This window comes from Triticum urartu, chromosome 1A, assembly GCF_056163025.1.
Source record: "Triticum urartu cultivar PI428250 chromosome 1A, HENAU_Tu73, whole genome shotgun sequence".
Lineage (NCBI taxonomy): Eukaryota > Viridiplantae > Streptophyta > Magnoliopsida > Poales > Poaceae > Triticum > Triticum urartu.
Genome location: NC_141873.1, coordinates 251,864,185 through 251,935,925, shown reverse-complemented (window position 1 = coordinate 251,935,925; position 71,741 = coordinate 251,864,185). Strand labels below are relative to the sequence as shown.

The 71,741-nt window shown below is 51.5% G+C and overlaps 1 protein-coding gene across 1 annotated transcript; it reads right to left on the bottom strand.

Moving 5' to 3' along the window:
- Positions 1-41,567: 41,567 nt before the first annotated feature.
- On the bottom strand, positions 41,568-42,400 carry LOC147990735 (uncharacterized). Its single transcript, XM_087538373.1, has 2 exons — positions 42,122-42,400; positions 41,568-41,987 (listed from the first exon to the last, which is right to left on the bottom strand). Exons 1-2 carry the CDS (start codon positions 42,398-42,400, stop codon positions 41,568-41,570), a joined length of 699 nt encoding a protein of 232 aa, XP_087394499.1.
- Between the last annotated feature and the right edge of the window lie 29,341 nt (positions 42,401-71,741).

The window sequence follows — 71,741 nt, the reverse complement described above, 5'->3', positions numbered from 1 at the left end:
ACCAAGAAGCCTCGAGACATGCCGGAAGTTATTTGTTTTCGTTGCAAGGAAGCAGGACATTTTGCTAGGCATTGTACAAATCATGAGAAAGCTGGAGCTGAGTAGTGGAGATGTTGATATCTGTAATAAGGGTAGTATGGAAAACACGTTTTCATGAGAATGCGGGGTTGAGTTATGTAATAGATTACTCAGAGATTGTAATAATTCATGACTCAATAAAGTTGATATGTCATATGCTGAAAGGCTTTAAGGAGTTGTTATGTTTTATCTTGGAAATTAATATTCTAGGTGAACATGGAAGAAAATGAGTTGTGATGCATAAACTGGATGTTGGAAATTGAGTTTGAAGTTTTGTTTGGATGATATGAATGTGTACCCAAGGAGATATGTACCTTATTATGAGCACCATTTTTGTTTTACAACTGCAGATGACGACCCTTTATGAGTCTTTCCTTAAGGGCCCAGAAACGATCATGACCCTAACAAGTGATCATGATTACCCGAAGATCCTGAAGGACATGATGAAGCATATTCACCTTGAAGGAGATGCAGTCTACAAAGGCCACCCCTTCATGCAAAAGGGAGTGGAACTTTGGTATGTGGAGGTACACCTCCATCGTAATGAAAGGAGTTTGCCCAATGACGATGGGGCAGTACTTTTTCATCTCACGTGTACCACAAGCAACTTTCTTTGATGCTGTTCGTGAAGCAGCCATGGAAGCCATACGCCAGATCGGAGAAATACTTGAAGCAAGACTCCATTATACTCAGGAATACCTAAGAGAAGTGCATGCAGAGATGATGGAGATGAAGCTCAAGGCCACTACGATGAAATAGAAGATTGAAGATTTCAAGGCGCATGTCGCACAATTCCAGTGGGACTGAAGAATCCTCAAGGAGGAGAATGAATAAAGTTGGAAGTAATGTCTGACCATACCAAACCATGTGGGTGGCAGCATTTGTAATACAGTACTTTTTGGAAGTTGGATTTACGAAAAATGGTTAAGGATGTGATAAAAGATTTGATATGAAAATAATATGATTTATGGATAAACTAGTGCATTTCATTTTAGGTGTGGTAGTACTCCGTAAAGCCACAAGATCAATGAAGAAAGAAATGTGTTATTCATGACGGTCCATAGAAGGGAGCTGGACCAAATAAGTTGGAGTTTTGTATGATCGTCACCACAAGGGTATGAAGGAAGAACTACTATTGGATTTAAAGGAGATGTAATGTTGGAATATGGAATGATAATCCTCAAAAGGATGGGTTAAAATTGTACAAGAGTTGAAGTGGGCCATAACCCACAGGCCCAGGAGTTAATAAGAAGCAAGCACACTCTTGCTGAAGGAAGATATTTTGGAGGAAAACTCTGAGTTAATCAGCCGACATTTTTAGGAGGATACGAAAACCCGAGAGATGTGAAGAAACGTTAGATGTCTTGTTCAGCTTGCAGAAACAATGGATTTATTCGAACTCAGTTCATCGACAAGAGAAATTCTGCAATGCTTGTGAGTATGCCCAGGTGTTAGAATACGTGATTCGATGTCTGCATATGTAGTAATGGTTCAAGTACGGGATGGATTGGCCCCCATACCGGAGACTTCTATCATGAACTATCATATGTCGATGGAAAATTAGAGAGCCTTGAAAACCTTAGAAGAGTGTCGACACGTCAAGCCATAAAACCATAGAATGGTAGGATGGTTGATCCATGTACCAGGCACCCGTTGCCAATCGTAGGATATACGGTGAGATTCAACCAAACCCATTTTTCTGCAGGAGAAACCATACATGGTTGACCACCATGAGAATTTCGATAGTTATTTAGTATTGGCAACAAACCAGTCAGCTAAGAAGACCCAGACTCGGAAGAACGTCACCAGGATAAAAGGACACGTCTTTGAGGAAAAGGTTATGCCCCGACCGGAAGAGCACCCGTGAAAGAGCTATTTCGGAGTATATGAGAACACCGACACCAGCAACCCAAAAGGATGTAGTACATGAGTTTTGTCTGAACCATACCCATGCTTTTAAGTGTGGTAGCACACTAGACCCTTCCAACCAAAATATTTGCTAGAAGACCCCCAATCCCTAACCTTTTCTTGCTAGCCTCTTCGAATCTCGAGGACGAGATTCATTTTAAGTGTGGTAGGTTTGTAACATCCCAAAATTCTAAATTTTGGAATGTTATATTAAATTAATAGTTTTGATTGTTTGTTTGATTGTCGTGTGAATGATTGGGTGAAATTGAGTGCAATTTAAAACTTTTTGAAAGTTGAATGAGAGGGAATAAAAGGTCTTTCCCAAAAGTGTTTCCATCTGAAATGATTTGAAACCTCATTTGAAAGTAATGCAAACTTCATGCCACTCAAGGACTTTCAAGAGAGGAGATGAAATGACTTCTCCAAAGTTTAAATGAAAAGAGTGGGGAGTTAAACCACTTTTGAAATTCCATTTGGAATCCCTCCCATTTGAATAGTTTCAAATTACTCAGACCCATTGCAAAATAAAGAGAGGAGTAATATGACACTCCAAACCAGGGGCAAATTTGAAATATATTTGAATGAGGAAAAAACAGAAAATATTTGGTAGTGGCTTGAATTTCAATTTCAAAACCATTTAGGAGTATTTTGACTTTTAATCAAATTATTTTTCTCCTAAAATTAAATAAATGGAAATAAGGGTAAAATGATTCCCTTCAATGGAAAATTAGGAGAAAATAATTTTGAAATCATTTTGGTATTTTAAAAATGATTTTTGTTGGGTTTTAATGCAACAATACCACTATTTGCTTTATTTAAATTTTTGTAGATTTTATTTGCCTCTGAAAATGTCTTCATGTTTTAGGAAATTTTATTCTGAAAATTTTGGTATATAATATGTCTATATAAAATTCTTATTGTTTTTCCTTTATTTTTTTGTGTGTGCTTATATATATATATATATATATATATATATTTAAAAAAAGAACGGCCGAAGCCAGCAGTGCCCAGCCTGAGGCCCATCCCTCTCTCCCTCCGCCGCGGCCCACAACGGTCCAGCCCGCGCACGTGCCCGAAACCCCTCCCCACCGGTCGCCCGCACCTCTCCCTCCTTCCCGCACTCGCTGACAGCGGGGCCCGCGTCGTCTTCTTCCTCCGCAAGCCCCGCCCGAGCCAGATCGCACCGGCCGCGCCGCCGAATCCCGTGATCCTCGGGATCCTCTCCCCGACTCACCCCCTCCTCCAAGAACTCCTCCCCCTATAAATACCCCACTCCCTCGACCCATTCCCCTCCTTTCCTCGCATCAAGAACCTCCGCTGCCTCCCCGATTCCTCGCCGGAACTTGAGCGCCGACGCGCGCCATTATCGCCCTAGCTCTCCTCTACGACCACCTCATCGCCGCCTGAACCCACCACCGCATCCCCTTCACTCCACCGCACCTCCCCGCGCACTCTCCCGAGCCCTAAACCCACCAGAGCCCCCTCCCCGACGACACTCGAGCTGCCACCGCCGCCGTCGATCTCGCCCTGCTCGACTCCGTCATCCCCGAGCTCTCCACCGACCACCCCCGTGATCGCCGTCGTCTTCCGCGTGGAACGGAGCTCTCCCCGCCGCCGGAAACCCACGGGAGACATTGCCTGCATTGACCCTGAGCCGCGGCCGTCATCGAAGCCTTACCGGAGCTGCTCTTCCTCCGCTGTAAGCCATCGCCGCTGTCCGATCTGTTTTTAACGCGCTAGATTAGATCTAACGAAATGGTAGGGTTTTTTAGTGAACCGGTTTTTTGGGTTTAGATCGAACCGGCTCGCTGGTTTATTATTTTTTTAACACACACGCATCGGTTTATTAAACACTTAGGCGCTGGTTAGTTTTAAAACGCTCACTGTTCGGCCCGTTAACTCGTTTAGTTTTTTTTCGTTTCTGTTTTAAAAACAGAATAGTTCTGATTTCATATTGCTTATAACTTTTATGTTTTAGATCCAAATTGATTGATTCTTTTTGCACTGTGTCACAAATTTGTTGAAGTTTCTGGTTGTGTACTTGGATTTCAATTTTGAGTAGTTGTAGTTTGAATTTGCATGAATTTGCCTCAAACACTATTTTGGCCATAACTTGAGTTTGAATGTATATTTTAAGTTGATTCTTTTTGCTCCTAGTCACTAGGACTTTTGCCTATCTAGTAGATTATAGTGATTTATTTTTAATTTATTTAAATTAGGGTTTTAGCGAAAAACAGTAGTGTTTTCTATGTAGTTTTGTTTTTGCTTGTAACTTAGTAAGTTTTGTTTAGATTTAATTAATTCTTTTCGCAAAGTTTTGTTGATTGAAATATACATATGTTAGACTTCATTACATAATTTTAGAAATTATTTTTATTAGTTTTGCTACTGTTTAGGATTTCAGTTTAGCATAACTAGTATATAGTGTATGTAATAACTAGTATTGTAGTTATTGTTGCTAGAAATTATTTTAGATAATTTAATTATGTTGTTTTAATGGAAATAGATTTTATTTTCTGTTAAGAAATTGTTTAGATTAATTTAGTGTGGTTATGAAAGTTATTGGTTGATAGTGTGTTGGTTTTCCCTAGTTTTCCTTAAAGTTTTCTTTGGATATTTATTTTGGTCTTCTTTGATTTCATTATTATTTTCTTTATTTATTTTATTTAGTTGGGTGTTATTTTTTATTGATAGTATTGATTGCTAGAATTTATTGCTTATGTGAATACTACGTTTGATTATATAGATTCCAACGGAGTGACGAATAGTTCTACAAGTCATTAATTTTGAGAGCATATTTATCTTCTTCAACTTACCAGGCAAGTTCACTTTGACCATGTTTTTCATACCTATGTTTTATTTTCATATAGTAGCACCTTTTCAGTAATCCCTCCAGTAGTGATATTGATTTCTTGTAGTTGAGTAGAATGCATGAGGTAGGAACCCATCTCCCTGTTATCAAGCCCGGGACGTTATATAGTTTTAATGCTATGCTATAGTAGACGGGGTTTGGTATGAGTGCATGAGAGTGGTGTGAAGAAGGAGGACTCTACGTCAATGGCGAGAACTTCATGATGGCATCGACAAGGACTGCATCTTCAGGATTCCTCAAGATTTCGAGACTCGAGACAAGAATTCAATACACACTACTGGGTGAAGGACGGTTGACGGGCACCCTGGAGAAACCAGTGGTTGGCCGGAATGCATGGAGAAGCGCCATGACATCTTGCGGAAAGCTTCACCCAGACTCAAAGAGACAGAAGAATACTTCATGCCCGGATGCTTACCTGTGCAACCGCAAGTCACTATGGGCTCTGGCTTGGTTGAGCTTAGTTGTGACTCTGGCTGGGATGGTGCTAGCATATGTAGAACTACGGTAGTATTGGATGAGCACCGGACAGTGGTCAGAGGAACTCTTCGGAAGACCATGTTTCGGTCATCTTGTTCTCAAACAACCTGAAGTGCGGGAACGTAAAAAGAGGGATCGAATCTTGCGGGTAAAGTGTAAAAACCTCTGTACAGGGTTAAAACCTAATCGATTAGCCGTGTCCCCAGTTACGGACAATTTGAGCCTCTAGACTTGGATCTATCTCGAAACTCTCAACACCGGACTGATAACTTAATTGTGGGCAACTTATGATGAGTTGGGCTATGAGACATCGGTTGGCGGAACCATGTCATGATAGAAAACTCCATAGCACTGACTCCGGTTAATTCCTTTGATGTAGGGAAAATAAAACCAGCTTTTGTGCAAACAAAACTCAGATACAGAGCCACAAAGCCATATTGCATATAGTATAGTTTATCAATTGTTTTCTTACAGTGATCTTGCCGGTACATTCAATGTACTGACCTACACGGCTGCAACGTCTCAGGTTGCAGATATGTTTCTTCCAACGAGTAAGAGTACGGTACAGGGTTACGGTCTACACTCAACCTGCCGATGTTGTTGATGGGACTCCACACCCGATTGTTTGTTTCCGCTGAGACTTATGAGGTATATATCAGTTTTACGTTATTTATACATGTGATTGCACTTTGATATATACATTGGCGTACTGTGTGTGCCAGCATACCGATCCAAGGATGGCATGGATACACAGAGGCTTGACCGTCTGAGGTCGGGTCGCTACACCCAAAGACTTAGCTAGTCCTGTGCTAACAAGGATGCTGGTCCCGGCACCATTCCAGGTGCCTATGAAAGAGTACAATGAGGAGAGCAGGAAGGCCAAAGGTGGCCTTCATTCCGAAGGTACACCAAACACTGTGTCCGGAGAGATTAAGGTTCCCTCTTCCGAAGATAAAAGATAAGGAGAAGCTGACATCCTTTCTCCCCATGGTAAGAAAAGGGCCGCCTCCGAAGGTTGGGAGGTAAAGGCTCCTAAGCGAGGTAAGTGATACGTCTCCAACGTAACTATAATTTTTGATTGTTCCATTGTATATTATATTCTATTTTGGACATTATTGGGCTTTATTATACACTTTTATATTATTTTTTGGGACTAACCTATTAACCGGAGGCCCAGCCCAGAATTGCTGTTTTTTGCCTATTTCAGAGTTTCGCAGAAAAAGAATATCAAATGGAGTCCAAACGGAATGAAACCTTCGGGAACGTGATTTTTGGAACGAATGTGATCTAGAGGACTTGGACCCTACGTCAAGAAAGCAACCAGGAAGGCACGAGGTAGGGGGCCCATGTTGCTCCACCGACGTACTTCTTCCTCCTATATATATCTACGTACCCCCAAACTACCAGATACAGAGCCAAAACCCTAATTCCACCGCCACAACCTTCTGTACCCATGAGATCCCATCTTGGGGCCTTTTACGGAGCTCCCGGAGGGGGCATCGATCACGAACGACTTGTACATCAACAGCATAGCCTCTACGATGATGTGCGAGTAGTTTACCTCAGACCTTCGAGTCCATAGTTATTAGCTAGATGGTTCTTCTCTATTTTTGGATCTCAATACAATGTTCTCCCCCTCTCTTATGGAGATCTATTCGATGTAATCTTATTTTGCGGTGTGTTTGCTGAGACCGATGAATTGTGGGTTTATGATCAAGTTTATCTATGAAAAATATTTGAATCTTCTCTGAATTCTTTTATGTATGATTGGTTATCTTTGCAAGTCTCTTCAAACTATCAGTTTGGTTTGTCCTACTAGATTGATCTTTCTTGCAATGGGAGAAGTGCTTAGCTTTGGGTTCAATCTTGCGGTGTCCTTTCCCAGTGACAGTAGGGGCAGCAAGGCACGTATTGTATGGTTGCCATCGAGGATAACAAGATGGGGTTTATCCCTCTACATCATGTCATCTTGCTTAAAGCGTTACTCTGTTCTTTTGAACTTAATACGCTAGATGCATGCTGGATAGCGGTCGATGTGTGGAGTAATAGTGGTAGATGCAGGCAGGAGTCGATCTACTTGTCTCAGACGTGATGCCTATATACATGATCATACCTAGATATTCTCATAACTATGCTCAATTCTGTCAATTGCTCAACAGTAATTTGTTTACCCACCGTAATACTTATGCTCTCGAGAGAAGCCACTAGTGAAACCTATGGCCCCCAGGTCTATTTTCTATCATATTAATCTTCCATCAACAAGCTATTTCTTGCACCGTTTTTATTTTGCTTTATTTACTTTGCATCTTTATCATAAAAACACCAAAAATATTATCTTATCATATCTATCAGATCTCACTTTCGTAAGTGACCGTGAAGGGATTGACAACCCCTTTATTGCGTTGGTTGCGAGGATTTTATTTGTTTGTGTAGGTGCGAGGGACTCGTGCGTGGCCACCTACTGGATTGATACCTTGGTTCTCAAAAACTGAGGGAAATACTTACGCTACTTTGCTGCTTCACCCTTTCCTCTTCAAGAGAAAACCAACGCAGTGCTCAAGAGGTAGCACGAAGGATTTCTGGCGCCGTTGCCGAGGAGTCTACGCAAAAGTCAACATACCAAGTACCCATCACAAACCCTTATCTCCCGCATTACATTATTTTCCATTTTCCTCTCGTTTCCCTCTCCCCCACTTCACCCTTGCCGTTTTATTTGCCCTCTCTCTCTGTCCTCCTTCTCTTTCCCTATTTGCCTCCTTTTGCCCGTTTCTTGTGTGCTTGTGTGTTGGATTGCTTGCCTGTCACGATGGCTCAAGATAATACCAAATTGTGTGACTTTACTAATACCAACAACAATGCGTATAGAGGTAATTTTAATCCTAGGCCGTATCCTAGTAATTCCTCTAATAATTATGGTAATTCCTACAACAATTCTTATGGAAATTTTAATAAGATTCCCTCTGAATTTGAGACTAGTGTTAAGGAGTTTATGAATTCGCAAAAGAATTTCAATGCTTTGCTTGAAGAAAAATTGCTTAAGATTGATGAATTGGCTAGGAACATGGATAGAATTTCTCTTGATGTTGATTCTTTGAAACTTAGATCTATTCCACCTAAGCATGATATCAATGAGTCTCTCAAAGCCATGATAATTAACATTGATGAGTGCAAAGAAAGAACCGCTAGGATGCATGCTAAGAAAGATTGTTTTGTGAAAGCGTGTTCTTCTAGTTTCCATGAAAATAAAGATGAAGATCTAAAAGTTATTGATGTGTCCCCTATTAAATCTTTGTTTTGCAATGTGAATCTTGATAATGATGGGACTGAATATGATCCACCTTTACCTAGAAGGCGTTCCAAAAATTCGGAGTCTTTAGATCTTGATGCTAAACTTGTTAAAAGTGGGATTGAAGAGGTCAAAACTTTAAATATCAATGAACCCACTATTTTGGATTTCAAGGAATTTAATTATGATAATTTCTCTTTGATAGATTGTATTTGCTTGTTACAATCCGTGCTAAATTCTCCACATGCTTATAGTCAAAATAAAGCTTTTACTAAACATATCGTTAATGCTTTGATGCAATCTTATGAAGAAAAACTTGAGTTGGAAGTTTCTATCCCTAGAAAACTTTATGATGAGTGGGAACCTACTATTGAAATTAAAATTAAAGATCATGAATGCTATGCTTTGTGTGATTTGGGTGCTAGTGTTTTCACGATTCCAAAGACTTTGTGTGATTTGCTAGGTTTCCGTGATTTTGATGATTGCTCTTTAAACTTGCACCTTGTGGGTTCCACTATTAAGAAACCTATGGGAAGAATTAATGATGTTCTTATTGCGGGTTCCACTATTAAGAAAACCCATAGATTTTATTGTTCTTGACATAGATTGCAATCCTTTATGTCCTATTATTCTTGGTAGACCTTTCCTTAGAACGATTGGTGCAATTATTGATATGAAGGAAAGGAATATTAGATTCCAATTTCCGTTAAGGAAAGGTATGGAACACTTCCCTAGAAAGAAAATTAAATTACCATATGAATCTATTATGAGAGCCACTTATGGATTGCCTACCAAAGATGGGAATACCTAGATCTATCTTTGCTTTTATGCCTAGCTAGGGGCGTTAAACGATAGCGATTATTGGGAGGCAACTCGATTTTATTTTTATTACTTGCTTTTTGCTCCTGTTTATTAATAAATAATTTATATATCCTCTGTTCTGGTTGTGTTTTTTGTGTTTAATTAGTGTTTGTGCCAAGTAGAACCGTTGGGAAGACTTGGGGAAAGTCTTTTTGATCTTGCTATAAAAAACAGAAACTTTAGCGCTCACAAGAATTGCTGCCATTTTTATTTGGAAAGTGATATTTAGTTAATTATTTTTTAAGATGATTAATAGATAAATTACTCACGTCCAGCAATTTATTTTAGAATTTTTGGGGTTCCAGAAGTTTGCGTTAGCTACAGATTACTACAGACTGTTCTGTTTTTGACAGATTCTGTTTTTCGTGTGTTGTTTGCTTATTTTGATGAATCTATGGCTAGTAAAATAGTTTATAAACCATAGAGAAGTTGTAATACAGTAGGTTTAACACCAATATAAATTAATAATGAGTTCATTATAGTACCTTGAAGTGGTTTTTTGTTTTCTCTCGCTAACGGAGCTCACGACATTTTCTATTTTGAGTTTTGTGTTGTGAAATTTTCAAGTTTTGGGTGAAAGATTTGATGGATTATGTAACAAGGAGTGGCAAGAGCCTAAGCTTGGGGATTCCCATGGCACCCCAAGATAATCTAAGGACACCTAAAAGCCAAAGCTTGGGGATGCCCCGGAAGGCATCCCCTCTTTCGTCTACTTCCATCGGTAACTTTACTTGGAGCTATTTTTTTATTCACCACATGATATGTGTTTTGCTTGGAGCGTCATGTATTATTTGAGTCTTTATTTGTTAGTTTGCCACAATCATCTTTGCTGTACACACCTTTTGAGTTATTAGAATACTATTATTATCTCATGCTTCACTTATATTATTTTGATAGTCTTAAACAGCATGGTAATTTACTTAAACTGGGAAATTAATCCTAATATGCTAGGCATTCAAGATTAGTAAAAAAATTCTTATGAGTGTGCTGAATACTAAGAGAAGTTTGGTACTTGATAATTGTTTTGAGATATGGAGATGGTGATATTAGAGTCATGCTAGTTGAGTAGTTGTAAATTTGAGAAATACTTATGTTGAAGTTTGTGATTCCCGTAGCATACACGTATGGTGAACCAACAAGGCACCCAAGACCCTCGCGAGGGGCCAAGCCTCACGAGGCGGACGACGCAAGACCTCCTCGGGAGTGGCCTGGTCAGGCAGGCTCGCGAGGAGCGGAGATATCAAGGCGAGGCAAACCTCACGAGGCTCTCGTGACGTGAGCCATGACAATCGACACCATGCGGGCGCCAGCACGCGCAGCGTCCTTGATTCCTCTTTGGTGCAAGGGAGGCAAGCGCAGCCGTAGAGTACTGAGCCCTCAGGCAAAGGTTGCCATTTCGGTGCAACAATACTAAGACCATGGACTGCCATTTCGGTGCACGTACTAGCTGCCCCCCTTCAAATTAGACCGCCATTGTGGGCTCCCTTCCCACTCGATATTTGGGAAGAGGACCAGGGCCTGTATAAGTAGAGCTAGCCACCACCATAGGAAGGGATCGAATCCTCACACTACAAGTTCATATGCACAAGAACACCTCAACCTCAGGAGGTCATTCTTCCCTTGTACTGTTCATCATCAGCCCAAGAGGCAATCCACCACCACCACACTGGAGTAATGTATTACACCACAACGGTGGCCCGAACCAGTATAAACCCCGTGTCTTTCTGTGTCGTGAGTTCATCGAGTTCATATGCAAGATCTTAGCGAGCTAGAGCGTAGATCGGTAGGAGGGAAAGACTTCGCGCGCACCCTAGTGTTTGAACCTTAAGGGTTTGCCGGAACCCCACATCAGACATTTGGCACGCCGGGTAGGGGTGCACCGTAGCTTCCTTTCCGTCAGTCCGTCGCGCCGTCGTCTCCATGTCGGACGCTCGCCGTGCTCGAGCTGAGCGTCGGTCTGCACTCGCCGCCCGCGTCGCTCAGACGGCTCCCGTCGGCAGGCCACCTCGTTGTTCTCCGTCCCCCGCCGCCAACGCTGCCACCGGCTCGGTGGGGAACGAGCAGCAGGCGTCCTTGCTGCATCCTTCGGTGCGGCAGGACGGCCGCACCGCTACTCCATCACTCACCCCTGCTGGTTCTTCATCTCACGCGCACCGTGCTCCCATGGAAGCACGGGCCGAACTCCTCGCGGCGAACGAGCTCCCGCGTTACCGCCCCGTCGATGACCTCTATGAGGAGTGGCTCTACCGCGTCGCCGAGCTCGTTCGTGCCGCAGGGGGCTCTCCGGCGCCGTCCCACTCTCTGCCTCCCCCTTAACCAGCCGCGGGCGACGGGGCTCATGGCATGCCCCCACCGCCTCGACCCCAAGACGGTGCCTTGGCACCCAGGCGTGCGCCTCCGTGGCGTGATCCACCACGCCCGGCGCCCGCGCATGAAGAAAGAAGCTGCCAAGAAATCCCGCGGCCACGATAAGCTGCACCGGCGCTCCCCGTGCCACCTCATCAAGACCGCGTGCAGCCAGCAGTGGCGCAGCACGGACCTCGCCAAGACCAAGTTCCGCCTCAGAAATGGGCCCCGGCGACCACGGCTGGCTACCGTGCCTTCACCCCGAACTGCGTAGCGTCGCCTCGCCAGGCAAGTTCAAGCCAGATGTACCTCCTCGATACGACGGCACCGCCGACCCCGCGGAGTTCCTGCACCTCTATGAGTTGAGCATCGAAGAGGCCAACAACGACGAAAAAGTCATGGCGAACTGGTTTCCCATGGCTCTCAAGGATGGGTCCCGCTCCTGGCTCCTGAACCTGCAGAACGGCTCGATCTCCTCCTAGGACGAGATGCACGACTGCTTCGTCGCCAATTTCCAGGGCACTCGTGACCGCCCATCGGCCGCGGGCGAGCTACGCCGCATCAAGCAACAACCAGGAGAGACCCTCCAGAAGTACATCCAGCGCTTCAACAACACACGCCTCAAGATCCCCAAGGTCACGGACGAGGCCATCATCTCCGTGTTTTTCGACGGCGTCCGCGATGTCAAGATGAAGGAAGAGCTGGCTATCCATGAGGAGCTTTGCACATCTCTGGAGCTGTTCAACCTGGCGACCAAGTGCGCAAGAGCCGAGGAGGGGCGCCTCTCTCTCCTTGAGCTGCTAGCTGCAGTAGTGGAGGAGAAGAAGGCCAAGGCCAAGGATGTGAAGCACAAAGAGGCAGTGGTGCTCACAGCGGAGCCCGACACCAAGCGAGGTAGAGATCAGCCCGAGTCATCCAAGAACGGCCGTCCGTTCCGTGCCTTCCACAACCTGAACACCCATAACACCAGCGACTGTCAAGAGCTCAGAGCCATACGAGATGGACGCTTCGGTCGACGCCCTGAGCGCAACGACCGGGGCTACGGCCGCGGAGGAGGACGCGGAGGCGGACGCTGGGACGACCGTGGCCCGCGCCATGAGTGGCGTTACCGGCCTCGTGAGGACTGCTGGCAGGACCAACCTCGCGAGGGCGCCTGGAGGGACCCGCCTCGCGAGGATCGCCCCCAGGGCAACGCCGGTCTTCCCCCATTGTCGCCACCAAGAAGGAACGACGACCACCATCAGGACGAGGGGGCTGGGGGCTTCCAGGAGCCGTGTGCGATCGCTTGCATCTTGGGCGGTGCTCAGGCCCCAACCTCTCAGCGCATCTTCAAACAGTTCGCTTGTGAGGTGAACGCGGCGCTCCCCAAGCTCGAGGCCACGCGCCCGCTCAAGTGGTCCCAGTGCGCCATCACCTTCAACTCGGCCGACCAGCTCAAGTGCGCAGCCACCGCTGGCACACTCCCTATGCTGTGCTCCCCAGTCATCGGCAACGTGCAAGTCACCAAGACTCTCATCGACGGCGGCGCAGGGCTCAACGTCCTGTCCGTCGACATGTTCGACAACCTCCAAGTGCCCTATGAGCAGCTCCAGCCAACCAAGCCTTTCTCAGGAGTGACTGACGGTTCCACCATACCTGTAGGGCAAGTCCGCCTGCCTGTCACCTTCGGGGAGTGCAAGAACTACCGCACCGAGCTCATCAACTTTGACGTCGTGCACATCCGCCTGCCGTACAATGCCATCCTCGGGTATCCAGCCCTGGCCAAGTTCATGGCGGTCACTCACCATGGCTACAACGTCCTCAAGATGCTAGGAAGCGGGGGAATCATCACGGTCCCATGTGAAGAAAGGGATGCGGTGTGCTCCCTTGAGCGCGCCTTCCAAGCCACAGCAATCAACAACCCTGACAGCAGAAGTGAAGGCCCTCCAGAGACCATCCCCAAGAAGAAGCAGTCACGCCGTGTAGGACCCCAAGAAGATGGCGTCGTGTCAGGAGCCTCGTCAGGATCAGCGCCCACTCCAGGGGCGCCTCCCTCCACCGCATAGGAAAGTGCGCCCGGCGCCCTCCTCGGGTAGGGCTCGGGGGCTCTCTTCTGGAGAGCCTCAGACCTTGCCAACCTCACGAGGGAGGCGCTTGGGTACCACTTGGAAGCGTGCATCACGGCACACTTTCCTTAGGAGAGCATAGGGCGAGGAGTGCCCACCACCCAGGAGTTCATCACCAAGACCACCCAAGAGCTACAAGACGCGAGAGCCATGCGCGGCGACAGCCGCTCATCGAGCGCGGCTCACCATCCAGGCGAGGGTGCTGAGCTGCGCGTCTGCATCGACATCCCAGGGCTCAATAGGGCCGCATCTTAGGAGCGCTTCTAGCCTTCGCGTGCGCGCCGCTGTGAGGGTCCACCACACAGCTGCGTTCGCATGCCCTCCGGCTTGCCGAGTGTGGCATCGGCCTATCAGCGCATCGTGCGGAAAGTCCTGGCGGCTCAGGAGGCCAGGTTCCACGCCATTCAGGAGGAGATGGGGACCGACTTCAGGAAACCTCCTGAGCCCCGAGAGCCCCCTGAGGCTCAGGGCCCTGGTGGTTCATGAGGAGCCATTCCTTCAACGCGTGGCTTCAACCACACCAACTCTACTTCGTCTATAGAACCAGGTGACATGTTCCAAGTTCATTTAAGCTGGGAGCGCTCCTCGGGCTGCATTATTCCCAGGCCACACGGGTCCGTCCCTGTGGCACGTATCCCTTTTGCTATGCCTTTAGCTTACCTTGTTGGGGGCGCCCCTCGGGCTGCATCATCCCCACGCTGCTCGGGCCAGACCAAGTGGCATGTATCTTCCTGCATTTATCCAAGTCGATCTGCTCTTCATGCTTCACCTGCCAACTGTTATCACCTGCTCGATCATCGCCTCCCTCGGGGCCACTACACAGGCACGGCGCTGGTGCATGGGTCCGTCCCTGCCATGACCGACAAATCTGAGTGGTCGAGCTCTGGCTCGCGGCACGCGCCGTGCACGTCACCTCACCAGGCCCTCAGTGACTTCACTTCATCTGGACCAACCAGCGGCAGGCAGGCGGTAGTAACGGCAAACCATGTTTCTTCTTGTGCCTGTCCACAGGGACCCCGCGGGAAGGATAGCAGACGGCACCGCGAGTCTCCTTTTCTCTCATGCGATTCGCTTGCGTGTTAAAAGGGGGGCTCCCGAGCATCGCGACTCAGGAATTCTTACTGGCTCTCCAGCCCTCACCCCCTGGCCTTGACCATGGCATCGTGACCTGGCATACCAGTGGCGGCTGGGCTCGCTTGAGGGCCGGGACCTGAGGATGTAGAGCACTAAGAATAGCTCAGGAGAAGGAAAACTCGTACGGACCGACCTAGATATGTCGCGTAAGTTGGCGCGCAGCCCTAGCGCAACATCGGGAATCACCGCGAAGTCAGCAAGATAAGTCTCGCCCTCGGATCGGCTAAATATTTGGGCCTAGTGGTCGCTCACACCATGCCGCAACCCTGTTGTGGCCAAGTCATCTTCCTTTCCTTCCTTAGCATGGCCGCTTGGGCGCTAAGGGGGACCTCCTAAGCATCGCGCCTCAGGGGCTCTTACTAGACCTCGGGCCACGCACCTCCTGGCCTTGACCACGGCATAGTGACCTGGCATACTAGCGACGGCTGTAGCCGCCTTGGGAACGGGACCCGTCAGCATAGAGCAACAAGCTATCGCGAGGAAAGAAAGGGGGGACCGAGCCTTAACGGGACACGCGTTCAACAAATCTTCATAACAAGGAAGATAAGTACAAAGGCATTGCAGATCCTTACATGCCCCCATGGGGTGATTCATGATTCTTCGCAGGAAACAAAAGCTGATGCTAAGCGGGATCCTATCTACATCCTTCCGTGGCGGACGCCATCATCAACAGTGGGCCACGGGAGGCCGGCGCCAACCCCATCCAGATCAGCGGCGGAGGCGGCCGGACCCCGCAGCCGTGCTCCGAGCACGGTGAGAGCTCGGGGGGACGTAGCTATCACCGCTCGTCTCCAGAGTCTCGTAGGGCTCAGGAGAGCTGCTAGACTCCCAAGGGCTGCTGCTGCTGGAGTGGTCGTGAGCAGAGCGCGCATCAGCCTCGCGCTCCTCTCCGGAGCAGCACTCCAGGCGGCGGCCCTCGGCGTCGAAGACCTTGAAGAAGAGCGTGGAGGCGCCGTCATACTCGAAGTGGATCGCAAGGCGCCCCTCGCATGACAGACCCGTGCGACTTTGCCCCAGCCGCGAGTCATGAAGATCTTGTCAGTGGGGACCGCTTCGATCTTTACTCCGGTCGCTGGAGCACTGCAGTCGGCGTGCTGCAGCCAGAGCTCTAGAGGCCCCCTTGGCGGCATCACGTCGGAGAAGAACTGCAGGAAGCGGATCCAGGAGCTCGGATGCATCGGTGCCCAAAGCACCAACTCGCACGAGGAGTCCGCAACATGGACGGCACGGCGACCCCGGATGTGGCGCTGCTCGTTGCTTCGTCCTCCCGAGCCCTCGGCTTGGGCCTACAGGGTAGCGGATACCCCGGAGGAGGCCGCTCGCACCAAGGCCTCGTCACCACTTGCATCGCCGCTTCATCACGACGATGGATCGACCTCTTCTTCGGCAGAAGAGGTCCCGGATCGTCACGGAGAGCTTTCCCCTTCTCTTCGGTGGAGAACCTTCTGATAGGTGCCATTGGAGCAAGCAGTGGAGCAAGGAGGAAGAAGCAAGCAATCGAGGAGGAGATAGGCAATGGGGGCTCCGCCCCCTCTCCATTTATAGTGGAAGAAGGCCAACTGGCACCTCCCACGATTGCAGGTAATGATGGTTTCCCTTGCATGTCGCATGGACTTGTCAAGTCGTGCAGACGCCGAGGCAGCATGGGGAAGCGGAGACACCCACGTCCAATCAACTGTCACGTGTCAACCGAGGCCGTAGGCTTTGGGGGCCTGCGGTGCTCCAAACTTGACCCTTGGCTTCGCCGTAAAGCCAAGCCCGAGCACACCTTGGGCCCGGGGGTTACTGTCGGCGTTCTGGGAACGGGGGTTGTCGGATGTGGGGTTCCGGCTAACCCTTAAGGTTCGAACACTGGGGTGCGCGCGAAGTCTTTCCCTTCTACCAATCTATGCTCTAGCTCGCTAAGATCTTGCAGACGAACTCGACGAACTCGCAACACAGATAGACACAGGGTTTATACTGGTTCGGGCCACTGTGATGGTGTAATACCCTACTCCAGTGTGGTGGTGGTGGATTGCCTCTTGGGCTGATGATGAACAGTACACGGGAAGATCAGCCTCCTGAGGTTGAGGTGCTCTTGTGCGTATGAACTTGTGTGTCTCTGGGGCTGATGAGTCCGTGCCCCTACTATGGTGTCTAGCTCTACTTATAGAGGCACTGGTCCTCTTCCCAAATATCGAGCGGGAAGGGAGCCAATAATGGCGGGCTAATTTGAAGAGGGACAACTAGTACAAGCTATCCTGACAAAAGGTAGTCTGTGCCCGTGAAAGGCTCTGGTGGTGACGCCGTCTTGGGCTCCACGATGACCTTCGCCTTGCCGTCCGCCTGGTCTTGGTATTCTTGCACCGAAATGGAAACCTTTGCCTGAGGCCTCGGTACTCCGCGGCTGCGCTTGCCTCCTTTGCACCGAAGAGGAAACAAGGACGTTGCGTGCACTGGCGCCCGCCTGGTGTCGATCGTCATGACTCATGTCACGAGAGCCTCGTGAGGTTCGCCTCGCCTTGATATCTCTGCTCCTCGCGAGCCTCCTTGACCAGGCCACTCCTGAGGAGGTCTTGCGTCGTCTGCCTTGCGAGGCTTGGCCCCTCGTGAGGGTCTTGGGTGCCTTGTTGGTGAAGATGGGTCGTACGGCCTGCTAGCTCCGCCATGCCGCGGGCCGCAGGCAGGCAAGTCTAGGAACCCCCGTTCCCAAAACACCGATAGTAGCCCCCGGGCCCAAGGTGCGCTCGGACTTGGCTTCATGGCAAAGCCAAGGGTCAAGTTCGGAGCACCGCGGGCCCCCGAAAGCCTGCGGCCTCGGTTGACGCGCGGCGGTTGATTGGACGTGGGCGTCTCCGCTTCCCCATGCTGCCTTGGCAACTGCTTGACCTGACAAAAGGTTGGCGCGGGCGGCACTTGCCTTCATTGCTTCATTGCTTCTTCGTCGCCTACTACCTACAGATCTGCTCCGGCCTTGCTCTGCATCTGCCGCCCATGGCGCCGCGCAAGGTCAAGACTTCCTCGTCTCCTACTTGGTACGAGCCCGCTCTTGAGGCGCCCACTGTCATGGAGAAGAGCCTTGACTCCGTGCGCCTGCTGACGGCGGGAGAGAGCAACGAGTGGGGGAAGACGGAGCTCCGGCTTGCCTCCGACGAGCCGGAGCCTGAGGGGAGCACCTTCTTTCCCTTCTTTTCGAACAGCGTTGACGTCGGGTTGGTCCCTCCCTTCTCTGATTTCTTTTATGAAGTCCTCGACCACTATGGGCTGCAAGCGCTGCATCTCCATCCCAACTCTGTCCTCCTCTTGTCCATCTTTGCCTAATACTATGAGGCGTACCTGGGTGTGATGCCGTCCGTGGCGCTCCTGCGCCATTTCTTCTTCCTCCGCGTCAGCGAGGGTCACATCTCTGGATGCTCCAACTTCGTTGCGTCCGGCAAGGCCAACTCGATCTCGAGCACCAGGAAGAGGGCCGACAACATTCGATCCAAATGGGTCATGGTGGACTCCAAGCTCATCCATCCACGCCTGGTGTTGCCGACGGAGGCAACCTGGCAAGGCAAGGAGTGGCCCAGGGCGGAGCTTGTCGACGAGCGGGCATCGTCAATGTTGGGGTAGATGATGACTGACCTAAGGCCAGGCAATTCGAGGGCGGCCAAAATAACGGGAGCGATGCTCCTGAGGGAGTTCTTGACGTTGTGGGTTGCCCCGCTCCAGGCGTGCGCGCCCCTTTTGGGAGCTTGAAGGAGGAGAAAACAAGGCCCGCCTGAGGCCGAGGGACCTGCCTGATGACGAACTGGATGTCGTCCTGTGCCTCATAGTTGGAGACAACCAAGAGTACCCGCCTAGCGCCTTCATTTCCCTGTTCCAATGCAGGGACCGGGAGGAGTTCGTCGCCTCCAGGCCGACTTTTGATGCGCGCGGGCTGGTGCCGCTGGTGTTTTCGGGAGCTCCTACGGTGCCAAAACCGACGGAGGTGTCTTCTGGCGAGTCCTGCGGAGAGGGGGAAGAGGAGGTGGACTCGGAGGAAACTCTGGAAGAGGTGGGGGATACCTCCCCTCCGAGCAAGGCCGAGATTCTCCGCGCCCTTCCTGATGATGCCAAGGCCGACGCCTAACTAGGAGGGAAGGAGCAACCCCTCGTCCCGACGAAGGGTAGGTCGTCGCTGCTGGACCGTGGTACCGCCTCCACCCCAACACCTCCTGGGGCTGGATCCGGTTCTGCCTCCTCACACACGGCGCCACCGGAGCCCGAACGCCTGCTCCTCAGGTCCCAACGTTGTCAGGACACAAGCATCACAAGCGGAGGGTGGAGTACCTCGCGGTGGATTGGTAGGTGTCTCGAGCTTCGCTTTATCCCGGCTGGTACTTATTATTTCTCGACGCTCGCCTTTGGTTGATCAGGCCGACATCTTCGGCGAAGAGGAGGAAGGAGGGTACGGTGGTTGTGCCTCCCTCCGCAGAGCAAGGAGGCAACATTGCCTGTGTCTCCCTAGCCTGGTCGTCCTCGCGGGGCCAAGAGGATCATTGCCGCGCAGAGTCAGCCCCCATGGCCCCGCTGGCTCCGGAGGTGCCGGTACTTGGCGCGGCTGATGGGGTCCCAGCTGCTCCGGAACCCGCGGTCTCCTAAGCTCTGGTGATGATGTCGCTTCCTCCTCCTGCTGCATCTCCACTTCCAGGTCCTTCTGCTCCTGCTGGCATCTTGGAGCATGCCCTTTCAGAGATGACCCAAGTGCAGGCGGATCTCCTGAGCGCTGACCCGCGCCTGGTGGCCGGGCGTCTAGAGTTGGCCTCCGGCTGGCTTCATTCTGACCTGTCGGTACGCGCGGCTCTGGGCCAGGCTATTGCGGCTTCCAAGAGGGAGAAGGAAGGGGCCGTCGGCGCTGCAGCCGATCGTGAGGTGGCGCTAAAAGATGCCAAGGCCGCCCGTGACCGCTGCCAAGCACTGGAGGGCGAGTTGCAGAGCCTACGTAACAAGCATGCCGAGGAGGTACGCCGCCGCCAAGCAGAGGAGAAGGAGGTGAAGGCCCGGGAGGAAGCCGTCAAGAACTGTGATGCTGAGCTGGCGGAGCTGGGGAAGAAGCAGGCTGCCGAGCGCACCCGGTTGGAAGAGTTGGAGCAGAAGATGGGGGCGAAGGAGGCCGATCTTGCCGCCAAGGCGCGAGTCCTGGCCGAAGACCGTGTGGCCTTCGCCGACCTCGAGAAGAGATCTCCCAAGGCGCTGAGGACGCTCTACGAGCATGGCCTGGAGAGGCCGCTGGACGCTGACGAGGACGGCTCCGCCCAGCTGCTTCCTCTCGTGGTGAAGGCACTTAAGGAGGTCGTTGAGGGCCTCGGTCCCATGGCGGAGGCAGAAGCTCATGTTCTGTCTTCAGCCACACTGACTCGCGTCCTCAGCCATCTGCACCTCCGCGACCCCAACGCTCGCTTTGGCGAGCTGCTAGAGCCGGTGGCTCAAGACCTCTGCGAAGCCGCCGCCGCAGATATTCAAGGTCAAGTGGGGGCTTTGCTAGGGAAGTTCCGTGGCTTTGTCTCCGATCCTCTGTCTGGCGATGCCGTGGGTCCTGCGGCTGGCGGTGAAGGTGAGAACAACGTCACTGATACGTCTCCAATGTATCTATAATTTTTGATTGCTCCATGCTATATTATCTACTATTTTGGACATTATTGGGCTTTATTATCCACTTTTATATTATTTTTGGGACCAACCTATTAACCGGAGGCCCAGCCTAGAATTGTTGTTTTTTTTGCCTATTTTAGGGTTTCCAAGAAAAAGAATATCAAACGGAGTCCAAACAGAATGAAACCTTCGGGAACGTGATTTTCTCAATGAACAAGACCCGGGAGACATGGACCCTACGTCAATAAAGAAAAGAGGAGGCCATGAGGTAGGGGGCACGCCTACCCCCGCCGGCGCGCCCTCCACCGTCGTGGGCCCCCTGTTGCTCCACCGACGTACTCCTTCCTCCTATATATACCTACGTACCCCCAAACGATTAGATACGGAGACAAAAACCTAATTCCACCGCCGCAACTTTCTGTATCCACGAGATCCCATCTTGGGGCCTATTCCAGAGCTCCGCCAGAGGGGGCATCGATCACGGAGGGCTTCTACATCAACACCACAGCCCCTCCGATGAAGTGTGAGTATTTTACCTCAGACCTACGTGTCCATAGTTAGTAGCTACATGGCTTGTTCTCTCTTTTTGGATCTCAATACAATGTTCTCCCCCTCTCTTGTGGAGAACTATTCGATGTAATCTTCTTTTTGCGGTGTGTTTGTTGAGACCGATGAATTGTGGGTTTATGATCAAGTCTATCTATGAATAATATTTGAATCTTCTCTAAATTATTTTATGTATGATTGGTTATCTTTGCAAGTCTCTTCCAATTATCAGTTTGGTTTGGCCTACTAGATTGATCTTTCTTGCAATGGGAGAAGTGCTTAGCTTTGGGTTCACTCTTGTGGTGTCCTTTCCCGGTGACAGTAGGGGCAGCAAGGCACGTATTGTATTGTTGCCATCGAGGATAACAAGATGGGGTTTTCTTCATATTGCATGAGTCTATCCCTCTACATCATGTCACCTTGCTTAAGGCGTTGCTCTATTTTTAACTTAATACTCTAGATTCATGCTGGATAGCGGTCGATGAGTGGAGTAATAGTAGTAGATGCAGGCAGGAGTCGGTCTACTTGTCTCGGACGTGATGCCTATATACATGATCATACCTAGATATTCTCATAACTATGCTCAATTCTGTCAATTGCTCAACGGTAATTTGTTCACCCACCGTAGAATACTTATGCTCTCGAGAGAAGCCACTAGTGAAACCTATGGCCCCGGGTCTATCATCATCATATTAATCTCCTACTACTTATTTATTTCCTTTGCCTTTCTTTTACTTTGCATCTTTATCATAAAAATACCAAAAATATTATATTATCATATATATCAGATCTCACTCTCGTAAGTGGCCTTATAGGGATTGACAACCCCTATTTGCGTTGGTTGCGAGGATTTATTTGTTTTGTGCAGGTACGAGGGACTCGCGCGTAGCCTCCTACTGGATTGATACCTTGGTTCTTAAAAACTAAGGGAAATACTTACGCTACTTTGCTGCATCATCCCTTCCTCTTCGAGGAAAACCAACGCAGTGCTCAAGAGGTGGCAAGAAGGATTGCTGGCGCCGTTGCCGAGGAGGTCTGTGCAAAAGTCAACATACCAAGTACCTATCACATACTCTTATCTCCCGCATTACATTATTTGTCATTTGCCTCTTGCTTTCCTCTCCCCCACTTCACCCTTGCCGTTTTATTCGCCCTCTCTCTCTATCCTCCCTCTATTTCTATATTTGCCTCTTTTTGCCCGCTTGCTTTCTGTTTGCTTGTGTGTTAGTTCGTTTGCTTGTCGTTATGGCTAGTCCCTTATCTTCTCCGTTGTCTCCTGAGAATGAAATTCTAAATTTTAAGCAAAGGGAGGGAGAAAATCTAAAAGATGATTGGTATAGAATTTGCAATGCTCAAAATAGATCTACTAGGAAGCAATCTACTTCCGTTCTTCTTCGCAATTTTTATGTAGGCATTACTCCTTGGCACCATTATGTTCTTGATACTATTACCGGAGGGAACTTTTTGGGTAGCCATACTTTTGATTCTTATAATGCTATGTTAGATTTATTTGGCTTACCTCCTCTCTTGGTTAACGAAACTATATTAACTTTGGAGCCTGTAATGCAAAGGCTTGAAATTATTGAAATTAAGGTTGCTACCGTAGAGTTAATTGAAAATTTGGATAAAAAGATCCACACCCGAATCTCTCAATATGGATCTAAAGTAGGAGTTACTTTGAAAAATATTAAAGAAAAGGAACCCATAGTTAATGAGAAAATAAATCTCGATTCCACTAGGATCGATAAACTTGAGGGTATTATCAGCAACTTGGGAACCGCTTTTTCTTCCGTAAAGAATACTCCAAGTCCTCCCACTAAAATTGCCAAGCTTATGTATGTTCCTAAAAATAAGGGTGAATCCTCTAGTAAGGAAAATGCGGATCTCAAATCTATAAGTATTCATCCCAATCTTTTTGCTATCATTAAGGAATCATTTGTTACAAATGAATTTTTCGATGTTGTGCCTATAAGTTTGATAATTAATAAAAAGAAAGAAATTGCTAAAGATGGTAGATGCCTCATTGAAGAATTGCCCACCAAAGATTGCAATACCTAGATCTATTCTTGCTTGTTATGCCTAGCTAGGGGCGTTAAACGATAGCGCTTGTTGGCAGGCAACCCAATTTTATTTTCATTCCTTGCTTTTTTCTCCTGTTTAGTAAAAATAATTTATATAGCCTCTGTTTTGTTTGTGTTATTTTGTGTTTAATTAGTGTTTGTGCCAAGTAGAACCGTTGGGAAGACTTGGGGAAAGTCTTGTTGAACTTGCTGTAAAAAACAGAGACTTTAGCGCTCACGAGAACTGCTGTCATTTTTATTTGGAAAGTGATATTTAGTTAATTATTTTTGAAGATGATTAATAGATAAATTTCTCACGTCCAGGAATTTATTTTAGAATTTTTGGGGTTCCATATCTTGCTCTAGCTACAGATTACTATAGGCTATTCTGTTTTTGACAGATTCTGTTTTTTGTGTGTTGTTTGCTTATTTTGATGAATCTATGGCTAGTAAAATAGTTTATAAACCATAGAGAAGTTGTAATACAGTAGGTATAACACCAATATAAATAAAGAATGAGTTCATTACAGTACCTTGAAGTCGTCTTTTATTTTCTTTCGCTAATGGAGCTCACGAGATTTTCTACTTTAAGTTTTGTGTTGTGAAGTTTTCTAGTTTTGGGTAAAGATTTGATGGATTATGGAACAAGGAGTGGCAAGAGCCTAAGCTTGGGGATGCCCATGGCACCCCCAAGATAATCTAAGGACACCTAAAAGCCAAAGCTTGGGTATGCCCCGGAAGGCATCCCCTCTTTTGTCTACTTCTATCGGTAACTTTACTTGGAGCTATATTTTTATTCGCCACATGATATGTGTTTTTCTTGGAGCGTCCTGTATTATTTGAGTCTTTGATTTTTAGTTTAACACAATCATCCTTTCTGTACACACCTTTTGAGAGAGCCATACATGATTTGGAATTTGTTAGAATACTCTATGTGCTTCGCTTATATCTTTTGAGCTATATAATTTTGCTCTAGTACTTCACTTATATCTTTTAGAGCACGGTGGTGGATTTGTTTTATAGAAACTATTGATCTCTCATGCTAAACTTAGATTATTTTGAGAGTCTTGATAGCATGGTAATTTGCTTAAAATCCAAATATGCTAGGTATTCAAGAATAAAAAAATTCTCTTATGAGTGTGTTGAATACTATGATAAGTTTGATACTTGATAATTGTTTTGAGATATGGAGATGGTGATATTAAAGTCATGCTAGTTGAGTAGTTGTGAATTTGAGAAATACTTGTGTTGAAGCTTGTGATTCCCGTAGCATGCACATATGGTGAACCGTTATGTCATGAAGTCGGAGCATGATTTATTTATTGATTGTCTTCCTTATGAGTGGCGGTCGGGGACGAGCGATGGTATTTTCCTACCAATATATCCCCCTAGGAGCATGCGCGTAATACTTTGATTTGATAACTTGTAGATTTTTGCAATAAGTATATGAGTTCTTTATGACTAATGTTGAGTCCATGGATTATACTCACTCTCACCCTTCCACCTTTGCTAGCCTCTCTAATACCGCGCACCTTTCGCCGGTATCATACACCCACCATGTACCTTCCTCAAAACAGCCACCATACCAACCTATTATGGCATTTCCATAGTCATTCCGAGATATATTGACATGCAACTTTCCACCATTCCGTTATCGAGTTGTAGTTGTTAAGTTGTAAGAAAAATAAAAGTGTGATGATCATCATTATTAGAGCATTGTCCCAGTGAGGAAAGGATGATGGAGACTACGATTCCCCCACAAGTCGGGATGAGACTCCGGACGAAAAAAAGAGAGAAAGAAAAGAGGCCATAAAAAAGGAGAAACGGCCCAAATAAAAAAATGAGAGAAAAAGAGAGAAGGGACAATGTTACTATCCTTTTACCACACTTGTGCTTCAAAGTAGCACCATGATCTTTATAGTAGAGAGTCTCTCATGTTATCACTTTCATGTACTAGTGGGAATCTTTCATTATAGAACTTGGCTTGTATATTCCTATGATGGGCTTCCTCAAAATGCCCTAGGTCTTTATGAGCAAGCAAGTTGGATGCACACCCACTTACTTTCTTTTTGAGCTTTCGTATACTTATAGCTCTAGTGCATCCGTTGCATGGCAATCCCTACTCACTCACATTGATATCTATTGATGGGCATCTCCATAGCCCGTTGATACGCCTAGTTGATGTGAGACTATCTTCTCCCTTTTTGTCTTCTCCACAACCACCACTCTATTCCACCTATAGTGCTATATCCATGGCTCACGGTCATGTATTGCGTGAAGATTGAAAAAGTTTTGAGAATGTCAAAAGTATGAAACAATTGCTTGGCTTGTCATTGGGGTTGTGCATGATTTAAATATTTTGTGTGGTGAAGATAGAGCATAGCCAGACTATTTGATTTTGTAGGGATAACATTCTTTAGCCATGTTATTTTGAGAAGACATAATTGCTTAGTTAGTATGCTTGAAGTATTATTATTTTTATGTCAATATGAACTTTTGTCTTGAATCTTTCGGATCTGAATATTCATACCACAATTGAGAAGAATTACATTAAAATTATGCCAAGTAGCACTCCGCATCAAAAATTTTGTTTTTATCATTTACCTACCCGATGATGAGCAGGAATTAAGCTTGGGGATGCTTGATACGTCTCCAATGTATCTATAATTTTTCATTGCTCCATGCTGTATTATCTACTGTTTTGGACATTATTGGGCATTATTATCCACTTTTATATTATTTTTGGGACTAACCTATTAACCAGAGGCCCAGCCCGAAATTGTTGTTTTTTTGCCTATATTAGGGTTTCGAAGAAAAGGAATATCAAATGGAATGAAACCTTCGGGAACGTGATTTTCTCAACGAACAAGACCCGGGAGACTTGGACCCTACGTCAAGAAAGAAAATAGGAGGCCACGAGGTAGGGGGCGCGCCTATCCCCCCCCCCCCAGGCGCGCCCTCCACCCTCGTGGGCCCCCTGTTGCTCCCCCGACGTACTCCTTCCTCCTATATATACCTAGGTACCCCCAAACGATTAGATACAGAGCCAAAAACCTAATTCCACCGCCGCAACTTTCTGTATCCACGAGATCCCATCTTGGGGCCTGTTCCGGAGCTCCGCCGGAGGGGGCATCGATCACGGAGGGCTTCTACATCAACACCATAGCCCCTCCGATGAAATGTGAGTAGTTTACCTCAGACCTACGGGTCCATAGTTAGTAGCTAGATGGATTCTTCTCTCATTTTGGATCTCAATACAATGTTCTCCCCCTCTCTTGTGGAGAACTATTCGATGTAATCTTCTTTTTGCGGTGTGTTTGTTGAGACCGATGAATTGTGGGTTTATGATCAAGTCTATCTATGAATAATATTTGAATCTTCTCTGAATTCTTTTATGTATGATTGGTTATCCTTGCAAGTCTCTTCGAATTATCAGTTTGGTTTGGCCTACTAGATTGATCTTTCTTGCAATGGGAGAAGTGCTTAGCTTTGGTTTCAATCTTGCGGTGTCCTTTCCTGGTGACAGTAGGGGCAGCAAGGCACGTATTGTATTGTTTCCATCGAGGATAACAAGATGGGGTTTTCTTCATATTGCCTGAGTCTATCCCTCTACATCATGTCATCTTCCTTAAGGCGTTACTCTATTTTTAACTTAATACTCTAGATGCATGCTGGATAGCGGTCGATGAGTGGAGTAATAGTAGTAGATGCAGGCAGGAGTCGGTCTACTTGTCTCGGACGTGATTCCTATATACATGATCATACCTAGATATTCTCATAACTATGCTCAATTCTTTCAATTGCTCAACAGTAATTTGTTCACCCACCGTAGAATACTTATGCTCTCGAGAGAAGCCACTAGTGAAACCTATGGCCCCCGGGTCTGTCTTCATCATATTAATCTCCTACTACTTAGTTATTTCCTTTGCTATTTACTTTGCCTTTATTTTACTTTGCATCTTTATCATAAAAATACCAAAAATATTATATTATCATATCTATCAGATCTCACTCTCGTAAGTGGCCTTATAGGGATTGACAACCCCTATTTGCGTTGGTTGCGAGGATTTATTTGTTTTGTGCAGGTACGAGGGACTCGTGCGTAGCCTCCTACTGGATTGATACCTTGGTTCTCAAAAACTGAGGGAAATACTTACGCTACTTTGTTGCATCATCCCTTCCTCATCGGGGAAAACCAACGCAGTGCTCAAGAGGTAGCAGTCGCCCACGGGGAAGCACCTTCCGCAGGCGATGGTGACATCCAGGAGTGACCTCCGGCTATTCTTCTCGTTTCATTCCTGCGACATACATCAGGCGTCGTGGAGGCGTTTAGACTTTTCATTTGGCATTGTGAGAACAATATGCTTGTAATATTTGCTTTGAGATATTGTGTTTTCCTTCCTATTTGCTTTGTTTTGCGTCGGCAGTGCCAGGCCCCGCGCATACCTCAACCGGCATTGGGCCGACCGGAGACCAGGATGGTCCAAATAGTGAGGGGCTACGTGACCAGTTAGGCTCCTGAGTCGCGATGCTCAGGAGTCCCCCTTGACGTGCGAACAACATACAGGGAGAGTTCGTGAGGATAAATTAATGTTATACGTCGGTAGAACTCGGCCCCGCGCATACCTCAACCGCCATTGGGCCAACCGGAGACCAGGACGGACCAAGGAGTGAGGGGCTACGTGACCAGTTAGGCTCCAGAGTCGCGATGCTCAGGAGTCCCCCTTGACGTTCAAACAATTTCCATACCTGCCCTCGCCGAGGCCTCGGGAGAGGCGCGCGACGCCCAGGTCCGGAGGACCTGGTTGGGTGGCGTGTGCTTGGGCATGACCCCAGCGCAGCCCCCTCGCGCAACTCTCCCGAGTGGAGGCGTCGTGGTGAGACTGGGCATTGAGCTCTGGGCTCCCTGAGGTTGGCATGACCGTGGGGTCGCCCTCAGTTGTTTATCACCAGCGCCAGAGCATAGTGCTTCCACTTGTGCACGGGCATAGCCGCTCCTCGGCAGTGTCGACAGCCAGCGCGGAGCATGGAGCTTCCACTTGGGCGTGGTATGGGGGGCCCCTCCAGGAGGAGCCCCCGGGGCGTGTACAACCCCGCCCTAACATATGGCTTGCACGGCAGGGCTGCGAGGTGTATCTGGGCACTCGTGAGCCAGCGCGGGACTCACGAGGCCCTACCTCAAGGCGGGTTGCGCCTGGTCTTGAGTCTTGGTGACTGTATGTCCCTGCAAGGAGGTTAAATGCAAGCACTCTACGTCCTCAGGTCCTGGCTCTCGAGCGAGCTCAGTCGCTGCTGGTATGCCAGGTCGCGATATCGTGGTCAAGGCCAGGGGTGAAGGTTGGAGAGCCAGTAAGAGCTCCTGAGTCGCGATGCTCAGGAGCCCCCCTTTTAACGTGCAAGCGGGTTGCATGGGATAAATAGACCCGCAGCAGGCGGCAGCTGAGCAGGTGATAGCAGTTGGCAGGTTAAGCATGAAGAATAGATCGACTCGGATAAATGCAGGAAGATACATGCCACTTGGTCTGGCCCGAGCGGCTTAGGGATGATGCAGCCCGAGGGGCGCCCCCAACAAGGTGAGCTAAAAACATAGCAAATGGGATACATGCCACAGGGACGGACCCATGTGGCCTGGGAATAATGCAGCCCGTGGGGCGCTCCCAGCTTAAATGGACTTGGAAGATGTCACCTAGTCCTGTAGACGAAGTAGAGTTGGTGCAGCTGAAGCCACGCGTTGAAGGAATGGCTCCTCATGAACCACCGGGACCTTGAGCCTCGGGAAGCTCTGGGGGCTCGGGAGGTTTCCAGGAGACCGTCCCCATCTCCTCCTGAATGGCGTGGAACCTGGCCTCCTGAGCCGCCAGGACTTGCCACACGTTGCGCTGATAGGCCGACGCCATGCTCGGCAAGCCGAAGGGCATGCGAACGTAGCTGTGTGGTGGACCCTCACAGTAGCCCGCACGTGATGGCCAGAAGCGCTCCTGAGATGCGGCCCTGTTGAGCCCTGGGATGTTGATGCAGACGCGCAGCTCAGCAGCCTCACCTGGATGGTGATCCGCGCTCGGTGAGCGGCTGTCGCCGGGCATGGCTCTTGCGTCTTGTAGCTCTTGGGTGGTCTCGGTGATGAACTCCTGGGTGGTGGGCACTCCTCGCCCTTTGCTCTCCTGAGGAAAGTGTGCCGTGAATCATGCTTCCAAGTGGTGCCCAAGCGTCTCCCTCATGAGATTGGCAAGGTCTAAGGCTCTCCAGAAGAGAGCCCCTGAGCCCTGCCCGAGGAAGGCGCCGGGTGCGCTTTCCTATACGGTGGAGGGAGGCGCCCCTAGATCAGGCGCTGATCCTGAAGTGGCTCCTGACGCGACACCATCTTCTTGGGGTCCTGCGCGGCGCGACAGCTTCTTCTTGGGGATGGTCTCCTGAGGGCCTTCGCTTCTGCTATCAGGGTTGTCAATTGCTGTGGCTTGGAAGGCGCGCTCAAGGGAGCACACCGCATCCATTTCTTCACATGGGACCGTGATGATTCCCCTGCTTCCTAGCATCTTGAGAACGTTGTAGCCGTGGTGAGTGACTGCCATGAACTTGGCCAGGGCTGGGTACCCGAGGATAGCATTGTACGGCAGGCGGATGTGCACGATGTCGAAGTCGATGAGCTCGGTGCAGTAGTTCTTGCGCTCCCCGAAGGTGACAGGTAGGTTGACTTGCCCTATCGGTGTGGTGGAACCGTCAGTCACTCCTGAGAAAGGCTTGGTTGGCTGGAGCTCCTCATAGGGCACTTGGAGGTTGTTGAACGTGTCGACGGATAGGACGTTGAGCCCTGCGCCACCGTCGATGAGAGTCTTGGTGAGTTGCACATTGCTGATGACTAGGGAGCACAGCATAGGGAGTGTGCCAGCGGTGGCTGCGCACTTGAGCTGGTCGGCTGAGTTGAAGGTGATGGCGCATTGGGACCACCTGAGGGGCGCGTGGCCTCGAGCTTGGGGAGCGCCGTGTTCACCTCGCGAGCGAACTGTTTGAAGACGCGCTGAGAGGCTGGGGCCTGAGCACCGCCCAAGATGCAAGAGACCGCACGCGGCTCCTGGAAGCCCCCAGCCCCCTCGTCCTGGTGGTGGTCGTCGTTCATTCTTGGTGGCGGCAACGGGGGAAGACCGGCATTGCCTTGGGGGCGATCCTCATGAGGCGGGCCCCTCCAGGCGCCCTCACGAGGTTGGTCCTGCCAGCGGTCTTCACGATGCCGGTCGCGCCACTCCTGGCGCAGGCCACGGTCGTCCCAACGTCCGCCTCCACGTCCTCCTCCGTGGCCGTAGCCCCGGTCGTTGCGCTCAGGGCGTCGACCGAAGCGTCCTTCCCATATGGCTCTGAGCTCTTGACAGTCGCTGGTGCTGTGGGTGTTCAGGTTGTGGAAGGCGCAGAACGGACGGCCGTTCTTGGATGACTCGGGCTGATCTCTGCCTCGCTTGGTGTCGGGCTCCGCTGCGAGCACTACTGCCTCTTTGTGCTTCACGTCCTTGGCCTTGGCCTTCTTCTCCTCCACTCCTGCAGGTGGCAGCTCAAGAAGAGAGAGGCGCCCCTCCTCAGCTCTTGCGCACTTGGTCACCAGGTTGAACAGCTCCTGAGATGTGCAAAGCTCCTCATGGATAGCCAGCTCTTCCTTCATCTAGATGTCACGGACGCCGTCTGAGAACGCGGAGATGATGGCTTCGTCCATGACCTTGGGGATCTTGAGGCGGGTGTTGTTGAAGCGCTAGATGTACTTCTGGAGGGTCTCTCCTGGCTGTTGCTTGATCCGGCGTAGATCGCCCGCGGCCGGTGGGCGGTCGCGAGTACCTTGGAAGTTGGCGATGAAGCGGTCGCGCATCTCGTCCCAGGAGGAGATCGAGCTGTGCTGCAGGTTCAGGAGCCAGGAGCGGGCCCCATCCTTGAGAGCCATGGGAAACCAGTTCGCCATGACTTTTTCGTCGCTGTTAGCCGCTTCGATGCTCATCTCATAGAGCTGCAGGAACTCTGTGGGGTCGGCGGTGCCGTCGTATCAAGGAGGTTGATCTGGCTTGAACTTGCCTGGCCAGGTGACACTACGCAATTCGAGGGTGAAGGCGCGGCAGCCAGCCGGGGTCGCTGGGGCCCGCTTCCGTGGCGGAGCTTGGTCTTGGCGAGGCCCGCGCTGCGCCACTGCAGGCGGCACGCGATCTTGACGAGGTGGCGCGGGGATCACTGGTGCAGCTTCTCGCGGCCGTAGGATTTCTTGGCAGCTCCTTTCTTCACGCGTGGGCGCCAGGAGCGGTGGATCACGCCGCGGAGGCGTGCACCTTGGTGTCAAGGCAGCGTCTTGGGGTCGAGGCGGTGGAGGCACACCATGAGCCCCGTCGCCCGCGGCTGGTTGAGGGGGAGGCAGAGAGTGGGACGGCGTCGGAGAGCCCCCTGCGGCACGAACGAGCTCGGCAACGCAGTCGAGCCACTCCTCATAGAGGTCGTCGACGGGGCGGTAACGCAGGAGCTCGTTCACCGCGATGAGCGCGGTCCGTGCTTCCATGGGAGCGCGGTGCACGTGGGACGAAGAACCAGCAGGGGTGAGTGACGGAGTAGCGGTGCGGCTGTCCTGCCGCACTGAAGGATGCAGCAAGGACGCCTTCTGCTCGTTCCCCACTGGGCGGTGGCAGCGTTGGCGGCAGGGGACGGAGAACGACGAGGTGGCCTGCCGACGGGAGCCGTCTGAGCGACGCAGGCGGCTAGTGCAGCCTGACGCTCAGCTCGAGCACGGCGAGCATCCGACATGGAGACGACGGAGCGACGTACTGACGGAAAGGAAGCTATGGTGCACCCCTACCTGGCGCGCCAAATGTCGGATGTGGGGTTCCAGCTAACCCTTAAGGTTCGAACACTGGGGTGCGCGCGAAGTCTTTCCCTTCTACCAATCTACGCTCTAGCTCGCTAAGATCTTGCGGACGAACTCGACGAACTCGCAATACAGATAGACACGGAGTTTATACTGGTTCGGGCCACCGTTGTGGTGTAATACCCTACTCCAGTGTGGTGGTGGTGGATTGCCTCTTGGGCTGATGATGAACAGTACAAGGGAAGATCAGCCTCCTGAGTTTGAGGTGTTCTTGTGCGTATGAACTTGTGTGTCTCTGGGCCTGATGAGTCCGTGCCCCTACTATGGTGGCTAGCTCTACTTATAGAGGCCCTGGTCCTCTTCCCAAATATCGAGAGGGAAGGGAGCCAACAATGGCGGGCTCATTTGAAGGGGGACAGCTAGTACAAGCTATCCTGACAAAAGGTAGTCTGCGCCTGTGAAAGGCTCTGGTGGTGACGCCGTCTTGGGCTCCATGATGACCTCCGCCTTGTAGTCCGCCTGGTCTTGGTCTTGTTGCACCAAAATGGCAACCTTTGCCTGAGGCCTTGGTACTCCGCGGCTGCACTTGCCTCCTTTGCACCGAAGAGGAAACAAGGACGCTGCGCGCACTGGCGCCCGCCTGGTGTCGATCGTCATGGCTCACGTCACGAGAGCCTCATGAGGTTCGCCTCACCTTGAGATGTCCGCTCCTTGCGAGCCTGCCTGAGTAGGCCACTCCTGAGGAGGTCTTGCGTCGTACGCCTCGCTAGGCTTGGCCCCTCACGAGGGTCTTGGGTGCCTTGTTGGTGAAGATGGGCCGTACGGCCTGCTGGCTCCGCCACACCGCGGGCCGCAAGCAGGCAAGTATGGGGACCCCCGTTCCCAGAACACCGACATGGGTCACCAGACTTGCCTGCCTGCAGCCCACGGTGTGGCGGAGCCAGCAGGCCGTACGACCCATCTTCACCAACAAGGCACCCAAGACTCTCGCGAGGGGCCAAGCCTCGCGAGGCGGACGACGCAAGACCTCCTCAGGAGTGGCCTGGTCAGGAAGGCTCGTGAGGAGTGGAGATATCAAGGCGAGGCGAACCTCACGAGCCTCTCATGATGTGAGCCATGACGATCGACACCAGGCGGGCGCCAGCGCGCGCAGCGTCCTTGTTTCATCTTTGGTGCAAGGGAGGCAAGCGCAGCCGCGGAGTACCGAGGCCTCAGGCAAAGGTTGCCATTTCGGTGCAACAATACCAAGACCATGGACTGGAAGACAGAGGTCATCATGGAGCCCAGGACGGCGTCACCACAAGAGCTTTGTGCAGGCGAAGACTACTTTTGTCAGGATGGCACGTACTAGCTGCCCCCCTTCAAATTAGACCGCCATTGTGGGCTCCCTTCCCACTCGATATTTGGGAAGAGGACCAGGGCCTGTATAAGTAGAGCTAGCCACCACCATAGGAAGGGATCGAATCCTCACACTACAAGTTCATACGCACAAGAACACCTCAACCTCAGGAGGTCATTCTTCCCTTGTACTGTTCATCATCAGCCCAAGAGGCAATCCACCACCACCACACTTGAGTAGGGTATTACACCACAACGGTGGCCCGAACCAGTATAAACCCCGTGTCTTTCTGTGTCGTGACTTCGTCGAGTTCGTCTGCAAGATCTTAGCGAGCTAGAACGTAGATCGGTAGGAGGGAAGGACTTCGCGCGCACCCCAGTGTTCGAACTTTAAGGGTTTGCCGGAACCCCACATCCGACAGAGACTATGCTTTCCCCACAAGTCGGGATGAGACTCCAGACTAAATAAAAAAAGAGGCCATAAAAAAAGAGAAAAGGCCCAAATAAAAAAATGAGAGAAAAAGAGAGAAGGGACAATGCTACTATCCTTTTACCACACTTGTGCTTCAAAGTAGCACCATGATCTTCATGATAGAGAGTCTCCTATGATATCACTTTCATATACTAGTGGGAATTTTTCATTATAGAACTTGGCTTGTATATTCCAATGATGGGCTTCCTCAAAATGCCCTAGGTCTTCGTGAGCAAGCGAGTTGGATGCACACCCACTTAGTTCCTTTTGTTGAGCTTTCATATATAGCTATAGTGCATCTGTTGCATGGAAATCCCTACTCACTCACATTGATATCTATTAATGGGCATGTCCATAGCCCGTTAATATGCCTAGTTGATGTGAGACTATCTTCTCCCTTTTTGTCTTCTCCACAACCACCATTCTATTCCACATATAGTGCTATGTCCATGGCTCATGCTCATGTATTGCGTGAAGATTGAAAAAGTTTGAGAACACCAAAAGTATGAAATAATTGCTTGGCTTGTCATCGGGGTTGTGCATGATTTAAATACTTTGTGTGGTGAAGATAGAGCGTAGCCGGACTATATGATTTTGTAGGGATAACTTTCTTTGGCCATGTTATTTTGAAAAGACATAATTGCTTAGTTAGTATGCTGAAAGTATTATTATTTTTATTTCAATATTGAACTTTTGTCTTGAATCTTTCGGATCTGAATATTCATACCACAATTAAGAGAATTACATTGAAATTATGCCAAGTAGCATTCCACATCAAAAATTCTGTTTTTATCATTTACCTACTCGAGGACGAGCAAGTATTAAGCTTGGGGATGCTTGATACGTCTCCAACGTATCTATAATTTTTTATTGTTCCATGCTATATTATATTCTATTTTGGACATTATTGGGCTTTATTATACACTTTTATATTATTTTTGGGACTAACCTATTAACCGGAGGCCCAGCCCAGGATTGTTGTTTTTTGCCTATTTCAGAGTTTCGCAGAAAAAGAATATCAAACGAAGTCCAAACAGAATGAAACCTTCGAGAACGTGATTTTTGGAACGAACGTGGTTGTGGTGGGCGCACGGTAGATGCCAAGGGATGGCTAAATAGAGGAGGAGGCTCGACGGCGCTGGTGGACTCCAGAGGCGAGGTTGGCATGAGCGGGCGCGGGACGCCGGACATACCCAGGTTCGGGGCTCTCGGAGTGATAATACCCCTAGTCCTGCCGAGTGTAGTTGGATGATCGATAGTACAATGTTTCTCCTGGAGCTGTATGAATGGAGGTGGAAGGAAGCTGGCCAAGGCTTAGGCAGTTCCCTCTCCTGGGGTGTTGCTAACTAGGTGTGTGTGTGTGTGTGTCTTCTGCTTTTTCTCTTGCTCTGTTGCGTTGTGTTGCGATCGCGGGCTCCCGGGGGTTTTATAGTCCAACCCCCCGGGGGTACAATGGTTACGTTACAAGTCGGTGGGTTTGTATTGTCGGTGTCCGGGAACCCGGGCTGGGTCCCGCCGAGGGCTTGTGGTTCGTCGGGTTCCCCTAGGTGCGGGCCCCGCATACCTAGGGGGACTGTGCGCCGTCTTGTCGATCGTCAGGGCATGGCCGAGTCAAGTCATGTACAGTGCTCTTTGTCAGGTTGCCGCTTGTTGTTGTCAGCGGTGAAGGCGGGGGCACTATAGCCACGCCGGCCCTGGTCAGCGGGTAGGTGAGGGGCACTGTTGCCATGTTCCTGCTGACCAGAGGCATGGGCGGGGCACTGTTACCTCGGTCATTGTTGATTGAAGTCTTGTCCCATCATACGACCTGGATGGGACGGGAGTTGACCCGTGGCTGGATTGCGTAGCACGCCATGGGTGGTGCTGGCTTGTTGAGGAGGCTTTGGTTGTGCCGGGTTCGGCTGTCTTGCGCTAGTTGTTGGGGCCGAGTCGACGTGTCTTACCGGGTCGGCTAGTCTGGCCGGCTTGCGGGGCTTGGCCGGGTCAAGCGACCCGGCCAAGCGCGTGCCGGTATTGAGGGGCAGTGCCAACCCTGTTGTTTTTGAAGAGGATCCGGGTTCCGTTGCCTGCCCGGGGTCCATCCCCCCGACAGTAGTCCCCGAAGCTGTGAAGGTCCGCCGTCTTCGGATGAGTGGGCCTTCGCAGTTTCCCCCTTAAGCACGGTGGATTCTGCGAGCGCCGGGTCCGGCAACACCCACTGTGTGCCGGTTTGCTCGGAAACCGGATCGTGGCATTCCGTCCGTGGCGGGGACCGAGAAGTCCGCTGAATCTTAGGACAATCCCTCAGGCTTCGCACGGGCGCCACGTGGTGCCCGGAAGTCGGAGGGGCCTGACAGGACATGCGTGTGAAGGGACCGGGCGGCGTGCCGCGGCCCACCGCCGCGCGCCCTTGGCCCAAGCGCGTGGATTTATTGCGGCGTCCGGGGGCCGTTTGCTCTTCCTCGGGTAATTACCGCGCGCGTACATGCGCACTTATTGTGGGGTAGTGGAACAGGTGCGCGCAGACGATCCCACTTCCCCATGTTCAAACCGAGGGTTAAAAATTGGGGGGCAGGGGGCGGCGGACATTATTCTCGCTCACGCCCTCCTGTCCCTTTTCTCTCGCTCCGCTCCTTGCAACCGACGCACTGCGGCGCCCGCTGCTCCGAGCAGAACTCCTTCACCGTCCATCTTCCTTCTTCTTCTTCCTTTGATCATGTCGCTGCCATCGGGATCCTGGATGGGCTCGAGCGTCACCTCCGAGGACATCGCCCAACTCCGGGCGGCACGGCGCCTGCCATGGGAGACGGACGTCAGCGTTCGCCTGCCACTGGGTGAGCAGAGGCCTCGGCCCGAGGGGCAGGAGCGCGTGGTCTTCCTCATGCACTTTGAGCACGGGTTCGGGCTGCCGGCGAGCTCCTTCTTCCGCGCGTTCTTGGAGTTCTTCGGGGTCCAGCCGCATCATCTTGGCGTCGGCGCCATCGTCCAGCTCTCTGGCTTCGTCATCCTCTGCGAGGGGTACCTGGGGGTCAAGCCTTCGATCGACCTCTGGACGCGCTTCTTCTCCTTGAAGCAGCAGGGCCCGTCGGCCGGGGAGTTTGCCGACTGCGGCGCCGCCGTCATCTCGAAGTGGTCGGGGGCGGATTTGCCCAAGATCCCGCTGGAGGATTCTGCCAAGAAGTGGCAGAACTCCTTCTTCTACGTCCGCAACCTTATCGCGGATCGCATCAACCTTCCGGCCTTCACCATCGCACCGCCGCGGGCGAAGACGAACTGGGGCTATTCACCCAGGCGCCTGTCGTAGGAGATTGTCAATCTCTGCGAGCGGGTGACAGTAATGAGGACGCAGGAGGGGCTCACCGGCACCGACCTCCTCGCCGCGTTCATCAAGTGCCGGGTCCTTCTGCTTCAAGGCGCTCCTGCCTCATCGGCGAGATGGTCGGCCTTCAAGATCCCAACCGCATGGGGTCGACGCGGCTGTTCGCGGCGCACGTCGCGCGCGGCGTGAATGCCATCTTCAAGGCCAACCTTGGGGAGGACTGGGAGTTCGGCAAGGCGCCGTATAGCCGGTCGAACTCGGCGCTGCAGGTGAGTGTCTGGTCTTCTTACTTTGCTGCCGTGCACCTTCTCATCCATCCTGACGCGACGCGGGTGGTACTTCTGAACATGATTCGGCATCCTTATGCCTGGGCCTCGTCGCAGGTGCCGCCGGTGGCGCCAGAGGACCCCGCAGCTTGTGGCGGGGAGGAGGAGGCCGAGTCCGATGCCGGCGCTGGGCGTCGCGCGGGTAAGTCTCATGTTTTTCTTCATGTGTCTTGAGTTGTTGACCACGGCACATAACGGTCAGTGCTGACGGCAGTTGTTGGTGTAGCGGCGATGGGCGGAGGAGGCGGCGACGTGGGCGGAGCCGGGTCCTCGCATGGGGCGGAGCCGGGTCCTCGCATCGGCGCCGCCCGCATGGGTAAGAAAGCGTCGCGCCGCGACCTCAGGCCCTGAAGCGCACAGTGGAGCCGGCCGGGGCCGGGAGGCCGGCCTAGAGGAAGCGCGGTGGCGGGCACGGGGGGCCAACCCCGGTCCCGGTCTTGGCGGGGTAAGCTTCGTTTCTTGTTTGCGCTCATCTTTTCTTTCCTTGAGCTAGTCTTATTTCTTTTCCGCTCATTCTGTCTTCTTCTTCAAGTCGCCAATCGCGTTGGCGAGGGTGGCGGCGGAAGCCGCGGCCACCGAAGGGGCCGAGTTCCGCAGGAGCCGGTCCGACCTCGCCGACCAGGCCGAGGTGGAGGAACAGGCCAACTCGGACCTTGGCCGGGATCCGAACGACGCTGAAGCCGTGGCCTGGCGGGACAGGAACCTGGCCGAGGCTGAGCTAAAGGCGGCGTCGGTCCGGGCTTGGACCGATGCGGCGGTGGCATGGGCGCGAGGCGACACGGAGCCAGCCTGGCGCGAGATGCCGGAGGGCACGGTGGTGGCGGCGACGGTCTTCGAGCCGTCGCTGGCGAGGGAGCGCAGCCGTGGTGGCCGGGTTGCGGTGGTGATACCCGACCGGGCGGTCGTGGAGGTGGCGGATGACTCCCCGCCGCGGGCTGACGTGGTCGGGCGAGCGGGGGCTGATGGTGGTGGAGGTGGCGCCGTCTTGGAAGAGACGCTATGGGCGGCGGTGTCGGAGGCGCCGCCGGTTTTGGAGGAGGCACCGCGGGCGGCGGTGCCGGAGGCCGCCCCGGCAGCTGGGCCGGAGATGGCGACGCAGGGCGTCCCGGCGTCTGGGTCATCGTCGGCGCCAGGAGGGGCGTCGGAGGAGGTGCTGGCCGTGTCGCGAGCGGCCAGCGGGGAGTACGCCTTGGTGCCCCGGCAGGGAGGGCGCTGAGCTGCCGTGCCGTAGCCGGCGCGGAGCGGGGGCGTCGTTGTCTTCGGGCCTCAGACCCAGGAGGAGGCGGCACTGGACGCCGTCAGTCGCCGCCTGCGAGGCCAGACGGAAAGGCTCGGGCCTTCGCCCAGGCCGAGGTGGAGCGGACGCGCGACCTGGAGCGCGCCGTTCTGTTAAGTATTCTAGTAATTTCTTCTTTGTGAGGGCGCGCCAGCGCACCTACTAGGTGTAGCCCCCGAGGTTCGGGCCAACTACGTAGTAGTTGGGTCGAATCTTTAGAGCGTTGGCCTTGTTCTGACTTCTGCTTGCTTCAGCATCTCGACGCTTTCCGGGTCGCCGCCTTCAATCGTCTCCTGGGCAAGCACCGGGAGCTCAAGGGGCTGCTTGCCGCCAAGGAGGAGGAGCTTCGCGTCGCCGCAGGTATTCTTGCGCCCTTTTCTAGTAGGGGCGCGCTAGCGCACCCACTGGGTGTAGCCCCCGAGGTTCGGGCCAACTACGTAGTAGTTGGGTCGAATCTTTAGAGCGTTGGCCTTTTTCTGACTTCTGCTTTCTTCAGCATCTCAACGCTTTCCGGGTCAGAGCCTTCAATTGTCTCCTGGGCAGGTACTGGTGGCTCAAGGAGCAGCTTGCCGCCAAGGAGGAGGAGCTCCGCATCGCCGCAGGTATTCTTCCGCCCTTTTCTAGTGGGGGCGCACAAGCGCACCCACTGGGTGTAGCCCCCGAGATTCGGGCCAACTGTGTAACAGTTGGGCCAAATCGTAAGTCTTGCTTCTTTCTTCTGCCGAGTCCTTTGCAGCTGAGGTGCTGTCCTGGCGGACTCGTCTGCTCTGGGCCGGTCATCAGTACGACTGGCTCGTTGCCGACACCAGCCGTCTTGGCGTCGAGGCGGCGCAGGCGAGGGCGGAGGCGCCCGCGGCTCGGCGGTCCCTTGATGAGGCCAACCAGCAGCATGAGCAGCTAGCGGGTCACATGAGTTGTCTCGAGGCCGAGGTGGAGCACCTCAAGGCGGAATCCGCCAAGGTGGCAGAGGGGCAGCAGGACCTGGTGAAGGCAGACCAGCAGCATGGCCAGCTGGCCGACGACAAGGGTCGGCTCCAGACCAAGGTGGATCGCCTACGGGAGCAGGTCACCACGGCTGAGGGGGCCTGTCAGGACGAGGCCCGTCGCCGCGAGGTAGCTGAGAAGGCGGCTGAAGACAAGGATGCCGAGCTGAAGGCGGCCCTTGCCAAGGCGGACGATCTGGAGAAGGCGCTCAAGGAGCGCGATCGCGCCATCAAACGGGAGCGGCGTGGTACGTTGCTTGAAGCGCAGCACCTGGAAGAGTCCTTCTCTAGTAAGTGCTTTTTCTTGTCGTTTGCTGGGTCGGGATCCGGCCTTTCTTCCTTGTTGTTCTTCTTCTAACTCGCTTCTTCCTTCACGGCAGGGGCCTTCCCGGAGACGCAGTGGCTGGCAGAGGAAACCGTCTGCCATCAGCGCGAGCCGACCGGCGTCGTTGGGTCCGGGACGGATCTGCGGGTGGCCTGGACCTTCCCGGAGATCATCGCCGCCGCTGAGGCCCGCCTGCAGGTCCTGGGAATGTAGTTGGGGCCTCTGTCCCAGGCCGGCACCGCGATGACGGCGGCCCTACGGCCGGACTCCGTCCAACCGAGCAGCTTCTCGCGCCTGGCGCATTGGTTGGAGATGGGGCTGGACCGGCTTGGCCAATGGCGCGTCTCCGCCGCTCGTGTTGGTGTTGAGATGGCGCTCTCGTTCACGTTGTCCTGGCATCCGGACCTGCAGCGGGACGCATTGATGGGCCAGCGGGCCGGTTCAGAGCAGCACTTGCAGGAGCAAGCCGGCCGGATTGCCTCCTGGGCCAGCTACATCGCCGAGTTTGCCTTCCACGACGAGTTCCACCCGGAGCGGATGGAAGACGGCAGGGCCGTGGATGGTGAAGACTATGTCTTGCTCCTCCACGATCCGGAGGGGAGCTCGGAGGAGACGAGCGTCTACCGTGATGCTGGTGCTGAGGAGGACACCGGCACCTCGCTGGATCCAGAGGCCGCCAGGGGACAGCCATCGACGTCGCGACGCGGCACTGGAGATGCCTGAGACACTTTGTGTAATAATTTGTTAAATAGCAGGTCCACCCACCCACTGGGGGTTTTAGGGTGTAATGAACTCGGGTCGTGGGCCTTTTCTTAAATACTTGTGTAGATGTCGTCGGTGCTTTTGCTTTTTGCCTTTCATTTTTTTGGACCGATTTCATATGTTTTTCCTTTCTCAAACCTCCCCCCCCTGCGCGAGTCAGACGGCCGAGGCTCCGGTCCGTGAAAAGGAGTTCAGTTCTTTGAGAGGAGCGCGCAGGACTTGGGTCCCTCGAAACGTTGAGCGCGAGCGAAACACCCACTGGGCCAGCTGGCGGCAATCCGGCAAAGCCGGTTGGCGAGCAGACGGTCATGCAATTGTTCATTTGGTGAATGGTTAGCCGTGTTGATCAACCCGACAGCCTTTGACTTAGTGTATGAAGCGTAAAGGAGCTTTGGCCCGTTGTGCTTGCCGGCCGACAGCCAAAGCTGGATCAGTGGCTTTAGGGCGAAGTGGGGGACCGCGGCATCCTAACTTTATTAGGAATCACTGAGTAAGGCGGCGGGGTGGCGACCGAGCCGGCCAGCCCCCAAGCCCCCGGGTCGAGCGAGTCGGACCGGTGGCCGGGTTCAGTGGTATAGTGATGCGAAAAAATAGGACACAATAAATTGGTCGACAAAAGGCAGCCCCCGAGTCTTGTTCGAGGACCCCATAGTTTCATGCGTTTACAAAAGGTGACGATGCATACGCTCGTGCGGCTAACTGTAAAATGGGCGGAGGAGCTCCGCGTTCCACGACCGGGTCGTTTCTTCACCGGCAGTGTCCTTCTTGCACTTCTGTGATTTGCGTGTGTCGATGAGGTAGTAGGCGTTGCGGTCGTGCAAGGCCCTGCTCATGATGAATGGGTCCTCCCATGGACGAGACAACTTGTGCTGGCCTGCCTGCTCTTGGACGAGTCGGAGGACGAGGTCGCCCTCGTGGAACGCGAGGGGCTTGATCTTCTTGCAATGGTAGTGCCTCAGGCCTTGCTGGTAGATGGCCGAGCGACTAAGTGCCAGGAGGCGTGCTTCTTCGAGCAGGTCGACGCCATCTTCGCGGGCTTCTCTGGCTTCGGCTTCAGTGTACATTGCGACGCGTGGCGAGTCGAAGTCGACGTCGGTCGGGATGACGGCTTCGGTCTGTAGATGAGGAAGAACGGGGTGAACCCGGTCGACCGATTCGGTGTGGTGCGTAGACTCCAGAGAACGGCTGGCAACTCGTCAAGCCAGTTGCTGGGTGAGCGGATGAGTGGTTCGACGAGTCGCGGCTTTACGCCGGACAGGATGAGTCCATTGGCCCGCTCGACCTGCTCGTAGGACTGCGGATGCGGAACAGAGGCCAGGTCGAGGCGGATGCCGGAGAAGGAGCAGTATTGTTCGAGTGCGCCCTTGGTGAAGTTGGTGCTGTTGTCGGTGATAATGCTGTTCGGCATGCCGTAGCGCACCGCTATGTCCTTGATGAACCGGACGGCTGTTGGCCTATCCAGTTTCTTGATTGGTCTTGCCTCGATCCACTTGGTGAATTTGTCCACTGCCACCAGCAAGTGCGTCATGCCGCCTCGAGCGGTTTTGAAGGTTCCCACCATGTCGAGTCCCCAGACCGCGAAGGGCCAGGCGATCGGTATGGTGCGGAGTGCTGACGCCGGCTGGTGGCTGTGTTTGCTGAAGCGCTGGCATCCCTCACACTTGAGGACGAGCGACTCGACATCTTCGAGGGCCGTGGGCCAGTAGAAGCCGTGGAAGAATGCCGTGGCCACCAGGGATCATGATGCGGTGTGGTTCCCGCACTCGCCCTGGAGTATGTCGCAGAGGATGTCGATGCCCCGTTCCTGTTCGACGCAGCGCTGGAACACGCCGGTGGAGCTGTGCGGACGCCCGATGTTGATGATGCTGTAGGCGGACGCCCGGCGTTGCACTTGTCGAGCTTCGGTCTCATCCATGGGGAGAACCCCGTTCTCCAAAAATTCTGATATTGGGAGGGCCCAAGATGGAGCCGTAACCATGGCGAAGACGGCCACCAGTGTGGGTTCCGAGTCGGCAGCCCCTGAGCTGGGTTGAGCAGCCCCTGGGTCAGGGATGGCGACGCCCGGGTCCGGGACGATGGTGGCCGGTCGAGCTGAGCAGCCCCTGTGCCGGGTTCAGCAGTCCCCGGGCCGGGTTGAGCTGTCCCCGGGCCAGGTTGAGGTGCGGCCGGGTCATCTGGAATGTGGATGGACTCGGAGTCCGGCGATGGCTTGACGGACGGCTTGCGCAGGTGCTCGAGGGAGACGCCGGACGGGATGGCTTCTCGTGACGAGGCGATCTTGGCGAGTGTGTTGGCTGCTTCGTTCTCCGCATGCGGGACGTGGAGGAACTCGCAGCCCTCAAAGGATCCAGACAGCTTTTGGACAAGGAAGCGTTAGCTTGCCATGTTGGAGTCACGGGCGTCCCATTCACCGGAGCAATGCTGCACCACCAGGTCCGAGTCACCGTAGCACAGGATGCGTCGGATGCTGAGTTCCTTGGCAAGCCGGAGGCCGTGCACAAGGGCTTCGTACTCGGCGACATTGTTGGAGGCGGCGAAATGGATCTGGAGCATGTAGTGGAGCCGGTCGCCCTTTGGGGATGATAGTACGATGCCAGCCCCCAAGCCGAGTCGCATCTTGGACCCATCGAAGTGCATGCGCCAATGCGTCGAGTCGGGAGGCGGCGGCAAGTACTGGGTCTCGGTCCAGTCGACGAGGAAGTCGGCCAGGGCTTGAGACTTGATCGTGGTGCGGGGCTCATAGAGGATGGTGTGGCCGGCTAGCTGGATTGCCCACTTGGCAACCCGACCAGAGGCATCCCAGCACCCGATGATTTCTCCGATAGGCGTCGTCCTGACCACGGTGACAACGTGCTCTTGGAAATACTTCTTCAGCTTCTTGGCGGTGAGGTACACGCCGTAACACATCTTCTGGTAGTGCGGGTAGTTCTGCTTGGAGTTGGAGAGCACCTCGCTTGGGTAGTTGACTGGGCGCTGGACGGCTTGGATATTGCCCTTCTCTGGCCACTCGACCACCAGCACCGTGTTGACCGCCCGCGAGGTCGCAGCTATGTAGAGCAGCAGCGGCTCCTTGTCGGTCAGCGCGGCTAGGACTGGTGCGGTGGAGACCATGCGCTTGAGGTCTTGGAAGGCCTCGTCCGCCTTGCCGTTCCATTCGAACGGGCTCGTCTTCTTCATCAGCTAGTACAGGGGTAGCGCCCTCTCGCCCAGCCGGCTTAGAAACTGGCTGACCGAGGCCAAGCATCCGGTGAACTTCTAGACATCGCGCAGCCGAGCCGGCTTGCTCATGCGCTCGATGGACTTGATCTTCTCCGGGTTCGCCTCAATGATGCGTTCCGAGACGAGGAAGCCGAGTAGCTTTCCGGCCGGGGCACTGAAGACGCATTTTTCCGGGTTAAGCTTGACCTTGTATTCACGGAGGTTGGCGAATGTTTCCTTCAAATCGTCGAGGAGCATGAGGTGCTGCTTGGTCTTCACCACGATGTCGTCCACGTACACGTGGATATTGCGGCCGAGTTGCGGCAACAGGCATTTCTGCATGCAGCGCTGGAAGGTGGCGCCGGCGTTCTTCAAGCCGAACGACATGGTGATCTAGCAATACTCCCCAAAGGGCGTGATGAAGGACGTCTTCAGGGCGTCGTCCGGGTCTAGCTTGATCTGGTGATAGCCGGAGTAAGCGTCCTGGAAGGACAAGAGCTCACACCCGGCGGTCAAGTCAATGACTTGGTCGATCCCAAGAGGGTGAACGGATCCTTGGGACAGGCCTTGTTGAGGCTGGTGTAGTCGATACACATGCGCCAGGTCTTGTTCTTCTTTAGGACGAGGACTGGATTGGCTAGCCACTCGGGGTGAAACACTTCCATTATAAAGCCGGCCGCCAAAAGCTTGGCGACCTCTTCACCAATGGTTCTTCTCTTCCGTTCGGAAAATCGTCGTAGGGGTTGATGGACAGGCTTGGCGTCCTCGCGAATGTGAAGTTTGTGCTCGGCGTACTTCCTCAGGATACCCGGCATGTCCTTGGGGGTCCATGCGAAGATATCCTGATTCTCACGGAGGAAGTCGACAAGCTCGCCTTCCTATTTGCTGTCGAGGCGGGCGCCTACGATGACGTACTTGCTGCAGCCAGGGTCTTCTGGGTTGAGCTTCACTTTCTTGATCTCCTTGGAGGGCTTGAAGGCGGCCTCGTCGGCCGGGTCCGAGGATGGGATCAACGCGGCGGAGGCCTCGCCTGCCAGAGCGACGATCCGGTTGAGCTGGCGCCGCTCCTCGGCAATGACCAGCGACTCGGCCAACTTGGCGCCGTCTCGGGCGCACTCCAGGGACTTGCGGTAATCGCTGGTGATGAGGCCCTTGGGACCCAGCATCTTCATCTTCAGGTACGCGTAGTGGGGAACCGCCATGAACTTGGCGAGCGCGGGCCGACCCAGCAACGCGTGATACGCGCTGGACAGGTCCACCACTTCGAACCAAATTGGTTCGCGCCGGAAGTGGTTGCTATCACCGAACAGGACGTCTAGCCGGACCCAGCCAATGGGGGAGCAGGAGAGGTCGGGCACGATGTCGTGGAAGATCGTTCGGGTCGGCTCCAGGTCCTCGGCCTTGAGGCCGAGCTTGGTCATCGTGTCGTGGTAGAAGATGTTGATGTTGTTGCCACCGTCGATGAGGATTCGGGAGAACTTGCATGTGCGTCGCGCGACGATGGTGGGATTGAGGATGAGGGCGTAACCACCCGGACTCGGCATGACTGCCAGGTGATCCTCCTGGGTCCAGGTGATCGGGCGATCCGACAAATGCATGAACTTCGGCTTGGCCGAAACAACGGTGTTCACCTCCTGCCGAAGGAGGCGCTCGCTGTGCTTGTCGTCGCCGAGGCTGGTGAAGACGACGTAGGCCGCGTTCTGGTCCGGGTAGGCGTCGTTGCGCATCGCTCCGCCAGCTGGAGGCGGCGGTGGAGGCGGAGGCGGCTGTCCCGCGCCTGGAGCCGGAGCCGGAGGGGGCGGTACGTCGCCCCTCATGATGCGCTTGGTGATGGCGCACTGCCGGAGCGTGTGCATGGAGGGTTTTGCACTGCTATGGTTCTTGCAGGGGACGTCGAGCATCTGCTCGAAGCTCATGGCTGGTTGCTATGCCGTCTTGCCGGTTTGCCGGCGCTTCGCCACCGGGTCCGCCGCGGGCTTGGCGGCCGCGACGAGCCGGTTGTCGCGACACGGCGCTGGCTGGTCGGCCTTGTGCTTGTTGTTCTGGTGATGCTGCTGCCCGTTGCTTTCGCCGGCCGGCTTCGGAGGGGGAATCGGCTTCGCCTTGCCGGCCTCATCCAGCACCACCTGGATCTTCATGGTGGAGTCGGTGTTGGTGTACTTGTCCGCCGTCACCATGAGTGCGACCATGGTGGCCGGCTCGGAGTGTAAGAGCTTGTGCTTGGGGAGGGTGCCATCTCGGCACCCGTTGACGAAGTACTGGATCGCTTGGACTTCATGGACGCCCTCGCAGCTGTTCTGAAGCTCGGTCCAGCGTACAAGGTACTCGCGACCGGTCTCCGTAGGTCCCTGCACGCACATGGCAAGCTGGCTACGGCGGCCGGGTCGCTTGTAGGTCCCCGTGAAGTTGTGGATGAAGGCTTCCTCGAAGTCCACCCACGTGTTGATCCTGCCCATCGGCAGGTTATTCAACCATGTGCGGGCCGACCCATGGAGCATGAGCGGTGCGTAGCGCACGGCGAGATGACGATTGGCACCGGTGATGCCAATGGCCGTGGTGTAGTCGGTGAGCCAGTCTTCGGGCTTCATCGTCCCGTTGTACTTGGGGGTGTCGCGGGGGACCATGAATCCTTTGGGGACGGGCTCCTCCCGGATGCGGGGGCCAAAGCATGCCGGCCCGATAGCGCCGCTTTCCTCCATCTCCAGGGAGTGAGCGAGCCGATCGAGGCGGTGGCGAGTGTCGGCGTCATGGATGGCGCGCGGGCCGAGTCGACGTGCGGCCAGGCCATGGGGGGCCGGGTCGGTTGGAGCCGGACACCGGCCATGCTGGTTGGGTCCGCGCTGGATCTCTAGGATGGGCTCGTCGCCCAATCCATCGGCAGTTGTAGTGGCCGGGTCGCGCCGAGTACGGGCTCGGCCGGAGTGTGCCTCGCCGGTTGGCGAGGAAGCGGTGTGCAGAAGTTCACCAGACCCGCCAAGGCGGGCGAAGCCGGATCCCGCTGGCTTGGCGAGCTGGTTGAGGCGGTCCTGTTGGGTGTTGGCGGCGTGGAGGAGTTCGCGCATCCGCCCGATGCGCTCTTTCAGCTCCTCACCCGCGAGCTGGTCTAGGCCCGCTGCGGCTGCCTGGGCAGCGCGCATGTTCTTCGCTGGGGTCTCGTAGACGGTTGGGGCGGTGCCGAGGGGCCGGCCGATAGCTCCTCCCCGGGCACGCACATTAGTGACCCGGCTTGGGTCGGCCGCGGTGGCCGTGAATCCGTAGGCGGCATCGCGCTCCAGCTGAGCGGCGTCCAGGCGACGCTGAGTGGCGGCGAGCGTCTCGGACAGGTCCAGCATCTACTGGCGCCTTTCCTCGAGCTGAGTTCGGGCCTCAGCGATGTTGGTGGCGTCGACGTTGGTGCCGACGGGGATGCGGAGGCTCTGCATCACGGCGCACAACGGATCGGATGGCTCGATCCGTTTTGCTGCGGCCCTGGGTTCGGCAGCCTTCCTTGTCTTGCTCGACGAGGAGGAGGCGCCATCGCCAGTGACGAAGACCTCCACGTGGACGTCCATTGCCCCGGCGGAAATGCCGCCGCTGAGGGAGAGGGAGAGTCGGAGTAGCTGAGCACCTCGCTGGGGTACTCGTCGGCCACGAACGCGTCGGAGATGCGCAGCGCGGTGAAGGAGGCGACAGGCGCACCGACGACGTCATCCGCCAGTGCGACGGACTCATTGGTGTTGGAGAAGGGCCCCGTCTGAAGCATGTTCCCGGCCAGTTCCTCGAGCTGCCCCACGGTGGGCGCCAACTATCGTGGTGGGCGCGCGGTAGATGCCAAGGGATGGCTAAAGAGAGGAGGAGGCTCGAGTGCACTGGTGGACTCCAGAGGCGAGGTTGGCATGAGCGGGCGCGAGACGCCGGACATACCCAGGTTCGGGGCTCTCCAGAGAGATAATACCCCTAGTCCTGCCGAGTGTAGTTGGATGATCGATAGTACAATGTTGCTCCTGGAGCTGTATGAATGGAGGAGGAAGGAAGCTGGCCAAGGCTTAGGCGGTTTCCTCTCCTTGGGTGTTGCTAACTAGGTGTGTGTGTCTTCTGCTTTCTCTCTTGCTCTGTTGCGTTGTGTTGCGATCGCGGGCTCCCGGGGGGTTTTATAGTCCAACCCCCCGGGGGTACAATGGTAATGTTACAAGTCGGTGGGTCCGTATTGTCGGTGTCCGGGAAGCCGGGCTGGGTCTCGTCGAGGGCTTGTGGTTCGCCGAGTTCCCCTAGGTACGGGCCCCACATGCCTAGGGGGACTGTGCGCCGTCTTGTCGATCGTCGGGGCGTAGCCGAGTCGAGTCATGTACAGTGATCTCCATCAGGTTGCCGCTTGCTGTCATCAGCGGTGAAGGCGGGGGCACTGTAGCCATGCCGGCCCTGGTCAGTGGGTAGGTGAGGGGCATTGTTGCCACGTTCCTGCTGACCAGAGGCATGGGCGGGGCACTGTTACCTCGGTCAGCGTTGATTGAAGTCTCGTCCCATCATACGGCCTGGATGGGACGGGAGTTGACCCGTGGCTGGATTGCGTAGCACGCCACGGGTGGTGCTGGCTTGTTGAGGAGGCTTTGGTTGTGCCGGGTTCGGCTGTCTTGCGCTAGTTGTTGGGGCCGAGTCGACGTGTCTTGCCGGGTCGGCTAGTCTGGCCGGCTTGCGGGGCTTGGCCTGGTCGAGCGACCCAGCCAAGCGCGTGCCGGTATTGAGGGGCAGTGCCAACCCCGTTGTTTTTGAAGAGGATCCGGGTTCTGTTTCCTGCCCGGGGTCCATCCCCCCGACAAACGTGATCCAGAGGACTTGGACCCTATGTCAAGAAAGCAATCAGGAAGGCACGAGGTAGGGGGGCGCGCCTACCCCCCCAGGCGTACCCTCCACCCTCGTGGGGCCCATGTTGCTCCACCGACATACTTCTTCCTCCTATATATACCTACGTACCCCCAAACAACCAGATACGGAGCCAAAACCCTAATTCCACTGCCGCAACCTTCTATACCCGTGAGATCCCATCTTGGGGCCTTTTCCGGAGCTCCACCGGAGGGGGCATCGATCACGGAGGACTTCTACATCAACACCATAGCCTCTCCGATGATGTGTGAGTAGTTCACGTCAGAGCTTCGGGTCCATAGTTATTAGCTAGATGGCTTCTTCTCTCTTTTTGGCTCTCAATACAATGTTCTCCCCCTCTCTTGTGGAGATCTATTCGATGTAATCTTATTTTGCGGTGTGTTTGTTGAGACCGATGAATTGTGGGTTTATGATCAAGTTTATCTATGAAAAATATTTGAATCTTCTCTGAATTATTTTATGTATGATTGGTTATCTTTGCAAATCTCTTCGAATTATCAGTCTCGTTTGGCCTACTAGATTGATCTTTCTTGCAATGGGAGAAGTGCTTAGCTTTGGGTTCAATCTTGCGGTGTCCTTTCCTAGTGACAGTAGGGGCAGCAAGGCACGTATTGTATTGTTGCCATTGAGGATAACAAGATGGGGTTTATATCATATTTAATGAGTTTATCCCTCTACATCATGTCATCTTGCTTAAAGCGTTACTCTGTTCTTTTGAACTCAATACTCTAGATGCATGTTGGATAGTGGTCGATGTGTGGAGTAATAGCAGTAGATGCAGGCAGGAGTCGGTCTACTTGTCTGGGACGTGATGCCTATATACATGATCATACCTAGATATTCTCATAACTATGCTCAATTCTGTCAATTGCTCAACAGTAATTTGTTTACCCACCGTAATACTTATGCTCTCGAGAGAAGCCACTAGTGAAACCTATGGCCCCTGGGTCTATTTTCTATCATATTAATCTTCCATCAACAAGCTATTTCTTGCACCATTTTTATTTTGCTTTATTTACTTTGCATCTTTATCATAAAAACACCAAAAATATTATCTTATCATATCTATCAGATCTCACTTTCGTAAGTGACCATGAAGGGATTGACAACCCCTTTATTGCGTTGGTTGCGAGGATTTTATTTGTTTGTGTAGGTGCGAGGGACTCGTGTGTGGCCTCCTACTGGATTGATACCTTGGTTCTCAAAAACTGAGGGAAATACTTACGCTACTTTGTTGCATCACCCTTTCCTCTTCAAGGGAAAACCAACGCAGTGCTCAAGAGGTAGTAGTAAGACGCTCCTATCAGGTGGTTCGGGCTCGAAAGACGACGTTGTCGCGCAGTTCCTTCGTAAGGACGAGCCTTTAGCCGAATCATAAGTGAAGAAGGGTGTTTTAAACATATCCCGTTCCTTTTCCTGTTACAAGGTTAACATCTAGAGTACATGTTTTGCAGTCTGGCACGCAGTCTTCCTCAACAATCCTCTTCGGGGGATCTTCTTCCGGAGATGATGGAAAGCGAGACACCTCCACAGGATTCCTCGCCCAATATTGCGGATGACTTCGAGGTGTCGTCCCGGAGGATCTCTCCCGATCATCAAGTGGTGCAGAGGATAATGAAGACAATGCCCCAAGGTGAAACTTCGGTCGCCCAGGGCTCGGGGAGTGCGGTCCCTACGGGGACCAACAATAAAGGCCTCGGACTATCTGGTTTACAGCCGGAGACGACTCTAGGGTCGAACAAACTTATCCCTTCAAAGGAGTCCATACTCCCACAGCTGCTTCCCGGGGTCCGGAGGCGCCGGATACACTGATGGACATGTTGCGATATTCGTCCATCTCAGAGGAACATCGTACCTTGATGGGTACGGTGGTTGAGAGGATTATGTCCGCAAAAAGCGGATTGAATGAAGCTTTCACGGGCCTGCTAAGAGGCTTCGAGGTACGTAATGTAATATTTTCGATTGTGCTCTATACGCAAAATGCTCCTGTGTATAGATAGTAGCCCCTGAGACTCTAGTTGACGTCCAAAGGGAGGCAATCAGAGGATCGAAAAAGATATGCCCAGGAAAAATCTAATTAATTGGAACACAGGCTGTTACATCCACGACGACTGCCCATGCTACAGAGGTTGCAGGTCTGGAGCAGAAACTTGATGTGGCGAATGACGACATCATGCTTATTAACAGGCGGCTCAACGAGGCGCAAGGTATGTTTTGAGGCGGTCAGTGTATGTATGTATAATAACATGAGCACGAATCTAAGAATTATATACTAAGACATGCATAACTGCAGATAGCGCTGCCGCGGTGGAGGCCCTTCGGGATGAACTTGCCTGAGCAAAGGAGCAAGCCAGGATGAGTAATGTGGCTGTCAAGAAGGCAGCTAATGAGTTAAAAGCCTGACAGGCTGCTCGGCTCCAGTGCGAGGAGAGAATGTCTACCATGGCGCGCGAGCTAAAGGAAGCCACTGTCCGGTGCGAGTTCCTCCAGAGGGATAACAAAGCCAAAACGGCCGATCTCGACAATGCCTTACAAGAGGTGAGGGAAGCACGATCCGAGTCTAGGGCGGCTCGGGAGGAGATCCGACAAGCTGGGGAGATAGCGGCCGGTAAGCCTTTCTTATTACAGACTAAATTTGGTGATCCGAAATATGCCCCACTTAATCAAATGTGGAGCTCTCCAGACTCATTCTTGGACTTGCCGAAGAGCGCCTCCGATGCAAAGCAATTTTACCAAGCGCAAGAAGGGTATGCAACGGAGAAGCTTTTCTGGACACAATTCGGCACGCCAAAGCGCCCGTTGTTGCTGAACGAACAGATGGCCCAGGTGGACCGAGCTCCACAAGATATCTGATTCTGTCATGAAGGACGTCGTGGTCCGGCTGTGGCCGACTGAGCCAATTCCGAATAGTTATTTCGGTTTGGTGCAGCGACTTATGGATGTGGTGCCGCGTATCGACGCCGTGAAGCGATCGGCATGCATTGAAGGTGCATGGATGGCCTTTGCCCGTATCAAGACGTATTGGGCGAAGATGAAGGCCAACGATATTGCAGCGAAGAGTCCACCCGAGGGGAAGAACAGACACACGCCGGAGCATTATTTTGAAGATGTCCTAGAGGGCGCCCGCTTAATAGAGGTTCAGTGCTCAAAGGATACGGTCTTCGAGTGAATGTGCCGAAATTGTAAAAACAATATTATGATATTTTAAGGTTATGCCTAAAAGTTTTGGCTCCTCCTGTGCCACCGTTTTTGTATAATCTGAAAGTTTTCCAGTCGTCGGCTTCAGCCCCATCACATAAAATACGGGGGTGTTCGGAAAAGCACTTGATCACTCTTGACCCAACATCTTGGTCCGTGAAGGAGGTGTCAATGCGACGAACTAGGCAATCGGACTATAGGGCTTTAACACTTTCACTTAGCCATAGGAGTTTGACGGTGGGTCTATGATATAGCCCCTGGTATGTACGCGGCTATCCGAATGCAGTGCATTACATAGGTGACCGGAAGAATGGTCCTTCGTGTAATATGGAAGGAATCGTGAAAGATTCTGATAATTCATCGAGTGGTTGACCAGCTCTCGCCGCATCATGACAGTCAGTTTTCGACTTTCTCTACTGAGGTGCTCATCCGGATGAACCAGGACACAATCGCAGTAGTTCTCCCTTTACTACCCTAGCCGATAGAGTGGAACGTAAGGTAGTAAGCACAGGAGCCGGGCAACCCAACTATTGACCAAAGACATGATTCGGAGCTGATGCATATAAGGCTGAACTAGTGACGCCGAAGTGTGCTATAAAGCTGTTCGGACTTGCCCGCAATTTATTTGTTTCCATATTGAGCCCCTGGCAATTTGTGCCGAGGTGCATGTGTGAAACAACCGAAGAAGCAAAATTCAGTTCTTTTTGAAAAAGTGAGTACTGAATACGGATTATGTTCACTGGAACCTGATTGATACGTCAATTGCCATTTTACAGATAATAACGCCACGACCCAGGTTATTTGACATGCCGGTGGTCGAAGGCTAAGGGAGAAGGCACTTTACATGCTCTAAATAGAGAGTGTGGTCTACTAAGAATTACTTGGGCCTCCTGTCACGCGTCTGTGCTGCCTTGCCTTGGTGAAAGGACTCCTTAACAGGAATAGCCTTTAGGTAGGTGAACGAAGCCAAACTCCAAAAGAGTTCGTGAGATGACCAGTCTTTGAGCCACCTGTGGTAAAAGATAAAAAATAGTTAGAAAAGAAAGGAAAAGGAGGCTATTGGAGAGCTTGTAGGCCTGTCCGTATTGTGCCTTTGCCTATCAGGAATAGCCCAGGGTATTCTAAGTACATCATTATGTACGTGCGGTACAAACTTCACGGGTATATGAGGCAAACAACGGAGGCCGAACCGCTAATCCAGCTCTGAGATTGATCGGCCCCATTTAATAGAGGCAGCCGGCTTAATGGCCGATGAGATATGCGGCTTGATGAGGCCGCTTGGTACTTCGACTGTGGTAGTCGTAGTATGACCCTCTGTACGGAGGGAGTGTTCCGTATTTCCATTTATTGTTATGACGCCGCGTGGACCAGGCATCTTAAGTTTTGTGCGGGCGTAGAGTTGGACCGCATTAAAACGAGCAAAAGCGGTACGCCCTGGAAGTGCATGCTAGCTACTGCGGAACGGGACAATATCAAAGGTCAAGCCTTCGCTTCGAAAGTTGTTCGGCGAACCGAAAACGACTTCCAATGTGACGGAGCCCCTACAGTGAGCTTCTATGCCGAGTACTACTCCCTTGAGGGTAGTTCTGGTGGGATTGATTCTTGAAGGATCGATGCCCATTTTGCAGACAGTGTCTTGGTAGAGTAGATTAAGGCTATTGTCGCCATCCATAAGGCCTTTCGTGAGATGGAACCCGTCGATAATTGGATCGATGACCAGAGCCGCCAAACCTTCGGGACGGATATGGCGAAATTTGGGGGGAGCGGCTCTATGGCGTATGCATTCCGTAGTGCGCGCCTACGCTCCCCTGTAGGGGTGTGCGTCACGTATACCATGTTTAGGGTTTTTACTTCGGCGGGAAATTGTTTCTGACCCCCGGTATTCGGCTGGTGAGTCTCTTTGTCATCGCTGTCACTGGGCGGCCCCTTCCCCTTGTGTTCGACATTAAGCTTGTTGGCTTGTTTGAAGACCCAACAGCTTCTGTTGGTGTGAGTAGCTGGTTTATTGGGGGTGCCGTGAATCTGGCAGGGCCGATCCAGTATTTTGTCTAGATTTGATGGTCTGTCTCTATTTGCCTTGAATGCCTTTTTTTCGTTGACCGGGTTTGTAGCCGCTGAATCCAGCGTTGACTGCCGTGTCTTGCGTTCTTTCGTTATGATTGCGACGTTTGTGTTTATTGCGTTGTGGCTTGCCGTTGCTGTCTCGGACTTCAGAAGTGCCTGGATTGCTGGCGCTGCTGCTTCTACGAGCGAGCCAGCTGTCTTCTCCCACGCAAAAGCAGGTCTTTAGAGCGGTAAGGGCTGCCATGGATTTTGGTTTTTCTTGACCGAGGTGGCGGGCGAGCCACTCATCCGGGACGCTGTGTTTGAAGGCCGCGAGGGCTTCGGCGTCCGGGCAATCGACAATTTGGTTCTTTTTCATTAGGAATCTAGTCCAGAGCTTCCTGGCTGACTCCCCCGGCTGCTGGATGATGTGACTTAAGTCATCGACATCTGGTGGCCGGACATATGTACCTTGGAAGTTATCGCGAAAGGCGTCTTCCAGGTCTTCCCAGCTGCCAACGGAGTTCTCTGGAAGGCTGTTTAGCCAGTGCCACGCTAGTCCCTTTAGTTTTAATGGGAGGTATTTGATGGCGTGGAGATCATCACCGCGGGCCACGTGGATATGGAGGAGAAAATCTTCAATCCATACCGCGGGATCTGCTATTACATTGTATGATTCGATATTCATGGGTTTAAACCCTTTTGGGAATTCGTGCTCCATTACTTCATCAGTGAAGCAAAGAGGGTGTGCAGCGCCTCTATATAGAGCCACATCGCGATGTAGCTCAGATGGAGTCTGTCTGCGGCATTCGGCCCCTACGTGATTAGGCTTGTCACGTTCGAATAGATAGCCGTCGTCACGCCGCTCCAAATCCCGCCTCGGCAGAAACAACGATCATATAGACCCAGCGTTAGAGCAGGGTGAACCATCGCCGGACCACGGCAACACGGAGAATCAAACCGAACAACCCGACTCTGTCAAAGATAATAGTCCGATGACATCACACCAGACAGACACCCGGAGCAACAGAATGCCCACCAAAGGCTTGTTGCCACCGCGAGGAGTCTAAAAAAGCAGAAGCAAAGGCTCAAGGCTGCGCAAGACACACTCAGAATCAGATGGAGTGAAGTACTCAACACAATAGCGAAGTACGGCGGTAATCGCCACACCAAGAGCTACCCGAAGCGGAAGTTGCTACCTGAATTCGATGAGGAGGCCTTAGATCCCCCGCAACCAAAAATTAAAATGGCCATCTGGCCGGATAGTCGACCTCACGGCCAACATAGAGCGGCAAACAACGCCGCACATAAGCCAATACGCGATCCACGCGAGGGCTCGTATCAAAAGGACAGCACAACCAGATCCATCTATGGACCACGCAAGCACGCTCCAGCATACGATGCAACACAACAAACATCCGAACATCACGGTACACCCAGATACAGGGGTGCCGCACACCCCCTATGTTTCACCGACGAAGTGCTGGACCACGAATTTCCAGAGGGATTCCAACCCGTAAACAAAGAGGCATACGATGGAACAACAGACCCTGGGGTCTGGATTGAGGACTATATCCTCCATATCCATATGGCTCGAGGAGATGATCTCCATGCCATCAAGTACTTACCCCTCAAGCTCAAAGGGCCAGCTTGGCACTGGCTTAAAAGCCTCCCCGAAAGCTCCATTGGAAGCTGGGAAGAGCTCGCAGACGCTTTTCGGGCAAATTTTCAAGGGACTTATGTCCGACCTCCGGATGCAGACGATTTGAGTCATATAACTCAACAGCCCGGAGAGTCAGCCCGAAAGCTTTGGAACAGGTTTCTTACTAAAAAGAACCAAATAGTCGACTGTCCGGACGCTGAAGCCTTATCAGCTTTCAAACATAGCGTTCGATACGAATGGCTCGCTAGACACCTCGGCCAGGAAAAGCCAAGAACAATGGCCGCATTACCAAGCCTCATTACCCGCTTTTGCGCGGGCGAGGACAGCTGGTTGGCAAGATGCAGCACCAGCGACCCAAGTACATCTGAAGTCAGGGATGGAAACGGAAAGCCACGACGCAACAAAGACCAGCGCCGAAATATGGGAAACAGCTCGAAGAGCACGGCAGTTAACGCCGGATTCAAAAGCTCTCGGTAGGGTCAGCAAAAGCTGCCCCTCAAAGCTAACAGGGACGAACTGTCTAACCTAAACAAAATCCTGGACAAGATATGTCAAATCCACAGCACCCCTGGGAAGCCCGCAAATCACACCCACAGAGAATGTTGGGTCTTCAAGCAATCCAGCAAACTCAATGCCCAACACAATGGGCTGGATACACCAAGCGAAGACGAGGATGAGCCTCGCACGCAAAACACAGGGGAACAGAAGAAATTTCCACTAGAAGTCAAAACAGTAAACGTGTTACACGTGATAAAGGCGAGAAGCAAAGCGGCACTCCTAGATAAACATGCCCAAGGACCTATCACCGCGGAGTTCTGCCACTGACCGTCTCAACCAATCACCTTCGACCATCAGGATTTCTCAGCAAATATCCGGAGCGCAGGATGGGCTGCCTTGATATTAGATCCAATAATTGACGGATACCACTTCACACGAGTCCTGATGGATGGCGGCAGCAGCTTAAACCTGATATATCAGGTTACAATCTGCAAAATGGGGATAGACCCAACGAAAATTTACCATAGCAATACTACCTTTAGAGGAGTAACGCCAGGCCCAGGGGCTCATTGCACGGGCTCCCTGCTACTAGAGGTTGTATTCGGCTTCCCCGACAACTTCCGTAGAGAAAATTTAACCTTCCACATTGCTCCATTCCAAAGTGGCTATCAAGCACTACTCGAACGCGAAGCTTTCACCCGCTTTAACACAATACAACATTATGCTTCCCTCACTCTTAAGATACCCAGTCCACGTGGCATCATTATAGTAAAAGGAAATATTGAGCGATCCCTGCGCGCTGAAAAGAATGCGGCTGCCGTGGCAGCCGCACACTAAAGCGGCCTCACCAACTAAAACATTCGATAGGTCGTCAAGACCACAGACATGGTTAGACGAATCCGGCGCAGCTATATGTAATTCATACAGGTTTGATGACCACATCCCTATTACAAATACAAGGGGCTCAACGTGCGCAGACAAGTGGCAATTTTTACTCATCTTGATCTATACATGGTTTCTTTAAAACCTACCTTTTGGCACGACACTTTTCACCTAAGTTCCTCTCTTTTATAGATGACCATCGTGCTACACACGTCCAGGATACGGCACAACGGAGACACAGGCGCAGATGTGCAGCAGGGACCCGTTCAAAGGATTCTTTTTAGATTAAGACCCTGCGTCAACCTTTTTTACTGTCTCTTGTTGATACACATCCCTCGGATTCTCAGTACAATTGAGAAGGATGTTGATGTCTTGGCATGTGGCCACGTCAGAATAATGCACGTACCTGGACACCAGGGGCTTCTTACAAAGGGCACTGTTTAGGCCCACAATAAAGACCGAACACCTTAGGGAGTGTTCGGCGTCGCGAGTTTGGCCTTATATGCATCAGCTCCGAATCATGTCTTTGGTCAAATGTTGGGTTTGCCTGGCTCCTGCGTTTTGCTGCCTTACGTTCTGCTCTATCGGCTAAGGCGGCACCAGGAGAACTACTGCGATTGTGCCCTGGTTCATCCGGAAGAGCACCTCAGTAGAGAAAGCCGAAAACTGACTGTCATGATATAGTGTGAGACTGGTCAACCACTCGATGACCTATCGGAATCTTAGAATTCCTCCGCCTTAACGAAGGGCCGTTTCTCGGCCAGGCATGTACGCACCCCGAACTCGCGTGAGTGCAGAGCCACCAGGGGCTATATAGTAGCCCCACTGTCAAACTCCTCTGGCTAAGTGAAAGTGGTAAAGCATTATAGTCCGGTTGCCTAGTTCGCTGCGCTATCACCTCCTTAATAGGACCAAGACGTTGGATTAAGTGTGAACATGTGTCTTCTGCGAACACCCCTGCATTATATGCGTGGGGGCTGAAGCCGACGACTGCAATCTTTCAGGATATACATATATATATATATGTAAACAGCCGCACAGGAGGCATCATATTACTATCGGGCAAAAGTATAAATACAGCCTTGATGAATTTAATAAAAACATTGTTTTTACAATGGGAATACATTTCACTCAAACATAATATTCTTCGAGCACTGGGCCTCTATCAAACGAGCACCCTCAAGAACTTCTTCAAAATAGTGCTCGGCAGCCACTCGGCCTATGGCTGAACCATGCGCCGCAACAGTGGTAGCATCCATCTCTGCCTAGTATGCTTTGACACGGGCAAGGGCCATCCGTGAGCCCTCTATGCACGCCGACATCTTCATCGCATTGATGCGCGGCATCGCACCAAGGAACTACTGCACCAGGCTAAAATAGTTGTTCGGCTTTGGCCTTTTCGGCCACAGCTGGTCCACGACAGACCTCATGGCGAGTCCGGACAACCTATTTAGTTCGGCCCATTCGGCTAGCTGATCAGTCAATGGAAGCGGACACTCTGGAACATTAAACTGCGACCAGAACAGCTTGTCCACTTCACGATCTATTTGATCTCGAAAGTATTCGGCCGCATCGACCGCGCTCGCCGCCAAGTCCAGATATGCGTCTGCCGAACTCCACAGCCGATCCAGAGGGGCATACCGCGGATCTCCGAACTTCCTCCGCAGCATAAAGGGCTTCCCAGCCACAATATCCCCGGCTTCACGTAGCTCCTCCTTCTTCGCTCTCATAGCAGAGCGGGTGTCTTTGGTCGCCATCGTGGCCTTTTCAAGGTCCGTCGCCTTCGCTCGGTTTTCTTCTTCAAGGAACTGGCAACGGTCGACAGTGTCTTTTAACTTTACAGCCATCTTGGCCATTTTCTCTTTGCTCTCGCAATGCGCGGCCTTCTCGGCTCTCAACTCTTCGGCCGCCTTCAAAGCAGCCGCATTACTACTCCTTGCTTGTTCTTTGGCTCGGGCAAGTTCCGCCCGAAGGGTCTCCACGGTGGTAGCTCCATCTGCATTCACAACATATTAAAGATATTGGCATCACGCTGCTCTTCCTATGTGACATTCACCAGAAAACATCACTTACCCTGTGCCTCATCAAGGCGCTTATTAACAAGCTCGATGTCGGCATCCGCCGCATCCAGTTGCCGCTTTAGTTCGGCAACCTCATCAGTCCGGCTAGCCACCGGAGCTCCAGACACCTGCACATAAAGGCGGTCTGGTTATTACCTGGGACTACGATCCTCTGTTCGCCATCGTTTTCGACGACAACCAGAGTCTCAAGGGCTACTATCTACACAGGGCACACCTAAAAATGTGCGGTTCTACCACAAATGCATATCATTTCACATACCTCAAAGCCCGTTAGTAGACTCATGAAAGATTCATGCAACCCGCTTTCGGCAGACGAAATCCTTTCAATCACCATACCCATCAATGTGCGGTGCTCTTCTGAGATAGTGGCTCGCCCTAGCAGATCCCTTAGTGCGTCCGACTGCGTACCAGAAGGTGTCAGATTCTTTTGGTTGCTCTCTTCAAGAGCCGGATACTGGGGGCTTCGGGTGACCATGGGATTACCTTCTGGCCTTGCTAGATCCGAAGAAACTCTCCGTGATGACACTTCAAGGTCGCCCGCTTCTTGAGCCGGGGAATCCGGGGGAGGCGTTTCGCTCTCCATCATCTCCGGAAGAAGATCCCCCGAAGACGAGCTCTGCTGAGAAGGGCTTAGATCCGAACTTCAAGATAGATGCTTCGGTTATCTTCCTCAGAAGTAAGGTACAATATCTTCACTATTAAGTACCTTTTGATTACTTACAGCTCGTTAGAGGGCTGATCCCCGCGCGGACTTTGTGCCGCAAGAGCACCCTCCGAGGCAGGGCCCTCTGGTGGAGTTTTCTTCTCCTGTTTGGAAACCTTGGTTTCCGGATCATCAGAGGTAGTCCTCTTCCTCCCCCACGGCGAGGGAATGTCAGATTCCTTCCCTTGGTTATCCTCCCTCACGGAGGCGCTCGTTCCCTCGGTTGGAATAGGTAGCGGTGGGGGCCCGCTTTTGCCCTCTTTATTCCCCCCCCCCCTTCATCTTCCTTTGAGGGAACCAAGCAAGGTGCTGGCTTGAGCATCTTTTCCAGCACTGGATTGTCCAAGCCTTCGGGAAGGGGGGCCGAACACCGGATCATCTTCGCCTTTGTTATCCAGTCCTGGTCAAAAAGCGATTCTTCAGAATGACGTCATGATAACTGAAAGACAGTGTGTTCGGCTAGAGAATTACTTACTTGGGCCGCGGTGCGGTTGCTGCTCAGTCCCACGTCCTCAGTAGTGTCCGAACACTCTATTTGAGGTCCGAAGAATGATTTATACATCTCCTCGTGCGTTAGGCCGAGGAAATTCTGAATAGTACGCGGTCCTTCTGGGTTGAACTCCCACATGCGGAGGGGCCGGCATTTGCACGGCTGGACTTGACGTACCAGCAGACTTGCACTACCATAACCAAACTAAAATCTCCCTCAAAGAGATCCCGGATGCGGCTCTGCAGTATGGGCACATCCTTGGCTGGACCCCAGCTCAGCCCCCTGCTGATCCATGACATCAGTTGTGGTGGAGGGCCCGAATGAAAGGCAGGGGAAGCTACCCACTTGGCACTTCTGGGAGCGGTGACGTAGAACCACTCCCATTGCCATAATCCGGACCCCTCTGGAAAGGAACCTTTTGCCCATGGAACTCCAGCAATCTTGCTTATTAATGCACCCCCACACGCTGCATACTGCCCCTCGGCCGTCTTCGGCTTCACATCGAAGGTCTTGAGCCACGGGCCGAAGTGAGGGGTGATGCGGAGGAAGGCCTCACATACGACAATAAATGTCAAGATGTGGAGAAAGGAATCCGGGGCTAGATCATGGAAATCAAGCCTGTAATAGAACATCAAACCCCTAACAAAAGGATCTAGAGTAAGGCCTAGTCCTCGGAGGAAGTGGGAGACGAACACGACATCTTCACTGGGTTCAGGAGTAGGGACGACCTACCCTCGGGCGAGCAGCCGATATAAGACTTCGGCGGTCAAGTATCTTGCCTCCCTCAACTTCTTGATATCCTCTTCCGTGACGGAGGAGGGCATCCACTGGCCTTGAAGGCTAGATCCGGACATGATTGAAGGTCTGAAGCTCCTGACCTAGGTTTCGGGTGTTAGAACTCAAAGCGGGGGAAGGACTCGATTGAGCACGGGAGGAAAAAAGTAAAGGCCTTGCCCCTTTATAAAGAAGGTGAATATCAAGTGTCCTCTCCGTGGCCGTTTGGGACTTGCCTATAATCTAGGAGTCCTAGACACGGCTAGGTTACCCACGTCCATATTGATGAGGATCCTGTAATAAAAGGAACACGATCTCTGCTTTACAAGACGTGTCAAGAAACCGCCTCGCATTAGGTGCAGGGCTGGTTAAAGAAAAACGGTTCGAATAATCACCTGGCCATGACGTAACGTCATGATTGCCAAAACGGGTCAATAGATTAGGTCGGTGGAAATATTATTCTCTCTACGGTGGTATGTTGAAATTATTTTGCAGGGTCGGACACTATCCTTCTATTCCAACTCTTCTGTGATGTATTCAGAGCAAGAACCCACCTTGCAAAGCCGAAGACAACACTGTGTGCCGGACTCATCGTCATTGAAGCCTGGTTCAGGGGCTACTGAGGGAGTCCTGGATTAGGGGGTCTCCGGACAGCCGGACTATATCCTTTGGCCGGACTATTGGACTATGGAGATACAAAATTGAAGATTTCATCCCGTGTCCGGATGGGACTCTCCTTGACGTGGAAGGCAAGCTAGGCAATACGGATATGGATATCTCCTCCTTTGTAACCGATCTTGTGTAACCCTAGCCCCCTCCGGTGTCTATATAAACCGGAGGGTTTTAGTCCGTAGGACAAGATACAATCATACCATAGCCTAGCTTCTAGGGTTTAGCATCTTCGATCTCGTGGTAGATCAACTCTTGTAATACTCATATCATCAAGAATAAATCAAGCAAGACGTAGGGTTTTACCTCCATCAAGAGGGCCCGAACATGGGTAAAACATCGTGTTCCTGCCTCCTGTTACCATCCACCTTAGACGCACAGTTCGGGACCCCCTACCCGAGATCCGCTGGTTTTGACACCGACACCCGCGGTCCGTAGATCCATCTGGTATGTCCTGCTCTACTCTCCAGGTCCTGCCGAAGGTCATATGTATATGCCCGAGCTATTTTATCCCTGCCTTTATAGTGAGGTAGTACGGGCTGGTGTTCGGCTTGAGTTCCCGCTTTGTCCAGGCCACGTGGTGGTCGGTCAGCCGCATTGTGCGCTGATGGCACGGGCTCCAGCGCCTCGTCATCCAATTGAGGTAGTAATTTGTGCTTCGGGTATCTTTTGAGTGGTCGCTCAAGGTCGTATTCCTCGGCTGTCAAGACATTAGTCCATCTATCGTTGAGCAGATCTTGATCAGCTTGAAGCTACTGCTGCTTCTTTTTCAGGCTCCTTGCAGTGGCTATTAGCCGGCGCTTAAAGCGCTCTTGCTCGAGAGGTTCCTCGGGCACGATAAAATCCTCGTTGCCGAGGCTCACCTCATCCTCGGAGAATGGAAGATAATTGTTGTCCTCCGAGTCTTCATGCACGACCTGTTCATCAGGGCTGACTCGCCCATCTTCCCGTTCGTGCTGTTTGGAAGTTGGCTCAACGGGGTATTCATTGTCTCCAGCATCGTCTAGAGTATTGTTTTCTCCTGTGCCGGTATTGCTGTCTTTTTCACGGTGTGACTTAGAACGGCGTCGCTGTCGTCGGTGCTTTGGCTGTGTCTTAGGAGGTTTATCTTCCACTAGGTCTTCTTTGTCATCGCCGTTAACTTCTTTGGGTGTGTCCACCATGTATACGTCGTAGGAGGAGGTGGCCGTCCAGCGCCCGGTAAATGGCGGGTTTTGGGCCTGCTCCTCTTCCGCATCGTCGTCCATACCGTCGATGTCTCCGGAGTCATGGTTGATCATGTCGGTTAGATCTTCGACAGTTGCTATTAAGTGGGCGGTGGGTGGGAAGCGAAATTCCCCGTCATCAGCCCCCAGTTCAAACCGAATATAATTCGGTTGTGAGTCCCTTGCTAAAGAGAGGGTTTCTAATGAGTTTAGCACATCGCCTAAAGGCGAGTGGCGGATCATGTCCGTGGAACTGAATTCGACGACCGGTGCCTGGTAAGGCTCGGCGGATGCGGATGCACGTAGTTCGGAACCAGTGACCGGATATGAGTCCGGGGGTCCGGCGACGCATACCCCGCTCGAAGTTGGGTCTCTGTGCGGCTCCAACGCCGCTGAGTCTACGGCTTCTGTGGCAGGGTTAAGTTTCTCGTCTTTGGATGGCGCAAGCAGCTCCGGATCTAGGGCCAGAGCGCTTACAGGCGCAATCTCCTGGGTATGGTCTGATGACTGATTTAGGTCATGTTCATCGCGGTGGCAGGGAGCGGCTGCCATGGGCTCAAATCCGTCGAAGATCAAGTCTATGCGGATATCAGCGACGTAGTTCAAGCTTCCAAACCTGACCTGATGGCCAGGGGCGTAGTTGTCAATCTGCTCTAGATGGCCAAGCGAGTTGACCCATAGTGCGAAGCCGCCGAATACGAAGATATCTCTAGGTAGAAAGACATCCCCCTGGGCAGTGTTGTTGTAGATGATGGATGGAGCCATTGAACCTTCTGATGATGATACAACGGAACTCTCAATGAAGCACCAATGTCGGTGTCAAAACTGGCGGATCTCGGGTAGGGGGTCTCGAACTGTGCGTCTAAGGTTGATGGTAACAGGAGACAGGGACACGATGTTTACCCAGGTTCAGGCCCTCTTTATGGAGGTAATACCCTACTTCCTGCTTGATTGATCTTGATGAATATGAGTATTACAAGAGTTGATCTACCTCGAGATCGTAATGGCTTAAACCCTAGAAGTCTAGCTATGTGATTATGATTGTCCCTACGGACTAAACCCTCCGGTTTATATAGACACCGGAGGGGACTAGGGTTATACAAACTTGGTTACAGAGAAAGGAATCTTCATTATTCGAACACCAAGCTTGCCATCCACGCCAAGGAGAGTCCCATCCGAACACGGGCGAGAGTCTTCGGTCTTGTATCTTCATAGCCCGTCAGTCCGGCCCATGTCCAACAGGCCGGTCGCCTGAGGACCCCTTAGTCCAGGACTCCCTCAATCCCTTCAACGCAAACGGTTCTTTTGGATGACCCGTGTGCAACCACGTACAAACAATTATTGGGTATGTTGCCATTTGTCAAACTGGAAAGATTTACATTTGTAGATCTAGTAACATTGCCATTTGTCAATCCTTGTAACACTGCGGTTTTTCAAAATATGCAGCTAGAAATCATTAGCACTATCTAATTTTTGCAACTAAAATTCAGTAATTAAGCATAAATTTCATTCATAGATTAAGCAGTCGTTCTTAATTTATACAAACAGTTCAACTCGACAGCTGAACCGACCAAACTTCTCCCCAATTGTTGCCAACCACGTATTGAAATAGCTAGTTCAACTATATATACTAGCTAATTTTAAGTACGTTGTATAGTTCGACCACACATCTATAGTCAGATGAACTGAACAAAATTGCCCCTAAATACTACTACTACCACGGAGGGGCTTTGTGCTACTTCCGGCAGCCTCTCCTCTGCCGAGCGCGCTCACCCCCTTAGTAAGAGGCAGGGGAGGAGGAGGAGCCTACCGACGAGCTGGACAAATGTAATACGGTGCCTGCCGGTGCTGCACGTTCAGCGACGCTCGCCAGCTCGAACGCCCACTACCGCTCCAGACGATCCCTCTCGAGGCGGCCGGACTGCTCGTAGATCTCCTGATTCCTCGCCTCTGCATCAGCCTGTGCTGCGACCACGGCTATGGTAAGGCTCTTTGCATGCTCGACGAGGCGCTCCTCCTCCTCCCGCAGGAACTCGATGTAGCGTGCAAGGTCGCTGACGCACGTGCGGGCCTCCACCTCCACCTCCGCCTCCCACCTTCAGGTCACGGTGGCGGAGCGGGTGATAATCCCGACGGTCGATGGTGGGCTGGCAGCCACGGCGGCCGATGATGGGTGGCGGCCACGACCAGCACCTCCCACCTTCGAGCCGTAGTGGCGGAGCGGGCGATGGCCACGGTGGCCGGCTGTGGGGGCGGCCATGACGGCCACCTCCCGCCTTCGGGCCGCGGCAGCGGAGCCAGAGATGGCACTGGCTTTCAATGGTGGTGTGGCAGCAACGGTGGCCGGCAACAGCTGCCGACTGGCAGCGGTGGCGGAGCGTGTGCTGGATGTTCCGCGCACACCCAACAGGGACGCCACAGCACTACACTACGCCGGGGATTGCGCCGCCGCCACGGTGTTGCCTCCTAGTTGGAGCTGTCCTCTAATGACGGTAGAGTGGCTGAGTGACGATGACAGACCTATGCCATTGACGATTGTGGGAGAAACAGACGAGATAAGCTACAGGGAGGGAGGGGAAAATGCGACGCAGGACTCGCCGGCCGTGAGGGTTTTTTATAGCAGGCCGGTAAGCATTGTGATTTTGGGGGATATCACCGAGTCGGGCGGGAAGCTTGCGCGGGCACCAGCGAGGTTGTGCGGAAACGGGCTCACCGACCATTCATTGGCGCCACCGTTTGGCCAAAAGAACGCCCCCGCATGCTGCGCAAGCTTGCGCTGTAAGCCGTCTGCGGCAGCAAGGTCACAAGACGTGCGAGAGGACACGTTTAATTAAAAAATCATTTGCGATTTAATTACCTACTATACCCCCGTCCTGGTTTATAAGTAGGATTTAAGTAATAAAATACGAATGCATGTCGCCATAGATTATATCGTTGAAGTCGTATTTGAACATAGTTTCCGGCTAAACAATTTTTGTAACACTCATTTGAACACTGTTTTGGTTAAATTTAAGGTTATATACCAGCAAGCGTTTGCCCGCAACACACACGGCTTATTCCATCACAAATAGCTCGGATTGGTCAACTGTATGCCACGTATCGCACACGCAACTCTAATTTGATTCGTGCTTGATGTCTCCGACACCGCTCGCACAGTTCGTCTTATTTGCCACGTATCACTGTGCCGTCCTCTGCTCGCGTCCCTCGGCAAGCACAGCTCACCGTTAGGCGCCGTGGCATGCTGTGCTTGTCGTTAGGCGCCGCAGCGTGCTATGTCACGTCCGTTGGCGCACGCTACTCGCGTCCGTCGGCACGCTCGGCACGCTCGGCTTGTGGACAGGTTTTCCTTGCGCGTTCAACTGCTATATGCATATATATCCTAGCAAGATGCCCGTGCGTTGCACGGAACATCAAGATATATTTGTATGAGTAGTTTATCTTTTGAGAGAAAATGATGAATGAGAGAAGTCCTTATCTGCAAGTGTGGAGAGAGGTGCGGTATCTTTTTGCAAAATTGTCATAGTTTGCTTTCTAACTGTCAGATATAGATCGGACGGTCTATATTACACAATGGGAGGCACACCATCATCACCAACTCGGTCTTTTATAAGAGTAGAGATAGAGATGGTTGATCACCGTTGAGGCGACCGCGGAGCGCTCTGCTCGCGTCCCTCCGCACGCGCTCTGCCAGCGTTGGGCATGCGCACGGTCACGTCGGGGGCCCCATATGCATGCGATTGCGCCGCGCGTGGTGCCACGCGATGCAGTTACATGCGGCACGTTGGAGTTACCGATGCAAATTAGAACTGCCATCAGGGCCTGCCGATATTCCTAGCCCTCCGGCTTCCCCTTTAATTTCCGTGGCCATTATAACCTTAGTCTTTTCAACCTTTCGATCTTGCCCCACAACACAACAAGCACACCCACGACGACACATAGAGAGGGGATGTCCAGCGACGCTCCAATGGAGTTCGGCGAGCATAGAGTGGAGACCCATGTGAGGGAGACAGATCTCTCGGTGGTGTACACCATCAACCCGGCCGTGGTGGACGACTACATCAACAGCGTTGAGCAGTTGCTTGCTCGAGACAAGTACAAGGTGGTCGGCATTGACCTCCAGTACACCACCGGTCATCCCATCATAGATCAGAAGGTTGTTGTCGCCCAGTTGTGTGTGGGCCATCATGTCCTCATCTACCACTACTGCATGGCCACAGAGCCTTGCGACCGTTTCAATAGGTTTGCCAACAACTCCGACCACAAGTTCGCCACGGTGGAAACCACCAACGATGTAAAGGCGCTCCATGTTACGGGCTTGGCCTGCAAGAACCTTGTCGAAATCTATGACCACTACAGGGTCTGGGGCAGCACGAAGAAGGACGCCCTCGTCGAACTTGCGCCGGCCATCATCGACCCCTACTATGAAGAGATGAAGCAGGATGCCCTGAGAACAAGTCACGTATCCTGGCACGGTGCCTGGATGCGGCAACTGGATGAACCTCACCTCAGGTTCACGGCCAAGAGCGTAGATGATCGTTTATGCTAGTTAATCATGCATGTAATATATAGTTTACTTTATTCTTGGCGTGTGGAAATGTCATGTGTGTAGTAGCCCCCTATGTAATTATGCATGTAATAGTTTACTTTGGTGTGTGCAAATGCCATGGTTGTAGTAGCCACCTATGTAAGTGGATGTTTAATTTGGTTATGTAAGCATGTCCTTATAAGTGTGTGTGTGTGTGTGTCTCTCTCTCTCTATATATATATATATGCAATCCCATCGCACAACACACACGTCTTGTTAAGTTGAATCGTTTCTGTTCTCTTGTGTCAACACAAACAGTTCATTCAAGTGAACTGCATGCCGTATATCGCACACACCTTGATCTGGCTGACCATTTCTTTTGTGTTGCCTAATCACAAATAGTTCATCTGAGTGAATCGTATGCTATATATCACACACACCTTCATCTGGCTGCCCGTTTCTTTTATTTTGCCTAATCACAAACAGTTCAACCGAGTGAACAGTATGCTGTGTATCGCACATGCCTTCATCTGGCTGCCCGTTTCTTTTGTTCCTCCTCGTCACAAACAATTAATTGAACTGAACCGTATGCTCTTCATCGCACACGCAACTAAAATCTGAACAGTGTTTGATGCATCCTCCATCGCAAACGTTTTGCACCTTTTTTGACGGTTTTCATACACCACCGTTTGCGATTATTGCATCGCACACAGTTTCTCGAAGGGTCTCTGATTGTAGTGTCGCGTTAGCAGCATCCTGCAGTAGTGTATGTTTGCAATAATATTGACAGGTGGTTTGGGAGAGTGTCAACTCAGGAAAAAATAATCCCACATACTTGGAGAGTGTTCAATCTTATGAAATTATTGATAAAAGTGGGTTTGGAGAGGTCATGACTTTAGTTGATATTAATCCCACTATCTTGGAAGATTTTAAAACTTTTATGCATGTGGATCATGAAGAGAAAATTGTGTATGATAGTTATATTATTGAATTTGATTATGATTCTACATGTAATTATTATGAGAGAGGAAAATATGGTTGTAGAAATTTTTATGTTATGAAATTACCTCTCGTTATGTTGAGATCATCAATGTTTTATTCCTCTTCTTTGCATATGTTAGATGTTTCTTGTCTTGATAATTTGTTTGCTTATAAAATTCCTATGCATAGGAAGTATGTTGGACTTGAATGTGCTTGTCATATGTTTCATGATGCTCTCTTTGTGTTTCAATTATTATCTTTCATGTGAGCATCATTGAAATCTCAAAACCTATCTTAATGGCTATAAACAAAGAGCTTGTTGGGAGATAACCCAATAGTTTTCCTTTCTGTTATTTAATAACACAATTATGCTACTTTTATGATTGTGTTTTCATGTTTTAGTTAGTTTTTGTGCCAATTAAAGCCTTTGGAATCATGTTTGGTGATAGTTGATTTGATCTCGTTGAAAAATAGTTAGCAGAATTGTGAAAAATCACAGAAGCGTGATAAAATCTGAATTTTTTACACAAGATTGATATCAAAATTGCCTAAATTGTGCTAAGTTTTAAGAATTTTTGGAGTTACATAAGTATTGTCAAGGTCCAGATTACTACAGACTGTTCTATTTTTATTCTGTTTTCTTTGCATTGTGTGCTTATTTTGATTAATCTATGGATTATATCGGGGGGTGTAAGCCATGGTAAAGTTATATACAGTAGGTATAATGCAATAAAAAATATTAATGGGTTTTCAACAATACTTAAAGTGGTGATTTGCTTTATTATACTAACGGATCTCACGATGGTTTTGTTAAGTTTTGTGTGATTGAAGTTTTCAAGCTTTGGGTGAGATCACGATGGATGAAGGAATAAGGAGTGAAAAGAGCCTAAGATTGTGGATGCCCATGGCACCCCAAGTTAATATTCAAGGAGAACCAAGCAACTAACCTTGCGGATTGCCCGGAAGGCATCCCCTCTTTCTTCTAACAACCATCGGTAATTTTACTTGGAGCTATATTTTTATTCATCACATATCATGAGTTTTGCTTGGAGTGTCTTGTATTATATGAGTCTTTGCTTGTTTTGCTTTGTAGTTTTCCAAAATTATCCTTGCTGGACACACCTATTTGAGAGACCCAAAATTATGCTATGATTTTTTAGAATTGCTCTATGTGCTTCACTTCAATTTTTTGAGCTATGGAATTGCTCTAATGCTTCACTTATATCTTTTTGGGCACTGTGTGCTTTAATTTTTTTGAAGAAATACTCTCATGATTCACTTAGATTTATTTTAGAGTTAGTAAATTTTTGAAGAAATTCTCTCATGCTTCACTTATATTATTTTGAGACATGAAGTTTTTTATGCTCATGTTCTTCACTTAAATTTGTTTGAGCTTATCAAAAGCGATTGCAACATATGAAATTAGTCCCAAAGTGATAGATATTCAAGAGGGATATAATAAAAACTTTCATGAAGATCATTGGACAAAATAAACTTGATTGTAATAGTTTTAAGATATGATGATAGTAATATATGGGTCATGTTGGTGAGTAATTATGCTTTATTAAGAATGTTGGTATTAAGGTTTGTGATTCCCTATGCACGCACGAAAGTCAATAGTTATGCAATGAAATTATATCCTACTTGTGGTGCATTATTAGGTGTTAGTTATGCTTAATGCTCGTTTATGAGAATTTTCGTTTCTTGGTTGGTTGCTTCTCTCTATTTGCTAGCCTCCATTTATACTAAGCGGGAATACTACTTGTGCATCCAAAATCTTTAAACCAGTTATGCCATATGAGTCCACCATACCTACCTATATGTGGTATTTTCGTGTCGTTCTAAGTAAATTTGTATGTGCCAACTCTAACTTTCAAAATGAATTTCCTTTTTGTGTGCCCGTACCGCTCATGAAGTGGCAGGGGGTGGCCAATATTTTTCCATGCTAGATGTGTTATTCTCAAGATGAGTGTTTATTCACTTGTCATTACACGAGAGTATGGCGTTAATAGGGATGCCTAGTCCTGAAATGAAAAAAAAGAAATTTACTTTATGTTGTCAAATAATAAATTCCTTGGAAAGTGTTGGTATGGAAGGCACTCGTGGATACGACTAGCCATGGATTGTGAAAGAATGGTGGAAAAAGGAATATATTTTATTTTATGTTTGGAAACCACGTATGATGTATCTAGCATGGAAAGTATTGGGAACTACTTTGTCGTTTTCGTTGACAGGAAAAGCATGCCTCTCAAAAAAATATCTCTCAAATTTTGCTTTTGAGCTCTGGCACCTCTACAAATCTCCGCTTCCCTCTGCGAAGGGCCTATCTATTTACTTTATGCAATTTTTTATTTTTATTTGTGTCCCCATCTTCTCTTATAAAGCACCAACTAGGGATCACTATGATCATACTTGTGCATTGGATGTAGCTGGTATTTGAGTGTGTTTCGTGAATGGATCAATCATTGAGCATGATGGGCTAGGGATAACTTTATTTAGTGTTGATATTTTGAAAGACATGTTGCTTGTTGATATGCTTGAGTATTGAAGTCTTCATGTCAAATATAGAATATTGCTTTGAACGATCTAAAAGTCCAAATGTCCATGCTACAAAAGAAAAGAATATGTGATGAACATGTTAGGCAGCATTCCACATCAAAATTTCTATTTTTATCATTTACCTACTCGAGGACGAGCAGGAATTAAGCTTGGGGGTGCTGATACATCTCCAACGTATATATAATTTTTTATTGTTCCATGCTGTTCTATTATCATTCTTGGATATTTTACAATCATTTTATAGCAACTTTATATCATTTTTGGGGACTAACCTATTGACATAGTGCCTAGTGTGAGTTGCTGTTTTTTGCTTGTTTTTTACTTCGCAGAATATCTATACCAAACGGAGTCCAAACACAGCGAAAAATTTTGGAAATTTTTTTGGACCAGAAGACAACTTGGGAGCCAATGAAGTGGATGAGGGAAGGCCCATGGGGCCCACAACCCGGTGGTGGGGCCCATGGAGCTCCATTGCACCGCCTCTCAGCTCTATAAATGCCTCCAATATTCTAGAACCCCTAGGGGATTCGACGAAACACA

Excerpts from the sequence above, each read along its gene's own strand:
- LOC147990735 (XM_087538373.1), bottom strand. The coding sequence starts at position 42,400 with ATGACGCACTTGCTGGTGGCAGTGGACAAATTCACCAAGTGGATCGAG. Across the intron at positions 41,988-42,121 it reads ATGGACTCATCCTGTCCGGC|ACCGAAGCCGTCATCCCGAC; the intron begins GTAAAGCCGCGA and ends CCTCATCTACAG.